This window comes from Protomyctophum bolini (assembly GCF_963924005.1).
Source record: "Protomyctophum bolini genome assembly, chromosome: 1".
Taxonomy (NCBI): domain Eukaryota; kingdom Metazoa; phylum Chordata; class Actinopteri; order Myctophiformes; family Myctophidae; genus Protomyctophum; species Protomyctophum bolini.
In genome coordinates this window covers 50486273-50558361 of record NC_137862.1, presented here as the reverse complement: position 1 = coordinate 50558361, position 72089 = coordinate 50486273, and the positions used below count along the sequence as shown (strand labels likewise).

Genomic DNA, 72089 nt, shown 5'->3' with positions numbered 1-72089 from the left:
CCTCCAGAACCCTGGAATTCATTCAAAGGTATCTATTGCTGGTGTAAACATCATAGGTAATCCAAGCTCAGATATATTGTATATATCTCTGCTGCCGGGAGGAAACCTCATAATAAAATGTTCATTTTTCAGGAAATGGAAATTAAGAAAACCTTATATTTTTAAAACTAAGCAATACAGCCTCATCAAAGTTGGTGTTGTAACTGTATGTCAATTACTTCCATGAGAGGGGGAGAGGTGGTGGAGTTAGTTGCTTTAGCAGACATTTTGAGGGTCCAAAGAAGTTGTCCAAAGCACTTTTTACTACTAAACCTCAAAAATGGAGTTATGAGGTTTCCTCCCAACAGCAGTGGTAATGGTAAAGATTAGGGCTCTTCAATGATTTTCAGGCTAACAAAGGACCCGTAGCTGAGAGAGATGCAGGTACCCACGCACACTACATAAACTTAATTGAATAATATTGTGTTTCAGATTAAACCTTTATAGGTAGATTCATAGACTTGTTTCACAGCAGTATCATCAGTGTTGTGTAAAATGTTGTTTGTTTGTCTTTTTTTTATACCAAACCTCTAATGCATATATCCAATCTACACACTGACAGTACAAAACGCCACAGTGTGATGCATTGTAAGCTTGTAGATCTGCTATTTTCTGTAGTACACCTATAGTATTTTGGACAAATCATTTTCCTTATTCCTTTCCCATAGATGGTTCATCCGTATTCACCCTGAAAGAGGTACCAAGGCCACCACTGGAACGGTTGTCTCCAAGAAGATGGTAGCCACACTGCTGAAAAAACTGGTTGATTTTGAGTTGGAATTCATTGGTAGGTCACAGCTACTACTGTAGCAGCACTGTAGCACATTACCAGTCTACTGATGTATGTTAATGTTAATGTAAATGTACCATTTTCAAAGCATACTTATTTACACGCACATCGATGGTGGGTGCTGGGCCAATAGTCTAGTCTAGTAGAGCTTTCACACAGGTTTCAGGCAAAGGATTTACCTTATTATTGCAACAACATTTCAATCTCCCAGGATCTTCATCAGGTCATTCATTCTAAAATATGCACACCTGTTCCATTATTTTTAACCCTTGTCCCCCAAATGTTTTATGTTTTTGAGAAATATTTTGTTCATCTATTAAAATGGAGTCAAATGTATGTGTATGATAGTAAATACTTCTGTAGTCTCAATCTAATTTCAAACTTTGTATTTACTATTTAACAGGGAATGAGTCCATGACAAACAGCCAGTGGATGATCAGTGTTGAGGGACACGTGATCTATGAGGGCATTCGGGTCAGGAGTTGCTGTTTTTGGTGTTTTCAACTTCAAGTACCAAGACGAGGCCTTCAGAACCCTGGAATTAATTCAAAGGTATGTATTGCTGGTGTAAACCTCATAGGTAATCCAAGCTCAGATATATTGTATATATATCTGCTGCCGGGAGGAAACCACATAACTTCTAAATGAAAAATATCCATTTTATAAATATTTAAAATATTATTTATCAATATACACCCAAATTGTGTACCTCCCCTACTGTGTACCACCCACACAAACAGCAGGTGAGTCTCATCACTCTTGAGGAGCTGGGAATTTGACATTCTAGAATATACAAGTATACCAGAATACACAATAGCCTTTTTAAAACCAGATGAATGGCCCTTTTAGATCTATAGGTTGGCACTTGTTACCTGACTGCAACATTGTCTGTAACTCTACACTACTGGTGTGCAACCTCTATTATATACCTCCTTTCAAAGTTTTTCATTTTGAACCTTTTTAAATGTATTTAGCAGCTACATTGTTTTGCTCAATATTTTTTGATTTTTTTTTACAGGCACTCCTGATTGAGCCACGCGATGCAAACCAAGCCAAGGCCTCTTCCTTTCTCCATCGCTTCCCAATGTCTCCCTTTCATGTTAAGTATTTGCACTTCAACTGTGATGCACTGCTGTTAAAATGATTGTATTGATGCTGCATATTAATATTGCGTATGACGCAGATGATGCTGTTACCTCTCATGTTAAGTATTTTGCATGTTGGCTAGACTGATACAATGCTGTTAAAAGATTGTTCTTGATGCTGCTGTATTAATATTGCATTATAATGCAGATGCCATTTTTGCCATGTCCTGTCATTCAGGATTTTAAATGACAGTTTGTTAATTTAAACTGTTTATCTTTTATTTATTGTTTTTTTGGGGGGTTAATTGAGACTGTTTGCTCATTGTCTACCCATGCATGAGTCTGTCAGTCAGTCTGTCATTTATTATTGATTGCATTTAAAATAATAGAAAAAAGTTTTAATGGAGACTATTGTTGAATAGCAGCTTTAATAATAAACCAACTGTGTTGAATATCTATACCTGTGTGTTTTGTATTAGTTGTATATCAATAATTTAATTTTTATTACATTTTATTGAAAACATGCATACTGGAACATACTGTAAAATTACAGTAAAACCCATAGTTATACTGTATTTTTACTGCATTTCAAAATACTGTATGCTGTTAAATTACCATGAACCCACATTTAATTTAAAGTTATATACTGTAATTGAACAGATGATATGCTGTTAAATTACCATGAACAGACATTTAATTTACAGTTATATACTGTAATTGAAAAAAAAGTATGCTGTTTAATTACCATGAACCCACATTTAATTTACAGTTATGTACTGTAATTGAAAAACGGTATGCTGTTAAATTACCATAGGCCCACATTTAATTTACAGTTATATACTGTAATGGAAAAAAAAGTATGCTGTTTAATTACCATGAACCCACATTTAATTTACAGTTATGTACTGGAATTGAAAAACGGTATGCTGTTAAATTACCATAGGCCCACATTTAATTTACAGTTATATACTGTAATTGAAAAAACTGTATATCTACTGTAAAATGAATTACAGTAGATGTACTGTAAAATAACAGTAAATTGCGGGCGTCAGTGCTGCCAGTAATTTACTGTAATAGTACAGTGAAATCTCTTACAGTGCACCACTCAAAAACCCAGCAGGAAGAGACAAACTGGAGACAAGAGAGAGACAAAGAGAGACAGAAGTGACTGGACAGAGACAGAATCTCCTGAATATTTCTACTGTATCATCAACAGGTCATTATTTCACAACACCCTGTTTGACTCATCCTTTCCCAGTCTATAATAGACGAGGCAATGGTTTGCACACATTTGCGCCACATTTCCACGATGTTACGAGCTTGTAGACCTGCTGTTTTTCAATAGCTAAAGTATAACACAATGCTTGAAACACCAAAAGGGCTTCCCGCCCTGAATGCGTTAATAAGAAACCACCTATGCTAATATGTTAAATATATAACATCCATCAACTAAATTCAAATTCCTCCTAGTAGTCCCACACTGATTAAGGACATGGTTGACAGTATCCAATATTGATGACTTGATCATTAAATTATCAGAGGCTTAAAAAAAAAAAAAAAAACACTGGCGCTAGCTTGCTCTCTCGCCTTCCCTCCTTTCATACCCCCGAGAGTCACAGGTATGCATGTTGTTCACCACACGACACACGTAGTCGTAAACAAAAGACATTAAACGTGCACACAGTCCACACACACAGTGGAGACTGTGGCTCAGGAGGTAGAGCAGATTGTCCAATGATCCATGGGTCGGCGGTTCGAAACCCGGCTCCTCCTGTCTACATGTCGAAGTGTCCTTGGGCAAGACACTGAACCCCAAATTGCTCCCGATGTGCTATGGTTGGTACCTTGCATGGCTTCCGCCGCAATCGGTGTATGAATGTGCGAATGTAATGCACAATCTATGTAAAGCGCCTTGGACAAAGGCGCTATATAAATGCACCATTTACCACACACACACACACACACACACACACACACAGCAGCGAACATCCTAAATGAGGTCTTTACCATTTAATCAGAACACAGCATACAGTTGGCCACCGTATTGAAAGCGATCATAGAAAGGCGTTGGGGGGGAGGGGAAGAGGAGACTCACTGGAGACTCCATTACCAATTACTAATTGATTTCATTTATGCCGTTCGGAGGCTGATAGTGTGCAAATTTGCTCCAAATAAGCTTAGCAGAGAGGCGCTTGCGTCTGCAAGATTTCCACGGGGAAATGAAGCAGCAGTGATGTCATGTGGTGTGTACGTGTGTGTGTGTGTGTGTGTGTGTGTGTGTGTGTGTGTGTGTGTGTTGGGGGGGGGGGGGGGGTAAGAGATATGGGTAGCGTCTGACAAATCCATGTCTCTCTTTCCCTCTGAACTTGAGACTAATTAAGTCAGTGTGGAGTGATTCGATCCTATATGGCTGAGTGATATGTTAATGAAAATGTATCACAATATGTTTGCCCAAATAACTCAATATTGATATAATCATAATATACTAGTTTTATTTATTTTTTACAAAATATTAAAATAATTGTGAAACTAGATCTGCAAGCTCACAACGTAAATGGTAAATTGTAAATGGTGCATTTATATAGCGCCTTTATCCAAGGCGCTTTACATAGATTGTGCATTACATTCACCCATTCATACACCGATGGCAGCGGAAACCATGCAAGGCACCAACTAGCACATCGGGAGCAATTAGGGGTTCAGTGTCTTGCTCAAGGACACTTCGACAGTAACTCTGGGGGAGCCCGGGTTTGAACTGGCAACCTTGCGGTTCCCATCCAGGCACTCTACCCCTGAGCCACCGCCGCCCCCTGTAACTGTGTGATCCATTGTGAGCTTGCAAATTAGAAAATGTATTACTAAGCAATTAAAGCACAACATAATACCAGGTATAATATTGGACCTTGTGAAACAGGAACACAAAGAACATACTGCTTATTCACCATGTCACTAAGGCTTGGTACTTTAGTTTACAAGTAAGCACAAAGTGTACATAGACAGAAATAAAATATATCATCTAGAGCTGCAAAACACCCAGTATAAATACACAAATATACGTACAGTACAGTGTCACATTATAATAAGGTGAATTGTTCCACGGTTATTTCTACATCAATTTATACTCTAACAACAAAGCATAAATCAGCCTTCAGTTCCTTCGTGGAAGGTTGGGAGAGGAGGAGGAACTGTTAAAGGGCCTTGCAAACGTGAAGCGAGGAACGCAGGCGTCGTTGCCTGGATTACACAGGTCTCCTCCAGGTCTGTTGAAGAGGGGCGCAACAACGCAAGCGTGAAGAAAAAGCTAAACAGAATCCAGGTCTGGTGAGTGCACGTAACGACCACGCGCGCAACAAAGTCACGGGACCGATACGCTTGCGTTGTCGCACCGCAACTTCTCAGCGCAAAAACGCAGGTCTCATTGAAAATGAACTATAGGCGTGTTTTATCGCTCCCCGTTTGCAAGGCCCTTTACGGTGAGTGAGGAATATAGGACCAAAATGCAGACGAACCGTAGAACTCAAAATATTAATGAAAGACTAAAGGGCAGGGGGGAAAAAAAGACAGATACAGGAATAAGACCTGCAAACAGACTGACATACGACGAACTAGCAAAGAGGACTAACACCGGGGCTCCACCGGGCACGTCAGCGTCGCGCCTCCGTCACCGTCAGGGAATGTTCCCTTTTTAATTAATGAAGGGTGGCTCCACTGCCCGGTGGAGCCCTGCCGTAACTAGACACAGGAGAACTCAACTGACAATTAACACTGAGATAGACTATAGGGGACTAAGAGGACACAGGTGACATTGACAAAATCCACAAGACTGGTTAGACAAGACGGGCACAGATAACTAATGAAAATAGGAAACACTAAGAAGTAGCCTACAGGGCTAAACCAACAGGAAACAGGAACAGAATTAGGCCAAAATATCCTAAATAAATAAACACAGTCCATATACGCTAAGGAGCGGACTGTGACAGGAACAGAGAGAGAGAGAGTGTGAAATAAACGTGGGCAGAGAACGTGAGGGTGGAAGATAAGCCAATGGAGAATGATTGAGCTGCGAGAAGAAAGAAAATTGACCGTAGGTTTAACGACTACGTTACAAGATAACTCTATCAGATAGGTCCTACAAAATTCACAAATCATCCCTTTGAAGAACAGAGGGAAATGTGCATAATATTGCAGATATCGAGTGCACCAATGGACGTATAATTATAACAACAACTAGAGCCACTACCCTATGTGTGAGGTCTGAGTGTAGCAGAAATGACTGGCACTGTGATGAATTGGTCCTGTTACAATCTGTCATAAAACAGTCCCTCAGATGGCCGTGGAGCTGTAGATTTGACCAGGCCGGGGATGCCTGGACACATAGATGTCAGCGGAGCCTTCATTAGCCAGTGACAGAACCACAAAAGGCCATCAATGTGTCTCCTAAACGCTTTCCCACTTAGCCGTCGGTCTTCAAATAGCATTACAGCATTACATTCACACACACACACACCCAAGGGCCCTGACTATAGGAAGCAGCACGGAATGTCGATTCCCAGCAAATTAGCAAATCTCTTCAGAGTGCATTCAGCCTGCTAACCTTGGCTTTTTTCCCAATTAGGCGGCAATTAGCCAGGTTTCTGAGGTGGTCTCACTCACTCTTGGGTCCAAGTCTTGATTCAAGGGGCATGCTCCTCCTCTGCCAAAAAAACCCCGTACCCCTGCTATTTCGCCTTGCCACCCGAGCCAACCCTCTCACGGCTCCAGACAGAGTTGGGTATGAAGGGGCTGCTGGTGGTGGTGTTGGTTGGGGTGTGTAAACAATAACAGCTGTCAGACGCACGTTACCCCGGCAACCATTTCTCCGGTAAAAACTGAAGCAGCCACATATTATACAGTACTATACTGCACTGTAAGAACAAGAAACGTTGAGAGGAAAAGTTCAGACAGAGAGCGAATGCAAAGATGAATGGGATGTGAAACAAGACCTTCCTTCTCTCTCGGTGCTATGCTGCTTCTGTCTATAAGAAATCTGTCTAGGGAGCAGCGCTATTCGGTGATTTGCGTCGCATTAGGATAACATTGTGTGTATACTGGAGACATCGTTGGCTCAGCAGCTGGATTAGCTAGGGGGCTTTATACAAGCACACAAAGAAAACATCATTTGTTTTCAAATGCCAGACCTGTTTTGGTGGGGTGACGAGACAAGGTTTTGGACACGTAATGGAGGTGTGTTAATTAAAGCGCACGCCTTTTCGGGGAAAGGAATCTACTTAGACATTTTCTAAGGTTGGCGACATCGACCACCGCCATGAATATAGGCTGCCCTTTGGGCGAGGTCGCTTCTCGCCCTGAGGCGTTTTACTGGTTAACATATAAATATGTCAGCAGAAGACAATGTGTCAATGCAAGCATGGAATAAGTCAATAATTTAATAACATAAAAACCTGACAGACACGGAAAATACAGATACATGATTTTGCTGATATTGGCAAGTTTAGTATTAAAAGTATGAACCGCTGGGGTCTGACTTGGTAGAGATGTAGTCACGCTTCTTCCAGCAGGGGATAGCACTGTTGACCTGTAATCTGTTTCAGATTTTATTTTGTTCTGAGATAAACACTGCTCAAGGATTTAGCAGAATTTATTTATTTTTTGGTGAGAGATTACATCTAGGCATCTATAAATGCACCACGTCACATGGGTGGAACGGGTATACAACGGGTATTGCATAGCCGGGCGGGGCATGGATCTCCAACTTCCATCGTTACCGACTCTGTGCTCTACAGCCTGGCAGCGCTCTAGTGACTCTGTGCTCTACAGCCTGGCAGCGCTCTAGTGACTCTGTGCTCTACAGCCTGGCAGCGCTCTAGTGACTCTGTGCTCTACAGCCTGGCAGCGCTCTAGTGACTCTGTGCTCTACAGCCAGGCAGCGGTCTAGTGACTCTGTGCTCTACAGCCTGGCAGCGCTCTAGTGACTCTGTGCTCTACAGCCAGGCAGCGGTCTAGTGACTCTGTGCTCTACAGCCTGGCAGCGCTCTAGTGACTCTGTGCTCTACAGCCTGGCACCGCTCTAGTGACTCTGTGCTCTACAGCCAGGCAGCGCTCTAGTGACTCTGTGCTCTACAGCCTGGCAGCGCTCTAGTGACTCTGTGCTCTACAGCCTGGCAGCGCTCTAGTGACTCTGTGCTCTACAGCCGGGCAGCGCTCTAGTGACTCTGTGCTCTACAGCCGGGCAGCGCTCTAGTGACTCTGTGCTCTACAGCCTGGCAGCGCTCTAGTGACTCTGTGCTCTACAGCCTGGCAGCGCTCTAGTGACTCTGTGCTCTACAGCCTGGCAGCGCTCTAGTGACTCTGTGCTCTACAGCCTGGCAGCGCTCTAGTGACTCTGTGCTCTATACAGCCTGGCAGCGCTCTAGTGACTCTGTGCTCTACAGCCTGGCAGCGCTCTAGTGACTCTGTGCTCTACAGCCTGGCAGCGCTCTAGTGACTCTGTGCTCTATACAGCCTGGCAGCGCTCTAGTGACTCTGTGCTCTACAGCCTGGCACCGCTCTAGTGACTCTGTGCTCTACAGCCTGGCAGCGCTCTAGTGACTCTGTGCTCTACAGCCTGGCAGCGCTCTAGTGACTCTGTGCTCTACAGCCTGGCAGCGCTCTAGTGACTCGGTGCTCTACAGCCTGGCAGCGCTCTAGTGACTCTGTGCTCTACAGCCTGGCACCACTCTAGTGACTCTGTGCTCTAGTATATGGACAGGATAATGTTATTGTTAGACCCTTAAAATATGAGCACAGATTGTATACCTTATAGTAAAGCAAAGAGAACAAAAACCTACAGTAGCTTTCAGCTAACTAACCTATAGTTTTCCTAGCTTGGTATAGTATGTATAGTTTCATTACATAGATATCCCACTGTTACGTTCTTAGCTTACACATGTTTCATGATAACTACTTTTTATGCATGTGATGCATTGCCATGCTTTTTGTTCTTGCTTAATGTAAATCACTCTGGATTAAATTGTATAGTGGGAGATAGACATTGAGATAGACATTGCTGTGGCAGTAGTAGTAATAGTCATAATAGTAGCAATAGTCAGCAGTAATGCCATTAGTAGCAGTACAGTACACTGCACTGCAGCAGCAGCAGTAGTACAGTAGGCATATTAATAGTGGTATTCTTTGACATTCCTCTCCCAGCTATTTCCCAGGTCTCTTTGTCACTTCCTCCGTGCAGTTAAATGAACAGATCCCAACCTATCGCAGTGCTGTCAGCCGCATAATAATAAGCCCATTATCAACAGGCAGTGTAATGAGAGCACAGTTAAGACTGAGTAACCCGTCTCCATTATGGGGCTCCTCAGCCCAACCCTTCAACATGAGACGTCCATTCCCCCGCAGGCCGGGCGCCTTCTCTCTCTCTCTCTCTCTCTCTCTCTCTCTCTCTCTCACAGTGCGATGGCATTTCTAGAAACGGAGAAACCCCAGCAGAGACCATTCCAAAGGAGAACCGTGCGAGCGGGGAAGGAAGGTGGAGACGAACTCTTTTTTATTTGCTTGCCGAGCGCATCCCCGAATTATGACGAATGTGTGTGTGTGTGTGTGTGGGACAGAGGGGGGGAGGGTGTTGGCGGAAGACAGCTGAGGTCAAACAGGAGATGCTGCGTTCGTTTGTGTGTGTAATGAGGTGCCACTGCTGCAGGTGAGGGGCATCGGACGAGCGATTGGAACCTGAATACTATTCTTTGCATGACTGAACTGACTGTGTTGGCGAGATCTGGGGCTAATATATAACCCCGCTGGACACAGTGGGTCGGGGCTTGATTTAATTACCTATACCGCCAAGAAGGTAATGTTTTCACCTCATCTGTCCGTCTGTTTGTCTGGCTGTTGGCAACATATCTAGTAGTCTATAGTTACAGATACTGTATGTACGGATTTACACAAAATGTGGTGGAAATGTTGGTGCCGGGCCAAGGAAGAACTGATTCTTTTTTTCCCCCCATGGCAATTTCATTCCGCCCAATTAAGGACCTCCAAGACAGTTGGTACCTGCAGACTGCAGCCATTTCTCCCGCCTGTCTTGTCTCTCTGCTCACTGTTTCATCGGTTTAGAATAAAGCAATAAATGCCAAAAGGTGTATTGAGTAAATCAATGTGTGTGTGTGTAATGTGATATTAACATAATGTTGTCCAACTCCTTTCCCCAATCTTCAGCTACAGCTGCTGAATGAAGCTGCCAACCACTTTAACCCATTTAGACAATATTCAGAAAAATCTGTTTCTGTGGCAGTGGTGCTCAAACAATTTCATGTCAAGGACCCCCATCTGAAAATATGTAGTCCCCCCCCCCCCAGAAGCAAAGATTTGAGTTAAAAATGTACGCATACATGGACATTATATATGAGCACAAAAACATAATATAAAACAAGGATAGACAAGATAAACAAATTAAATTAATTAATTAATTAATGTAATTAAAATTTTAAATTCGCTTTTTACACGACCAAACACACAGCATCATCAAACGTATCATATGTATACTAAGACAGTAAACAATCAATAGGGCATTGCCTGACCATGGATACCAGCTCTGTGGCCTTGTGGTTAGAGTGCCCGCCCTGAGACTGGGAGGTCAGGGTTCGATCCCTGGCCGGGTCATACCAAAAAAAAAGGGACTTGACACTCAGCATCAAGGATTGGATTGGGGGTAAGTCCCTGCGAAATACTATAGCGTCATGTCCAGGGGGTGTTACTTGTACATCAAGCTGCCTCACGCTATACAGAAACAGGAGATTCCTGCCCCTATGGGCCTCATGGCTCGGCAAGGCTACAGGCTATTGATCATAGATCGTCAACATCAAGGACCTTGAACAGTGTGAATCTGAATTAGTATTTCTGTGTAGCCACTCATTATCTAGGGCTAGGCCCTCCTGGGACGGGCGGGCGGGCGCATGGCAAATGAACGGAAGGGGCGAACGATACTGTAGATGTTCACACCGGCAATATTGCATTTTGCTCAATAAATATCGAGATATCGAGAGTATACTCCTCAGCCCAAAGTGCAACTATAAGTCACTTACTGTCAGCCACACAGCTAATGGCATTATAGTCTGTGTGTGCAGCTAGTCATTTTTTTATTTCCACCATGTATGACAGCTTTGACAGGCCCAGCTGTTGTACTGTCTGCCAGGCTAACCGTATAACTCTGCAGGCTGCTAATCACCAGGATGAACTCCACGGAACAATTGCATACGCCTGCACACACACACACACACACACACGCACGCACACACACGCAAACACACACACGAGAACACATACACAACACTATACTGTACCACAGCAAAGCCCAAATCTCCAAGACCTGGTAGCCAAATCTCTATCTCTGCTTAAATGTGGCACCGAATCCAGGCATAGAGCCATGACATGAAAAATCACGAGTGCCACGGACATGACTTCCGCCAAATCACATCCCTGAGTCTGGAGCAGGGAATGGAATGCCAACAGATTATAGTGCCCACGCCTTTGTCCAGAGGCCATGCGTTCACATAACATGCATAAAGGGTGGGGGGGGGGGGTGGGGGGGCACACAATACATGTATTCTCATCTAAAATTGCCCGTGCCAACTCTATCCGTGGGGGAAGGGTAAAGATGGATTGCAGACCACCTAATATGCATGATTATATATGCAGGGAGGAAGAAAATGCTAAATCACGCACCGAAAGTAAATAATGTGCATCTTGTTAATTTTAGCGTTGGCCTTTGCTATATAGCCAGACGTGTCAGAGGAACATTATATAACACACACATACACACGTGCGCAGCCGCGCGTGCACGCACGCATCCCTCGCCCCCATGGTATGTCAATCCCTGTAGTGTAATGATTGGCATTCACGTGGCATAGCCAGCCATGGTAACGCACACACAATTACACCTCCCATTACTGGCTGAGACGCCCGACCGGGGTTCTTCCAGGGCTCTGGCTCCTCTCCTCTCTCTGCGTTAATCCAGGCAGGTGCATGGCTCAGGATGAGGGCAGAGCACTGAAGGTTGGGTGGGGGGACGACGACGGGGGTGTTTGGGGCGGGGAGGGGGGCTCTCTGTGGCGTTCTCCCTCTCCTCTCAGTTAGAGGGTCGCGAGGCCAGCAAGGCCGGGTTTTACAGCTGTAATCCAATGTTTGTCTGACACCAGCGCTGATCCCCTTAATCCACACTGCTGCTATACCCCATCTCTAAGTATCCAGATAACCCTAGCCGCCGATAATGTGCGAGCACGTGCGCACACACACACACACACACACACCAGCTGCTGGGCTCAGCTGTCTAGCAGGCCCTTGACGTGCTGTGTGTGTGCACGCGCATGAGTGCGGGTGTATACGTGTGTCCATACACACACACACACATACACACACACACACACACACACACACACACACACACACACACACACACACACACACACACACACACACACACACACACACACACACACACACACACACACACACACACACACACACACACACACACACACACACACACACACACACACACACACACACACACACACACACACGGGTGAAAGCATGATCTCCCGTGGCAGAGATGCAAAAAACGAATGTATTATACAGGTACATAGGATGAACAAAAGAAAATGGAGGTGCTGGTAGCATTTCTGGGAGGAATTCACAGGGAATACATGATTAGTAGTAGGATATAACAGTGTAAAGTATGAAGCAGACTGCCAAAACCTTGGTCTATACTCTAGACTGTAGGCGTAGTAGGTGCAGAATAAAGTGAACACGTCTAGAATGTTGTGTGTTGTTGACAATCATGCACTGTTTTGTCTATGTATTGTATTCATTGTATTGTGTTGTGCCCCCGAGGACGACCCCCTCTAAAACGAGATGATGCATCTTAACCCATTCTGACCTGAGATCAGATTCATACGAGGTTTCCACTGGACACACACTGGTCTGATTAACCCATTCTGACCTGAGATCAGATTCTAATAATGTCAGTCGCTCTTCGATTTTTCTAAAATAGCAGACCTACAAGCTCGTAGCGCGCCACTCGGTGGCGCGCTATGAGCTTGTAGATCTGCTATTTTTCAATAGCTAAAGCATAACATGATGCTAACACCAAAATGGGTGCCCGGTCAGAATGGGTTAAGGAGCTTTCCTTTAAATCAAATTTCAATAATAATAATAATAAAATGATGGACGAGTCCTCGGAAGCATCAGGTTATCCAATGTGAGAGATATACTATTTAAATTAATGATATAAAACATGTTACATCAAGGAAGATACCCGTGGAAATAATATATTCTTACTGGACTTCCACTGCCTTTTTCCAACTCAGCAACGCCACATTCCCTCCATCTCTCTGTCGGCTCCCCTATTAACACAACGGATGCCGCCGGCATCTTTCAAAATATAAGCGCCACAGAGTGCCAGCAGATTTTACTCTGAAAGGTCCCCCCCACTTCCGTTCCCCACCGAAACCGGTGAGGCATAATGTTCCATTCTCACCTCGCGCTGGTCACGCTAAAGTCTCTCTGGAAGCGTTAATATTCCAAACGAGAGGCTTGTAGAAGTCAGAAATGAAGACGGAACATCGCCCATGTGGTCAAAACCATGGAGAGTTCCCTAGATTAGGAGATACGAGGCATTCTTTCTGAGCCGTAAACAAGGACGTGAACGGCAGCGCGGCGCGAATGAGCCAAACAGCAAGGAGTGCAGAAGGAGAGGCCAACCAAAAAGAAGAAAAAAATAAAATAAATGTTGATATCAATAAAAAGCCCTAAAGATGTGTATACACGTCCAAGGCCAAAACTATGTTAACTTGTGTTGTCCCTTTAAAGATTGTTGATGGTCTGTCTGTCGACCCACCCATCCATTCATCCATGCTAGGGATATTCTGTGCTGTAGAAATGCAAAAGCGCCGCTACACACTCTCGTAAACCCACTCAAAATCCCTTTATTCAATTACCAAAGCGAGACATTTTGACCCGAGCGGCCTTCGTCAGATAAATCTCCATCAGTTATCCAATCCTAGTCTAATGTGCTGTGAAAATATAATAAGGCTACCTCATACCTTAATATAGAGCAGCAACCTTCAGTGCGGTGCATATAACCCTCATTCATTGACTGTTCTGTCATGGAGCTGTTAGAGAGCTCCGCTCTGGGATTCTCAGGGTCTACTACTGTAGGTGAAAATTGTTCACAGCTGGCAGCAGACTCGGGAGCCTCTGTTGTTTCATCCCATAGGCATACTGTAGATGTATAGTATATGAAAAAAACAGATCCCAGGTACTACAGACACAGCCTTCTCACTTAGCTTAAGTGGAGCTTTCAACACATGGGTGACGTGTTAAGAGTTCGTCATTACGAACATAAAGTGCAGAAAGAAGAACCATGCCGTTGAAATGTCCTTGCTTGGTAGGAACTTTCTGTCTTCTCACACACACACACACACGTGCACCGCCCACACACTCCGCTTCCTTGCTCCCTGTCTCCCGCCTGGCGGCCCGTACGTGGAACGAAGAGAAATGCCCACTTTGACACTTTCCATGCTGGCTCATCAGGCAGGTAATTAGAAGCAGCCTCCACATGTCAGTGATTTTGTGGAGAGGGAAGGTTGTTTGGAGAGCCGACCTTATGTATACACAATGTAGGTGGCCTCCACCAGCCCCCAACGTGCCATAACGTAGTAAACCAACAGAGACAATGAGTGCGAAGTTTTAATAAGGCCAGGAGAACAGACCTCTCTTGTCCATATCTACTGTAGTACACTAGTACATTTTCAAAGTCAGGAAAGACGTAGTGCCAGGTATGGGTTTACATATAGAGTAGGAAAATGGCTTTGGGCTTGAGGTGATGCTGGCAACAGTAATGTTGGCGAGGAATGCCTAGAGGTCAGATTATACAAGGTGGCATCTTGATTATATAAAAGATTTGGTGTACAATGTGTCACATTGTTTATATATGTAGGGATGTCCCGATAGTACACTTTCTTCGTTTCCGATCCGATCACGATACAACAATTTCTGTGTTAGCCGATACCGAATAACGATACCAGGAAATAATATTTATAATAATACAAAAAGAAAAAAGATCTTAACTTTGAAGTCCAGTTATAATGTTTATAGCTATCTAGTTGAATATCTCATGTTGTGTTTATAGCAGACTCCTCACTCAAATGTGCACTTTGCAGTTTGGGGCAACTCGAAAGCAAACTCCACATTCCCACAACATTGTATTTACCTGCCATAGTGTCAACCGCTTATACCCCTGTGTCACATCGGGAGCTTAGACTGGCATATTCGCCGATACCGATATGACCCGATAATATGACCGATACTTTTATCCGATACCGATACAGTGTCGGGGACATCTCTAATCATAAGCATATATATCGTCGTCAGCGGGTTTTTGTCTGCAGTGGTGACTGCCTGGTGGCATCTTGGAAGCACCCAGCGTGGAGTTACCACCACAGTGCAGCCCTGCACTGGAAACAAGACACTGTCCCTCGTGTTGTTCTCTGAGGTGCTGAGCAAACATCTCTGTGACAGTATAGGCTATAGGCTTGGCTGAGCGGAGAGGATAACAACATGTCATAACTCATATACGGATGGGATGCTTTTACAATAAGCATTTCAAACCTTCCGCACGGAAACTCGTGCTCTCCATAAAACAGTGTGTTGCTTTTAGCTGTGAGGGGCGGCCGACAGCTCGGTGTATCGGACATAATGGGATGGAAAGGTATTCTCACTCACTTATACATGTTTATAGTATAATTAGTGAAGTGAAGAGAGAGAGAGAGACGTGACATGAAGTGCAGCTTATATATGAGCCACAGACTGTCGAAACCCTTTTGGTGCTCCACTGGTTGGTTCCTATAAGCCTGATGCCATTCATTTAGATAAACCAGATAGTGTTAGTGCTATTTTGGACATGTATGTCAAATGCATCTTCAACCCTATCAAATATTTGTTTTGTAGATCTACAAGCTCACAACGTGCCGCGATGTTTTTCTCTATCCGGCATACGACAACATACAGTACTGTATATACAGTAAATAACCCCTTTGTGTTTTAAGCATTATGTCATACTTTAGCTATACTTGTAGCTATTTTTTTTATTATGAAAATGTGTCGCAAATCTTTGAATATATATATTCTTTCAGAGTGAACGTTTTTAACTCAAATCTTTGCTTCTGGGGGGGATCCATCTGAAACATATTTTCAGATGGGGGTCGGCGGCCAAATACACATGTATTTTTGGGGGTCCTTGACATGGAAATGTTTGAGAACTACTGACTTTCAGAAAACCGTCAGGATATAGAAGGCATTTGTAGAATCGTCCTCAGGTCTAAATGGGTTAAGGGGAGTTTGTTCTCAAGGTCAGTCCAATAGGACACATGTTACACACATACTGGCTATACAGTATAGGCTGTGTGAGCATTCTGATAAAGTACACAGAAAGTAAACAAAGAGAAGCAGGTGAATAAAAGCTATACACATGAGGGTATAGTTTCCACCCAGTGACAGCCAGGCACAGAGAGGAGGTGTTGACAGGCAGTGTAAATCAGCAGAGACTCATTGCAGTGAATGAGAACGTGTTCTATAGTACCTTCTACCTTCTGTGGTGATTTAATAAAAAAGTGTTAACAGAGAGTTCAAAGTTAAATTAACTCATTGCTGTAGGAATGTGTTCTTGGCCAACTTAATAGGTGGAATTAAAAAGCCTTCAATGCTAGAAAGTATACTAGAAATGTAATCAGATCAGGCTCATTCTTATTTGAGAAAAAGCCCCCGTAGGAGACAAACAAATTGATCGGGTGAAACGAAAAGTGTTAAAAGCGAGTTGAATTTAAATGAGGGATTTCCCAATACACTTTTTTCGTTCCGAATCCGATACCTCAATTTCTGTGTTAACCGATACCGAATACCGATAACGGAGAATAATATTTATAATAATACAAAAAGAAAATTACTTATTTCATCTTGTGCTGTTAATATAGCAGACTCCTCACTCAAATGTGCACTTGCAATTTGGGCAAAGCAAACTCCACATGTACCCAACATTTTATTTACCATGCCATAGTGTCAACCCCATACGCCCGTGTGTCGGATCGGTGGTTAGACTGGCATATTCGCCGATACCGATATGACACGATATGACCAAAAAGGGCCGATACCAATACCGATACAGTATCTCTAATTTAAATCTTTCTCATTGCTTTCAAAAAGAATAGTTCTTAGTGAGCATGTTTGGTGGTGAATGTGCTAGATGAAGCAAACAAAATGAATGTCAGTCACTTCTGCTGTAAATAAGAGCATAGGTCTATAATAAACATGTAGCCTACAGTATATGCTGAAATACTATTTTCTTTAACTGTCCAGTGTAAGCTAAAACAAATTCTATCTCAATGATGAAAATATATACATGCTCCAACTTTCTTTTCTTTTCTTATACTGTAACAGTAAGCTAAACTGAATGTGCCATGTGCTTCTGCCAGGCTGGGAGAATATCCACCTCCTCCCTCTCAATCTCCACAGCAGCAGCACTCCACAGAGCCCTTACACTCCTCTCGCCTCGGCTGATAGAAGGTCAACTTCAACCCTGTGATCTCCACAGTACACTCCACACTGGAACACAATCACAAGCCAGCACAGCACAGACGCTACACTCGCATCATCTCCAACCACACACCACGCCGATATATAGGCTGCTGTGTGTGCACGTGTGTGTGTGTGTGTGCATGCGTGCACGTTGTAACACAAGTACAGTATGGAGACCATTAACCAAGTAAACACCTCAGGCTTGTGTGTGTGTGTGTGTGTGTGTGTGTGTGTGTGTGTGTGTGTGTGAGTGATGCTCACCCCCCCTCTTTGGGAAGGGGGGGGGGGGGGGGGGTGTGTGACTGTTGAATGAATGCTGCTGAGGCAGCCTTATCTGTGTGCAACAAACCTGCATCTGTTTACCACTGTGTGTGAACGTGTGTGTGTGTGTGTGTGTGTGTGTGTGTGTGTCCATGCATGCACAGTGCGTGCGCGTACAGTGCCATATCAACCAATACCATGCTAACTGCTCTTCTTTAAAGACCTGGCAACTCCCCCTCTAGGATCAGCTGTAATGAGGGGGGAGGGGGGGGGGGGCTCACCAGGGGGACAGTTTCACATGAAAGGATGAGTCGGTTTAGCTCCGCCTGTATTGCATTGCGGCGTTCATCCAGCAACCTGCCTCTCCTCCATCACCGCCCCGCCCCCCAACACCTCCCTTCTCCTCCTGCCACGGCAGCACCCCCTATAGCCCCCCCCCTCCTCCTCCTCCACCTCACCCGTCAACTGTAATGAGGGCTCACTGCACTCTGAGGAGAGGAGAGGAACGAGGATAGACGGAAGGAGGCATGACTGACCGAGGAAGAGGAGACAGGAGGAGTGGACAGGGAAGGAAGAGTGGGAGGAAAAAAGGAGCAGAGCGTATATATAGGAAGAGAGGAAGACTGCAGGGAGACGAGAGAGATGCAGAGATGCAGGGTGGAGCCATGAGAGAGAGGAGGGAGGAGTTATAGGGAGGGGTATGAAGACATGGACGGTGAGATAATAATAATAACTTTATTTATATAGCACCTTTCCAAAAAAAAAGTTTACTAAATGCTTTACAGATAATAGCAGTAAAAATACAATAAGAATAAAAAAAAAACACATTTCATAAAAAGGCTGTGCAATAAAGGTGAGTTTTTAACCGAGATTTAAAAGGGGATACTGAGTTTGCCGGTCTGAGATCAGATGAGGATAGAGGAAGGAATGAAGTATGAAGTATGAAGGAAGGAAGGAAGGAAGGAAGGGGGGGGAGGAAGGAGGGATAGAAAGGAGATGAGAGGGAGGGCAGATAAAGGAGGATGACAGACAGGGGGAGAGAGAATAATGAATATAGCCATGTTGCCCCACAGTGATCGAGGTTGCATGGATGGTTGGATGGATATACTGTACATACTATACTGTATGTATAGGGATGGATGGACGGATGGACGGACGGACAGATGGAAGGATATACGTATATATATATATATGCAGGCAGGGATAGATGGATATAGATGGGAAATTAAAGGGGAACAGCTCAACGCTATCAGATCTCACAAAGACAGCACAGCCAACAATGCAGCCCTCCCTATAGTCCCTGCATACATGCACGCACACACACACACACACACACACACACACACACACACGCACGCACGCACACACGCACCCATAAGGCTTATACATTAAATACACATTACAGTGTCCCTTTTTCTGGTGCTTTCAATCAAAACGACGGATGGGGAGAGCGAGGCGGAGACACAGATGAGACACATCCTTTATTAGCAAAGAACACACACACGCACACACACACACACACGCACAGTGCACGTGTGGGTCTCCAATTTAAAGCAATTCTATCAGATGCCAATTATTCTGTACATACAGTATAATATGTGACTTTTTGCAATATCCAGACAGTAGTCTGTATTTTTTTTATTTGGTTTATAGATATAGTAGAATATGTATTATATTGTACACAATAATACCGTGAGGGTGAAAAGTCTGAATGAAGGATTTCAAATACGTTTTGGACATTTAGTGTGATAGCCTGAGGTCTATCACCTGCTCTATGACACACATGCATGCACGCGCACACACACACACACACACACACACACACACACACACACACACACACACACACACACACGCAGGACTTGGGGGCATGAGACAAGAAAATGCAGCAGATGCAGTTTGACACCAAGGTGGGTCACACAATTAAGCCCTGTCCACACACACACACACACACACACACACACACACACAGTCAAGGCCACATGTCAACATCAACCTCGGCTCGGACTGAAATGTGTCTGGTCTTTCAGGGATGAAAGCAAACAACATGACAAGACAATGAACACAAGAAGAGAACGGGAGAGAGAGAGAGAGAGAGAGAGAGAGAGAGAGAGTGAGAGAGTGAGAGATACAGACAGACAGAGATGTGTGTAGCAAAATTCTATTGGCAGTAAATAGATCAATGCATTAAACACACGATTGCACCCACATAGTCCACACGCAGTATAGTGTGGTTGTGCATTCATATAGTGTCACTTGCAGTGAGCTGATATTTTTAAAGAATTCTGACAATTTGTGCAAACACACACACACACACACACACACACACAGAGAGAGAGTATGTGTCGTCTGACATTTATTTATATCTCTTTTCTCCATCTCCTCTGTTCTCTTCTGGCTCTCAAGGCCATCACAGTACCTGCAGGAGGCCTCGGCTACCTCACTGCTCTATTCTCTCATTGATTCTCAACAACCACCCCCCCCCCCCCCACCAACACACACACACACACACACACACTCACACACACACACACACACACACTCTCTCCCCATTTGCACCTTCTACATTGTCGTTCTTTTCTGTCCTTTCCCTTTGTCCTTGGATGAACCTCCTTCCGACCACAATGTCGATTTGTGCTGTCCGCAGCCAGTAAACAGTATACAGTTTACAGTAGCCTTTTCATTATTGGTTGTTTTACCACAGGGTAATTTACGTTACCTTTATTGAACGCTGGGAATTTATGTTCAGCAACTACTTTGGTCGTAAATATGTGTTGGGTTATAGTGCTAAAAGCGTGTCAAGTAACAAAAATTAAAAAAAACAGAAAAACTGTTACAAAATGCACCAAATCACCACTAAAAAAAAGGAATGAACAGCCAGCACAAGAGGTTTTTTAACTAATTATGTAAAATAATTGACATATTTCTAATTATATTGGACTTAAATAGTAAACGGTAAACATACGTCACTAAATGTCATTCAGTTACGTGAATCTTCCAGGTCATATAAACGTGATGTGATGATGATAAAAACTGGACCCCGGCAGGCAGGTCACGTCAAGTGGAAGCCGAGTCACTCATTTCCTGGATTCCCCATGAATGCCCCATGCACAGCAGAGGGCATATAGGCATTCATCACATACATGGAGCTGTGTCTACTGTCTATGGCCTCAATTACACCTATACATCTAGCATACAACAATGTTGCATGATGGTAGATGTAAACAAGTTGTAAGTGTCATGGACGCCCCAATGCATTTCCAATGGAAGTCACATGGTTTGACAACATTTTTTGTTTGATGCGGGGGAGGGGGGCACGACACATGCCATCAAACAAAATGTTGTGTCAAACCATGTGACTTCAATTGGAAATGCATGGGGGCGGCCATGATGACACTTACAACTTGCTTACATTGTTGTATATAGGTGTAATTGAGGCCTATGGCTGCACAGATAGGTTGCACAGCACAGCACTGTAAAAAAACACCCAGGTACAAGCATTTAGAATATTTTTGTCATGCAGCTTGTGTTTTCGTGTTGCACATGCAAAGAAAGGAATAGGATACACTACTACACTATGTGCCTTTAACAAATTTAACCCTATACTTTGCTGACCGGAGTTCCCCAGGGCTCTGTCCTTGGCCCACTCCTACACCAAATCCCTTCGGCACAGCATTCTAAAAGGGGGTGCAAATGTTTGCAGATGATGACAGAAAGGGACGGTACGGTATAAGTGCTCATCAATGAAAGTTGTCAGGTTGTGGATAGACTTCTGAATGAGCATCAGTCACACAGAATCTCCTACAAAAAGCTTATTCAACTATATACTGTATATAGTGTATACTAGGGCTGACCCAAAAAAATCGATTAATCGACGTTCAATCGATACGCACGGGAATCGATTTTTAAATTTTGAATCGAATAGTCATTTAAAAAAAAGCGTCCGCTTTTGGTCCGCGAGACGGCCCCATTTGGTCCGCGAGCCATGCTTGCGCCTCGCAGCACCTCGCAACGCCTCCTCTTTCCCCGTGTTAACAAGGAAGGCAAGCGCATGCACCACAGCTCAGTGGACATTAAATATAGGCTACCTTGTTTGATAAGTCATATAAAAACATTACTTACACGAAAATGAAAATATAAACTTCACAGATTATAGATCACTTGGAATTATAACAATCTGTTGAGTATTGCCTGAATAATGCCACTATAAAATCTCAACTTTTATCGATGAGCCATTACGCTGCTTGGATTCACATGGTGAGTGCGCTCAGTGCACCGAAGAATTGATATTTTTTGCTCCTACAGACCCAGACCAAAACACCTTTTCTCTTTGGCATTTAATTGCACCTGATCGTATTATTGTAATAATGTAGCATATACTATTTGCCTGTGTTTTGTCTTTTAATTATGCTTTTTTTTTTTTGCGCCGATGGTGATGCGATGCTCCACTTGTTTCAGCCTGCAGGCCTACAGCACTTTGGTCAGCTTTTATTGTTTTAAATGTGCTATATAAATAAAGTTTGATTTAGGCCTATATTGGAGCAGGTGCTGGCAAATAACTAATTACTGTAATGCAGTGAAGTTGCGCAAATGTCAACTCAATTAGCAAGTGGAGCTGCATGCATTCTGCACTGCAGTCTGCAGATCTCTTCTTAGAGTTTACTTTAATATTATGGTTTACTTTCAACCATAAACCATAATATGATTGACAAACCTTGGATTATAATTCTTCATCGACCAACAGCGCATGCAGCATGACTATGAGGTAAATTTAACTATGTGGGATTTCTCCATCGGCATCGCATGTCGATAAAAAAATGGGATTTCACTAGTGGCATTATTCAGGCAATACTCAGATTGTTATAATTCCAAGTGATCTATAATCTGTGAAGTTTATATATTTTTTCCCATACGCACACTCACAGTCACATTAACTTTATGATCAATCAAATCAACCGTGGTTGATTTTATTTCTGACAAGTGTCAGGCTTGAAAAGTTCATTCATGTTACCGTTAATTTACAATTGACAGAGGAGTTTGGATTATATATATTTTTATTTGATGGAGAGGTAATGCCTGTTTCAGGCAGTTGACTTGTTACGGTCGGATGTTTTATTAAGCCAAATTATTTGTGCGTCACTGCTTTCATGAAGGCTGCAAGCCTGCTACAGTTGTTGCTTATTGTTTAAAATAAATGAGACCAATACAAGCATGCCTTTCTCTCCGCTATATCGTTGTTTAAGCCAAAGAGTCACTGCTCGCGCGCGCACCCCCCCCCCCCCGTTGACGTTTCGAAGCGTCGACGTTCGAAACGCGGGAATCGATTTTGAATCGATCATCAAATACGGAATCGAAGGTCAGCCCTAGTGTATACACAACTTGGAATTGCTCCTTTTTATTCTGAATGTTAAAGGGACACTTCACCCTTTTTGCAAAAAAATATATGTTAATGACGTTTAGAAGCTTTAGATCACTTTCCTGGGGGTATTTATGTGTGTAATATGTGGTTTTAGATATTTTAGATTGTAGCAGTGAGCCTGTTGTCTCTGATGTCATGGACACTGGTCTCACTACCTTCCTGGACTACAATTCCCATAATTCTTTGGTGCACTGCTCCTCCTTGTGGATAGGGGGAGAGCTGTCTTACTGAGACAACATGTAGTCCAGGAAGGAAGTGAGCCCAGTGTCCATGACATCAGAGACAACAGGCTCACTGCTACAATCTAAAATATCTAAAACCACGTATTACACACATAAAGACCCCCAGGAAAGTGTTCTAAAGCTTCTAAACGTCATTAACATATATTTTTTTGCAAAAAGGGTGAAGTGTCCCTTTAAACAAATCTAAGCATTATAGTGTTCAGCCTTTTTCAGTAATAGAATATTCTGTTTTCCTGCACACCATGGCCTAATAAATCAATCTACCTCCACATAATGCTGTTTTCAGTCAATCATGCTGCTAACAGCTGGCTGCAATCTGGCACACAACCATCTCTTTCCTCAGTTGGTAGCGATCTCGGTTTAGAAAAATAATGTTACCACTATTTTATGCGTGTTTAAAATACAGGCTTAAACATAAAGATGCGAGTCCACCTTCTCGCACATGAATGCTACCAGTATACTGTATATTAGCAAGACTGACTCGCTACGATCATGTGCACATGATATTTGAGTGAAATAATCCAAAAGATGAACGCATCTGGATTCCAGGCGGGCTAATATTGTGCATGGTTTTGTTTAACCTTTTTAATCTCAACCTCAGGGAAAGAAGATAAGAACAAATCTTCGTTTGGCTAAAGAAGGTTCACGCCACAGACTGGTATTGCTAGTTATTGTGTAGTATCTCTGCTAAATGAATGAATTAAATGAATTGCACACAAGTTCTTTATTCAAACCTCTCCTCCTCCTCTCTTTTGTCCCTCAACAATCCTTTGTCTCCCTCCTCTCCTCTGCCGACCGCCCATCCTCTATTCTCTAGAAACATTTGTCTCCTTTCAAAGGTCAGAGTCATGTCTTCCATGATAAGCTCTATCTGTCCGTCCGTCCGTCTGTCTGTCTCCCCCATCTCCCCCAGAACTAACACTAAAAAAAAGATGTCCATCTGTAATGGCAGCAGAAATATGGAATAGTTGTGATAATGACCACAAAGATTGCAATTCAATCTATAAATTCAAGAAAATGTTTAAAAGTAATATATAGTAGAAAAATATAAAACATCATCATAAACCTCTTATATTGCATCATTTCCATCTCAAACGTATTCCTTTGCTTGCCTGTTGTAAAGAAAATGTTTATTCTATTATTTAAAATTTTAGTTCGTTTTTTTTATCATCATTTCCACTAATGTAATGTAATATAATACGTCAAAAAGGGTAGGCACTATATAAGCTACGGCTTCAGCAAATATACCTTTTCGGTCCAATTTTCTTTTTGCTGTAATAATCATGTACATTATTATTTTAAGACCGAAATAAACTATTCATTCATTCATCACGCACGCATGTGCGTCACACACTCACTCGTAGGTATGTGAAATATACCTATTTTTAATTCATCGGTATATATAAACACCAAACCCTGTCCAAAAGACACATGCAGCCTTCTTCACAAAATATATCAAGTGCACCTGCAGAGCCTCGTCAGGTGTGCAGCTGGCACGGAGTCAGCAGAATGGCGTTGGAGCTAATTGAGAGGGGGAGGCGGTACAAGGGACGGAAAATGAAAGGGTTCATTTCTCCAGGCCAGAATGTAGCGGCTCGTTGGAAAGGAGATAAGAGACGATAAAGCCGTGGTGATAACAGGACAGGGTCGGTGGCAGTATGCCAACAGAGGAGACGGAAGGAGAACGTGATTTAATACATTTATAATGGCGTGGCTGTGCACTGGCTGGCAGGACGTGACTGAGACCTGCTTTTTTTTTTTTTTTTTACGAGGCGTGTTTTATTATTCATAAAGAGGATGCAGGACTCATTGTTGGCTGGAGACCCAACACCGCTCCATTCATTCACAAATGTACACAGACACACACACACACACTTTCGGCTACAGTAAGGCTGACTGCCAGCAGTTGAGTGAGAGCGAGGTAATCCTCTGTTGGGACTCCAGGGGAAACACTGTGCCAATCCTCCATAACCTCACATCTCACTAAAACTAAACCCTAGTACTGATTCACCGTTCAACCTGCACGGTGGGCTCCTGGAATGACCATATAGAAAAAAGAAAACAGGGACCTACAGTAAGTGTCCCGTCATTAAAAAAAAAGACAGTAAAAGTCCAAATCGATGCAGCCCAACGACCACATTCCTCTGTAAATGCTGCTAAAAGCCCCGTGTTCGATTGCTCACGTCACCCGTGTTATACCGGCCCCGGACACAGACGCCAACCTCCCCCACCTTTTAATATTTTATTAGTCTCTCAACTGCCTCTCTCTCTCTCTCTCTCTCTCTCTCGCTATCTCTCTCTCTCTCTCTCTCTCTCTCTGGCTCTCTCTCTCTCACACCCAATCGGTCAATATCCTGACAGGACAGAGAGGAGATAGTATAGCAGTGTCCACCGTCAATCATTTTTACAGGCCTGGACAGAAGGAAAAAAACACATCTAGTCTGTGAGACTCGGACAGCAGCACAGACATGACGGACAGCAGCACAGACACGACGGACAGCAGCACAGACATGACGGACAGCAGCACAGACATGACAGACAGCATGCACAGACAGCATGCACAGACATGACGGACAGCAGCACAGACATGACGGACAGCAGCACAGACGTGGCGGACAGCAGCACAGACATGACGGACAGCAGCACAGACATGACGGACAGCAGCACAGACATGACGGACAGCAGCACAGACACGACGGACAGCAGCACAGACATGGCGGACAGAAGCACAGACATGACGGACAGCAGCACAGACATGGCCGGGGACCACCAGTGGTCCATGAGGGGGTTCCAGGTGGTCCCCATCAGCTAAATGATGGAAAGTTTGCTAACCAAATTGACCCTAGATATAGATCTTTAACTCTTGAGTGGAAAAAAAAAGTACCAACATCAATACAGCATGGAATTGGGGAAAAAACCTTATCAGACGATAATAAAATACCGGTATCCCTTAGTCTTGGGTCCATTTGGAGGCTAAATTTCATCAAATGTTGGGCCGTGGCTCAAATACCAAATAAATAATGGAACTTGACATGAAAAGCATTGAAAACCACTGTCCATACTGGAGGAATACATAATGTTATACAACATTAACATAATATTACACATGCAACATTGACGCTGACTATGCCATTAGCAAAGAGCATAATTCATGGACTCCTTTCACACTGCTATAGAACAGGGGTTCTCAACGTGTTTGGCTGGGGGGGACCCCCCATGGGGACCCCCGGCAATGCTTTGGCCAACTAATTACAAATTACAAAGATGTCTGTCATCTCAATCTTTGACGTTCTTTAGCCAAAAATAAGTGTGTTCCATAAAATGATTATAATATGCCGCCTGCAGGTGCTGTTGTCTCCGATTAACAATCCATGCCACCTGTTACAATAGAAACGCTGGCCAGGTGCCAGAGATATGGGGACAAATTAACCCATTCTGAACGGGAACCCATTTTGGTGTTAGCATCATGTTATGCTTTAGCTATTGAAAAATAGCAGATCTACAAGCTCATAGCGCGCCACCGAGTGGCGCGCTACGAGCTTGTAGGTCTGCTATTTTTGAAAAATCGAAGAACGACTGACATTTTTTTAGAATCTGATCTCAGGTCAGAATGGGTTAATCAGACCCAGTGTGTGTCCAGTGGAAACCTTGTATGAATCTGATCTCAGGTCAGAATGGATTAAAGAATACATAACCGTGGGCGCATCCATGTGCACATTGCGTGCACGTCAGAAAAAGTATTTATTATCATTTTTTAAGACGTAACTTTACGTCTTGGCACAGGGGGGGTTTTCACTGCTTAGAACGTAACCTGACGTTCCTGGCACAGATTGGGTTTTAATGAATGATGTCTCTTCCTCTCTCTCTCTCTCTGCCTCTGGGCATGCTGTCCTGAGTGAGGTGCTCTCCCTCCCCAACCAGGCCACCTGCCGCTGATTAAAGGTACTTAACTGGGTGATTGGCCGCCCGCTTAATGCCTGGGCTCCCACCGATGGCGTGGAACACAAAATAAATTACAACCGATTATTGGGTGCGGACACTTCTCATTGCCCGACAAAGTGAACAGAAAGAAGACACACACAGTCACACACACAGTCACACACACTTTGAATTGTTCCAGTTATTATATTGGAGCTGTTCAGCCCCAGGGTGTGTGGCATATATCATGCGTCAGGTTGAGGGCGAAGGAGAGAGGAGTGAGAGGAAATAATAATAGGAGAGAGGAAGCAAAGAAAAAAAAGGGGTGGTTGGAGTCAGAGAGAGAGAGAGAGAGAGAGAGAGAGAGAGAGAGAGAGAGAGTCAGTGTACCATCACAGCCCCTCATCCGTCAACCCCCCCTCCCAACCACCCCCCACCCTCCCACAATCACCCTCCACCCAACCTCCATCTTTTTATCCCAAGAAATGTTTCATATAAAGAATGTAAAAAAAAAAAATCACACCCGTGTGAACTGAGTGGTGCAACTCCCCTCACCCCCTGCCTCCCTCTCTCTCTCTCTCTCTTTCTCTGTAATTAGCAGGCAACAGTGCAACACGATCTCTCTCTCTCCGTTTCTGGCACAACAGCGCCACTTTTTCCCCTACTGGTACTCTAAACATATAGTCACATTGCACCACTCAAAAAAAAAAAGATATTTGTCATAGTCACTTTCCTGCTGCCAAATGTACATAACGTATATCTCAAAGAGAACGTGTGTGTGTGTGTGTGTGTGTGTGTGTGTGTGTTGGGGGGGGCATTATTTTCTTCTTTCTTATGTGACTTCTCATCACTTGCATGCAATAAACGGTGCATATTGGGGAGCAACATCCTGATTAGATATAGCATGCCAGATAGAATAGATATAGAATAAATGGTGAATATTAGAGAGGGCAAGGTCCTCGTTAGATAGCATGCCTGCCTGCTAGCCTGTGTCAGTTAGCGTTTGCACAAACACCTGCCCACGCTGTCACCAACACACACACACACACACAGATCCTCCACGCAGCAGTTATGCAGAATGAGTATATAACCCATTCGGGGCGGGAACCCCTTTTGGTGTTTAAGCATTACTATGTTGTGCTTTAGCTATTGAAAAATAGCAGATCTACAAGCTCATAGCGCTCATGCCGCGCCACGAGCTTGTAGGTCTGCTATTTCTGGAAAAACTCGTGAAAATGTGGTAGATATCTTTGAATATATTATTTCAGCGCTGCTGGGGGGGGGGGGGCTGGAACAACATATTTTCAGATGGGGACCGGCGGCCAAATACAGATAATTCTGGGGCTCCTTGACATGAAATAGTTTGAGAACATAGGAACATAGAGACATAGGTTTTTCAGAAAACTGTCAGGATTTAGAAGACGTTTGTATAGAATCGTCCTCAGCTCTAAATGGGATAATGAGAGACTATATAGGGAGAGGAGGCCGTTTGTATGCAGAGCAGGTGGGAGGAAGAGAAGAGACGGTATAAATGTATAAATAAAGAGACAGGAGTTCATATCAGTTCACAATATAACTACCAGGATATACCGCCTCAGATGACCTCTGTATACGGAAGCAGTCAGCGTCATGGGCAGAATATATCACAATGCGCGCCGTGGTGACCTTGTATGGATCGGCTATTTTCACTATTTGAAATCATTTTTAAGATAATAATAATTAATAAAAAAAGGAAAGGTTTTGGACACAATACTTCCACCGGACACCGACGACGCGCTGTGAGCTTGTAGATCGCCCATTTCGCTAAAATACCAAGGTCAAAGGACCAGAGGACCTTGTGTACCTATACCATGCATGTTTAGTTTTTGTCTTTTTGTCACACGAGTATGTGTGTTCCATTGCAACAAAAAGAACAAAAAGATAAATAACGATGTGAAATGAATTTTTATCCCACGATTTTTTTTCACCCAGTGTCAATTATCTAATGTAATCCTGGGCTCTATACATTCCCTCTGCCAACCTGTGGAGAGCAACGGACTGAATTCTTCCTTCTATGCGTGAGGAGTCCAAGCCACTACTTTTCACCTGACAGGGGGGGGGGAGTTTCCACAGTAGGACTTAGCGCGTGGAACGTTATTCTGAGCATGCCGTTCCTTTCCCCTCCATCAGGTGTGCTGACTGCCCAGGGGGAGGGTACCTATACCAACACTAGGGAAAGGCCCTTTTGCCAACCCCATCCAGGGTATATGGGCACTGATGACGCAGAGGCAGTGTCAAATAAATATAAATACTATTCCAAAAATATCCAGTTACTGTAACAGAACAACTTCCAAATGTCAAGCTAGGAGCTGTGGTGTGTGTCTGTGTGTTCGTGCGTGTGCATGTGCGTGTGTGTGCATGTGCGTGTGTGTGCATGTGCGTGTGTGTGCCATGCGCGCATGTGCATCAACTCCATTGCTTCAGTTCATGCTTTTCTTTATCATGGTCTTATGTTTGCACCATGTGCACATATGATTTCAGCCTCGGTCTCCTTCCCATTCCTCTCCTCTCGCTTGCTTGCTTGCTTTCTCCCAGGAGACCCCCAGACAGAGATATGCGAGCGACAGTAGGCCGACATTCTGCCGAGACTGCACTGTCTGTCTGTCTGCCTGGATCCTCAGGATTACTCCACGGGGAAACAGCGAGAGAGAGAGAGAGAAAGAGAGAGAGAGAGGAGACCAGAGAGAGAGAGAGAGGAGAAGAGATGAGGCTGCAGATGCCGCCTGACAGCGTGTCGTGGGTTCGAATACCAATCGCGACGACTTCTCTCCCGATTTCCCGTCAGACTATCCTATACTATCCTATAAATAAAGGATATTTATTCTTTGATTTTTTTTTGTTGTGGTAATTACAGTATTTCTTCCAGTAGGATAAAGAAATACGAAGATAGGTTTTCTGTCAGATCTCATCGTGTAATATGAACTGTCAATTTAGAACAGTATAACGGTTTTTATTGCAACCAGTAAAACTGGAGTGGATTCCATTTGCAGTGGCTTGGTTGAATAGTCTTCTCGCCGCCCCTCATAACCGGAGGGGCAAATAAAAAACACACACACATTGCCTGCACTATCGCTTCAAAAGATACGTCCATACCATACGCAGTATAGTGTGGTTGTCCATACGCAGTATAGTGTGGTTGTCCAATGTCCATACGCAGTATAGTGTGGTTGTCCATACGCAGTATAGTGTGGTTGCCCATACGCAGACTGCCTATGGACAACCACACTATACTGCGTATGGACAACCACACTATACTGTGTATGGACAACCACACTATACTGTGTATGGACAACCACACTATACTGGCAGTATAGTGTGGTTGTCCATACACAGTATAGTGTGGTTGTCCTTACGCAGGCAACCACAGTATAGATAGTATACAGTATCCCATTGATATGCATCGGCCATCCTGTTGCCTATAGTTAGTTTTACTGAGGTTAGGTTTAGGTATAGTTTTACTGAGGTTAAGGTTAGGGTTAGTTACTGAGGTTACGGTTAGGGTTAGGTTTAGGTGTAGGCTGTCAATCACAGCGACTGGCCAGTCACAGCGCACCATTTACTCAAACCCGCAGATGAAACCATGGTAGCTTCTGAGGCACTGCACAGGGCTAAGATGAGGTGAAGTATAGTAAAAGAGAGCGAGAGTGTGTGTGTGTGTGTGTGTGTGTGTGTGTGTGTGTGTGTGTGTGTACGCGTGTGCCAGTGCAACTCCAGTTCCATATTATGTGTTCTTAAGCCGCAACCAGTTAATACCTCTGCCAGGTGTCCTACTGCTCCCCAGTCCCCGCTGATGCACGGACGCCACGAGGTCCCCCACAGAGGAGCCAAAACCACCAACCAGGCCAGGGAGGGGGACGTCTCGTCTAGGGCCAAAGCCATTATGCAATTACAGAGTGTAGTAAAGTGTGAGCCAGCACCAGGTAGAGAGAGGGAGGGGGACGGACTGGAGTGTCTCTCACAGACAGCTAGGGGAAATCGATGGGAGAGAGAAAGCCACTTCAGATAAGAGAAGACCCTCAGGCCGCGAGAGACGACCGAGAGAGGAAAGAGGAGGAGATGCAATGAAAGGGACTAAAAAGGGGTGGGGCGTCTAATGGAGAGACAATGAGAAAGAGAGAGAGAGAGAGAGAGAGAGAGAGAGAAGGGAAAATGTTGTAATGGAGAGACAATGAGAGAGAGAGAGAGAGAGAGAGAGAGAGAGAGAGAGAGAGAGAGAGAGAGAGAGAGCGAGAGAGGAAGAAGAAGATGGTGTGGATGGGGATTTAATCCATAATAGTAACATGATGGATGCAAGAACCAACAAGAGGGCGCAGCACACACACACACACACACACACACACACACCTTATGGCTTCATTTATTTACAGGCAGATACACACACATGTCACCAGACAGAAGGCGGAGACCTCTGATCATCTGGCTATATGCCAGAGTGACGGGGAGAAGAGAGATAAAGACACCACTGTGGCACATCAAAAGCATGTATATATCTTGTCAGGTGCTGATACAGCTGAATGATATAGTATCTAACCACCACCACCAACCCTGCACGCACACACACACACACGCACAGTCGCTCTCCTTCGCACAGTCCCTCCTCCCCCAATTCAACACCCAATTAGCAGGTAGGTACCATGGCGAGTGATCCGCCATAACACATCTTTCACAACATAACACCGGAGAGACCCGATGATTACAAAGATGAGGGTAATACAAGAGAGGGAAGGGTGTCCGTGTGTGTGTGTGTCTGTGTGTGTGTGTGTGTGTGTGTGTGTGTGTTTGTGTGTGCGCGCATGTGCATCAACTCCAGTCCAGAAGACCCAATTTCATAAAGTATAGTCCAATTGTGGGTTTGGATCTTATTTCTGTTAGCGACAAAAGGTTCTCATTCTTCTTTTGTAAATTATCTGAGTTTTTGTCTCAATGTGACACAGCTGTCTTTATTCTCTTTTAAAATCGTACACACATTTCCTATATAGTTTTGATTGTTTTATTTCAGAGTCATTCTCACATTTGGCCTCCTTTGTGGTTGTACCATCATATACCGATGTCGCGAACGCACACACCAGCACCGCGTCACACTCTGCTAGCATACGGTTACTGAAATAATGATTTCAAGTCCACACTCTGCTAGCATACAGTTAGAGGCTGGAGACTGAAATAATGATTTCAAGTCCACGAGTCTGTTAGGGACAAACAGGCAACAATAAATCACACACAAACCTCTACACGCATAAGGACACGCACGCGCGCACACACACACACACACACAGAGAGGAGAGGTTCATAAGGTATTCCCCGAGCTGAGTAAATGAGTTAAAGTGCAGGGGAGCGGGAAATCAATTTAAAACATGCACTATTCATGGCTGGCGTTGTCCCACGGCCTATTTACTTCACCCGCTACTTATTTACATATTTGCATCTTCATTTATCTCTGCCGGAGGCGCACGCTAGCTCTGCCCCAACAACTGGACGTATGGAATTTCAACATGTTCATTAATATTCACACCGCCTGCTTTTTTACACTCCACTCCACCAGACTCACACGCATACATACAGCATTAAAGTGAGAATAAGGAATCAGCTGGGGGCAAAATAAATGAATCCGGTGAGCTATAGGGGGGTGGTCTTGTTATTTCTGCGTTATTATAGTCTAGTGTTCTAGAGAAACCCACACGGTGTAATGGGAGGCTAAACCATTGAGCTACGTGGAAGCTCGTACGGGTTCTGCGGGGTAATGAGTGTAAAGTGCCTGTCGGTGGCGTGCTGTTTTAAGATGCATGCTTATGGACCCACATGGGCCCGTTGACTAGGAGGAATCCAATCCCACCTACAGTACCTCCTGTTTCTCTCTCACACAGATGTGTATGTACTAGGCTGAATAAACACTAAAGCAATACACAGATAATAGAGGCTGTGTAAAACAGTCCTCTCTCTACCTTTGGACTTTTGTTTTGCGTGTGCCCATTATATGGGCTCACGTTTTCCTTGGTCTTGTAAACTCTTGCTGTTTAGCTGTAATCACTTCAGCAGCATTGTGTGTTGACACAGAAACCTGGTTTCCTTTTGGGATAATAACGTCTCTCACATCACACAAACAGATGGTGAGGTTATAGCCGCCGTCTTCGAAATGGAACGTACAGAGAGGATGATAGAGGAGGACGAAGAAAAGGGATGCTGGAAAAGGACAAAGAAAGCAAGAAAAACAGAGAGAAAGTCAGCAAAAAGGAGAGAAAGATGAGGATTGAAAAACAAGCTAAGATGTAAGACAAATATGAGCAAACACTAAATGAAACGAGAGACGGTAGTGCGATCGGTACAGTGTGTCTGTGTACACGTGTGTAGAGACATGGTGATTATGGATCCTAGAGGGAGAGGTAATGGATGGAGAGAGGTGTCATGGGACGGAGAAGTAATCTCCCCGTTAGCTGATGGACGTCCCCACCTGCCTCATACATCATCAGGGTGGGGCGGGGCCAACAGCATGGACGTCCCCACCTGCCTCATACATCATCAAGGTGGGCGGGGCCAACAGCTCCATATACATCTTCGCCTCATGTTGGTTGTTCGAGACATTCTTACCCCCGTCACTACATGGAATGTTTTCAGGGGATCATAGGCTTGCACAATTGCTACCACCGTTTGAGTCACATCGACATGTACTGTAGCGTACCTTCATGGGGTCACCCCCCCCCCCCCCCCAATGCTTTCCAAATCCATTCCATCCATGACCGCTGTGCTGCGCATTCACCTTTCAGTGTGTGTGTTTAATTATGACAGAATGCTGGTGCCAATAAGCCAATAAGTAAGCCTAAAACTCAGGTAAAAAGACAATTATTTAGCATTATGTATTACTATTATTATGACTTTGTTTATTCATTAATTTATGTCTAAACACATTTCGGTGTTGTGTCATGAGGACCTGGGTGACCCCATAATGGTTAGGGGAAACACTCGATGTATGTACTGTAGGCATGCTGGTCCATTAGTAGGTAATGAACTTCTGGTTCAGCAAACTGCATGTGTCCGCTGTACAGAGAGGAAGTGCTTCCCTATAAGGACACTCCTATGCCACCGTGTAATCAGAAACAACCCCGGGAAAAGCAGGTAACTGGGCTATAGGCTAAGTTTAGCCAACCAGGCTAATGTTCCATTCACTCAAAGTGGGTATTCATCATCAAACCAAAGCCCTCCCAAAAATACAACAACACCGCTGAGACTGGCCATACTGCTCTCATTTGTAAATTCTGACAAAAGCTCTCATTCCGAAAGCCAGAGCAGAATGAGGCCAGTTTTTTCCAGTATAGGACAACTGTTTTGGGAGTCCATTCTGTTGGCTTCTGGACACAATTGAGCTGCATGCTATACAACTGAACACAGCAGAGACCTTGAGAACTGCTCTTTGTAACAGTCAACCTTGGTCAAATAAAAATAAAACAACCCACCAAGCCTTGGGTGGGAGGTTGCCTGGTTAATAGGTCAAGCTATACCAACTACGTACCAACTACCAAACAGCAAAAAAGACCTTGTGCTGTTCTTTCTTAAAAAAAAATGCTGTAGCACATTCAAGGTGAAAAATGATCAATATCTATGGCACAGAGAGTACAAGTGCGGAGTTGCAGTTTTGCTACTGTGACGATATCCTTTTTGAGTTTTGTCTCAAAATGTTAATGTGTCATATATGGATGTATGTATCATGTATGTGTCATATATGAATGTATGCATGGGTCAAAAATGAACGGAAGTTGCACTAGTATAGAATTAGAAATAGCTAGTTTTGTGGATTAATTTACTTTATGCGTGGCCCCCTGTGACCCCCACAAAAATCACTGCAGGGAACTACTTAATATTTCCCCAAAACCAGAGCAGAACTCCCACCACGGGACTCAGAGAATCAATTAATTGCAGTTGCAACCACTATACAATAATGGCAAGTATTATATACAGCTTAAGTTAAACGATGTAAGTGCAAGAGGTTGAGAATCACTGGCGTATAGAGCACCTGGGTTGTTGAGCTCGTAGACAGTGCTTGATCCTATTGCTTCTACGTGTCACACTGTCTGTCGCACAGTCTGTCTCACTGCATTTCAATAGGCCATTTTCTATATATGCTCCACTATGCAGCCCTCTTATCAGCCATCGCCAACTGCGAGGAATGGTTGCAGAGCCTTATTGCCTTTCCATGGGGGAGCGTGAGTGTTTTTGGGAGCCACGGAGCAGCGCTATCTCAGGGCAGCTTATGGTGATCCTTCACTGGGACTTACTCGACTCATCAATTCTACCCGTCGCTCCACTGAACCCTCTCAATCCCATTGGCCGGCGCTTCGGACCCCCCTCACCGCAGAGGCCGGTTTTCATTGGCTGGGGAAGGTTCCTCATTAGAGAGCACTTGAGAGCGGGGGGCTGACCCCCCCGGAACGTGTTTTGACAAATGAGTTTTCTTTGCTGTCATGGGCGCACACACGCACACACACACACACACACATGCAGGATGCACACACAGAAACACACAATAGGTATGGGTAACGGGTAACAGAAATACACATGCACTCACGTGTCGCACACTCACACACGCATGTCAGTCTTCCCCTCATGTCCTCTGAATACTGCTCGACTTCAAGCGAAAGGAAAAAAAAATAATCTTGCCTGCAGGCACATGGGCTTTTCAGTCAACACCACGCATTGTGAATCGTGCTTACGGTATAGCTCAAATTAAGATCCACAAAGCGTCCAATTCATTTGCATTCCGGATGAGTCCGTGCATGGTGGTGGTGGTGACTGTAATGTTTGGCAGATGCTGGGGAGTAGCCAGACTTGACCTTGACAGTATAGCAGCAGCAGTGTTCCATAAGCAGACAGGCGCTCGGTGGGCATCACTGCAGCGCATGCTGTCATATACTGACACTCCAGCTACAGCCAGGGAGAGTATACTGGCACAGCAGGGGCTGCCTTCTTGTTGCACAACATCTATTTTTAGGTCTATTTTTAGGGCAGCATTTAACCCATTTAGACCGGAGGACGAGGTCTTCTAATAAGTCCTAAAGGTTTTCTGAAAAACCCTCTGTTTTCTCTGTGTCAGTGTGGTTCTCAAGCTATTTCATGTCAAGGACCCCCAGAATTATCTGTATTTGACCCCCCCCCCCCCCCCCCCACCATCTGAAAATATGTTGTTCCATGGACCTCCCAGAAGCAAAGATTTGAGTTAAAAACATAGAATATATATTCAACAATTGTTGCTTTTTTATAATGTTTTTTGAAATACGTATACAATGTAATGCGAGTTAAGTATATAGCATACAAAGCTATTCCTTGTTTGATTCATAATTGGAATTATAGCCTCTCTTCCTGAGTCCCATCATGCTATCATGGTGTCATCACGATGGCTGCAGGGGATCTGGAAGAGGAGAACCAACCAGAACCTTCTCCTCCTCTACCATTTCTCACTTCCTCCCTACGGCCCAGCTTCTGCCAACTCCACAGTTCAGTGAGCTTGCGAGTGTGTACAGTACACGTGCGTGCTCGCTCATGTGCGTGGGTGTGTGTGTGTGCGTGCGTGCGTGCGAGACTCTCCATGGCTGTGTCCATGAAGCTGAAAGGGAAGATAGACTAAAGCCTGATTTATGCACATTGTGTCTCACAAGTCACAATGAAAATAGCCAATCTACAAGCTCACAAGGCGCTGCAGCACGAAGCCTCGGGAGCTTGTAGATCTGCTCATTTCTGTGCAAGACAACCGGCAACAAAGTGTAAATCAGGCTATAGAGTACTGAATGGGCAAATTAACCCCCGAACCCCCGACAAGTCAACTGCAATGCATCCAGCAGAGCTGGCAGGGGGAGGATGCCATTAAAAAATAAATCATAATATTAAACACATATACCATCACGCCCATCGAACGCACACACACTTCCAACCCCACATTTCACAATAATCCTCTTATCCCTTCCACGAGCGCGGGAAAGCCAACCTCGCAAAACACCCAATAAATTAACATGTTTACATCTGTATTATCACGCGTAATTTTCCACCGCAGTTATTGGTGTTAACGATGTGCTCGCCCATCTGACAAATAGCACCGAGCTTGCTGGAGCTACGCTGCGAGTCTTCCTATGGAAGGCTTCATTCAGGCAGGAAGACGAATTAGACTGGAGTCGTCTCAGTGTGTCCCTCAGGTACAGGCCTGAGAGAGCAGAAAGAGACAGGCAGGCTGGAGAACTTCTGACAGGTAGAGAGACAAGGTATATAGGCAGGGAGGATTCAGTCAGACAACAACGATGGACATAGAAGAAACAGACAGTGTGCGAAACAGGCAAACGGGTCAATAAGGCATAGTAGGCAGCAGGCACGCACAGTTGACACAACTATAGGACCGTGGCTTTCAGAGTGAGGGCCGCGAGGGTTTTCCAATTGAAATTACATTCATTCATACGATTCTTCCTAGTTTGAGCCTCTCATTGCCGTCAACAAATGACAGAAATGTCGTGTGTGTGTGTGTGTGTGTGTGTGTGTGTGTGTGTGTGTGTGCATGCGTACTGTGTCACAGTACGATTGGAAAACCAGTGAGGTTGAACTGCACTACTAAACTGATAGAAATAGACAAAACAGACAGGCAGGCAGGCAGACAGACAGACGGATGGACAAAGAAGTTGACAGATGAAGGGATATATTGAGCGTAGAACAAGAGTAAGAGGGGCCAAAGACTGAGAGACAGGCAGATGACACGTCAGACAGACTAGTATCTATTCTCCTCTCGCTTCCTTGATAAATATTTGATCAGCAGAACTCTGATGGGTATCGATTAGAACCTTTATCCGCTCTTTATTGATCCCAACTCACTGTGATCACTGTTCAGATCAACGCGCCCGCGTGCGTGCGCGGCGCGCGCGCGCACGCACAAACGGACCTATATGACCAGTCTCAGACTGAAAGGTTAAGGGCTTAACGTATTTAAGCTAGCCTAAAGTGGTTTCTAATGACATGATAGTGAGGTAGTCCTCCTAATTCATAAAATGACATTGCACAATACAGATACAACAGAGGTCATAATTTCGTGTGTGTGTGTGTGTGTACACGTATGTGTGCGTACACTTATGTGTGCGTGCATACATATACGTGTGTTTATGTTTGTGCGCGCGTATGTGTGTGTGCGTGCGTGTGTATATGTGTGTGTGTGTGTGTGTGTGTGTGTGTGATTATGTGTGTGTGGTATGGGGGGCTGTAAGGAGCCTCTATCAGGTTGCAGTGCTCTTGAATTCTTACTCCCCTCAGAGGTCTAAATTACTGCAACGTCCTTCAGCAGCCTGTAGAGTGACCGCTACCTATGTGTGCTTACATACAGTACGCACACAACAGAAAGCACACTGTGGTATGACCACCACAAATATGCAAGTTTGTGGGTGTAAATGTTCCTGCATGATTTTGGCTGTCTTACATGTCACACATCACGATGGGGAAAAAAGGTCAAATCCTGATCGTCCACACTGTCAAATAAAATCGTCAGTATTCAGTTACCTATTTAGATTGAAGACGAAGGTTTTTAAAACAGCAATTAAAATACCCTGAAAAAGATTTTAATGTTCATTGGACTGTCACCTACTGTATGCCCTATAGCTTTGGTATCTTCGTTCGCATTCGGCTCAAAGAGAAAAGCCTGGGGAAATGCATTGGAAGATCTGGCATAGGAAGTGGGAGGCAACTTGTATTTCTCTAATCAATAACGTTGATAGGATCCACCGCTTATTTGGTGCCAGCACCCACCCCTCTAGACCAGAAATAACACAGGCTGGGCCAAGCTACCTATGCCCTAATATTATTCATATCATATTTGAGAATAAATCCATAATTATATTATATATATATATTATATTGTCATTCATGTAACAGTCAAATGTAAAGGTAAAGGCCTATAAAATGTCATTCATTGTAATGCAAAGTGTTCAAAATAATAAAATAATGCCCATTTTTACTAGCGAGTAATTATTTGCCTTATACAAGAGATTCGATTATGTCCATCTTATTCAACAAAACAAAGTTATTGTATTTGAATGTATTGTTATGGTTTAATTAATACACAGATGCACACAATAGTCAGGGGATATTAATACAATCTGGGAATACATTTCTTACAAAGAATATTCTTCACCAATGTGTTTGTAAGGGTGTCTACTAACATATCCCACATTGGTTGATATTCAACCACCCTAGGGGAATTTGTGACAGCTGCTGAAAGTTGGGGTACCATACAACCATTATAAAGGAAAAAAAAATTTCTAAATTTCATTATGCTTTAAGTAGCATGTGGCATGTCAAACTAGGGGGTTTTCATGATTCTGAATCCATTCCAAGCATTAGTTTTGCACGAAAAACACACCTTGGGCTTAAAAAGGCATTAGCCGTCATCACAAATGTGATGAAGTCAGCACATTTGGGCACAATTGGGCAAGTGTGTATGGCCGAATTTAGCCCAACAAGTGTTTTTCGTGCAAAACGAATGCTTGGAATGGGTTCAGAATCATTAAAAAAAACCCTAGGCCTAAAGTATTGACCTCCTCACACAGATTCAGAATGATGAAACCCCCTAGTTTGACACGCCACATGCTACTTAAAGCATAATACAATTTAGAACATTTTGCCTTATAACGGTTGTATGGTACCCCAACTTTCAGCAGCTGTCAAAAATTCCCCTAGGGTGATTGAATAGAAACTTTACAAACACATTGGTGAAGAAAATTCTTGGTAAGAAATGTATTGCCAGATTTGACATTATACTGATAATATTCCCTGACTACAAGGAAAAACACAGTATCACACAGTAACCGCAGAAAGGATAAACATTATTTGAATGTACAAGCTCTGTGTGAGTACAAGTACAATTTCATGGATATTTGTTGCCCGGCACGTACGCTTGTGTGTGGGTATGAGCGAACGAGCAAGAGAGAGAACAATAGAACCTGGGTAATCCGAACCCCACTGGAGTGGAGGTTGTTTGGGAAAGTGACAAAAACATACAAAAATACATCAACCGTATTATTAAATCAATGCAAATAATGTACTTCTGAGAGCGCACGGATGTGATGAAATGGACCTTAACCCATTCTGACCGGGCACCCATTTTGGTGTTGGAATCATGTTATGCTTTAGCTATTGAAAAATAGCAGATCTACAAGCTCATATCGCGCCACCGAGTGGCGCGATACGAGCTTGTAGGTCTGCTATTTTTTTTAAATTCGAAGAACGACTGACATTTTTAAAATCTGATCTCAGGTCAGAATGGGTTAATCAGACCAGTGTGTGTCCCGTGGAAACCTCGTATGAATCTGATCTCAGGTCAGAATGGGTTAAAGACCTCGTTCCGCTAATCTCAACATTAGAGTTTACCCATTCAGAATCATTCCGATCCTAAAGCAACTTAATGCAGTTCAATGCCAGATACGAGGCATTGAACTACTGTCTCTGGGGTGGACACTGTGCAGACACGAGGCGGTGATGAATCGTCCCTCTCCGACACCACAAATCCAATCCTGGAACGGTAAACCCAGCCAACCTTAAACCCTTAACCCCTTCCTAACCCCTAAGTGACACAATCTGTTTCTGTAATGATGGTGTACTCACTATTCGTATTTCGTACAAACGTGAAGTTCGTAAAAAAAATGACCTTCCTAAAGTCCTCTGTTCTGAGCTTCTGACAGACTCATGTTTTTCTGATGAATCAATAAAACATGTCTTCAATAAGAACTCTGTTATTGCACGATGGTGAAACAATTCAATTATAGGTTGAGGTGCCGAGCCCCTTTCCATCCGTGAGTCAGTCACATGCAAGCTGATCATATTTAATTTAATTTGATTATATTGACTGGCTCAGACAAGAGGGTAATAAGGCTGTCCGGGAGAAGGTGTAATTAAAGATAATTTAATTTCAGTAAACGTCTGCTAGAGTTGCGGGCCAAGCTCCCCCATCTGATGCTCCAGGCACTGTCTTGTACCGCAGCCAGGCCGCACTGAAAGCACTGAGAAGACTAGCATTGCCCGCCACTCGTCGTCAGCCACGCTCCTTTTTATTTGACCCATTCACCCTATGGCTGATGTGCGTTTTTCCCCCTATGTTACTCGCAAGTCCGGAAATTAAGACACTGACAACTTCAGTTTTTATCTTAGTTCAGTTAGTACATCAGCATTAGCTGCCTCTCCATTAATAATACCAATCTGAAATCACACTATTATACATTTTTTTCTTGTAAAGACAGATACAGTAAGAGCTAGCATTTGTTAATGAAAAGAAAACTCGATCTCATATGAACCCAAAGTTTGTCATAGATATCGATATATTCCTGTGAAATACAAATCCAAAAGTCAGTCAAGGACTACCAAAGCAAAGAAACATCCTGGGTTCCTGAGGCTATAGTCAAGGAAGGACATGAGGCAGCGGGACCAGGTGTTGTTGATCATGTGGGCTTTTCTAGGTCGTTGATTCCTATAGGCAGATGAGCGTGTCCTGGGCACAGCAAGGCTGTGTGTACACAGCCTGCCGTGGTCAATAAGGAGGAGAGCTGTGGTATTGATTATGTGTGTAAGTGATAGGAGAGAGGGGGTCGTTATGGTGAGTTGGGCTGTAATGAGGTAATAGGGATGTAGTCTAGCAGTGACCCTGTGTGTGCAGTGCAGTGCACGTGCCTGTGAATGGGGTGCTCTCTCGTTCCTCTACCATTATGTCCTCGAAAGAATAGAAACAATTAAGGGCTATATGGAAGGGCCTGGAAATGATGCTACAAGCTGTATTTCTTCTTAAGAGTTTAGATTTAGAACAGATTGGTTATTAGAGCCGGGACAGGGAGTTTAGGTATAAGCAAAGGATTTCTTTCCGTTTTAGGTTATAAGGAGTCTGTCGTGATCTATCCAGGCATGCAGGCAACTCGGATGATAATAGAATTCATACATTTTCTATTCTTACAGCATGGCTCTGCAGCAGTCTATGAGAAGGTTTTTGTGTTGACCACTGAACCGAAAAAAAAAAAAAAAAAAAAAAAAGAAAATATATATATATATATATATATATATACACACATACCTGTATATAGGGCTGTGCATAATTTCCTAGTTTTAGTTTAGTTGTGGGCTCCCCCCCATATTTATAGTAAGGGAAATCTCTGTTTTGTTGCAGTATTCAATGGAGTGTGACCCCCTGCATCGGTTTGATCTGAAACAAGACCCTCTGCTAATTGGTAACATGAGTAGAGTTCTGACATCCTGCAATGAGCAGCCTCTGTCTACTGAGATGTCCTATTGATTTTCAGCTATACTATTACCCACCACTACAATATTTTGGTCCCAATGTACAAAGTAAGAGTTTTCCTGGTAGCGATTGGCAAGCTGCTGGGATTATCTATGGTTTGATATAGTCAACATCTAGGATCGTCTTACTCTTCCAAACTGTGAGACAGACACTGTGATGTTTTAGGGTGAGTTCTACCACGGTCAACTCCTTCTCCATTATCAGCTTATTGGCCTCTCATTTCTGAAGACAGCAACACAACAACTCCATAAATATTTGCAGTAACTAAGGACTCATTTTAGCAGCTTGTGGAGCAAGCAGATCTATGAAATCAAATCATGAAAGCAGCGTCCGATTGCCGTGGAACTTTGCACGTGCATTCCCACTCTAAGTCTAAGTCTAATACAGCAAAAACACCCAGTTCCAAAATAAGAATTAGTACGGTAGCCTATTAATATCACCACAGCATCCCAATCAGTGATTTTTTTGGCAGCACATTTTGATTTTAGTTTTAGTCATAGTCTCTTTAATAGTTTTCATTTAGTTTCACTCACATTTTAGTCACCCGGAATGTTTTAGTGTTTGTCTAGTTTTAGTCGACAAAATATCATAAGATTTTAGTCGACTAAATCGACAGTTGATTTAGTCGACTAAAATGTATTTTGTCGGGCCTTGATGCCATTGTAATGACTGTTAACACTTTCTGAAAATAGCTAGCTCACAACGCGTCACAGCGCGATGCGTTGTGAGCTTGTAGATCTGCTATTTTCAGCATGAAACAGAGTGTAAAATGACTTATACTGGATCTCTTGTCCACTAGTCCCTTCCTAACATTTTAGTCTAGTTGATATTTGTTGACGAAATTGTCAATATATTTAGTCTTAGTTTTAGTCGTCGTAGCTTAGTTTTCATTTCGTTTTCGTCGGTGAAAAAAGGTAGTCGACGAACAGTTTGTCTTCGTTTTAGTGGACGAAAACAACACTGGTCCCAACTGAAACAACTTCACTGTCATCTTGAAATTTAAACCCTGGGCCGTCTGTCATCCCAGCTGCTGTTTATTTACATTGCAGTGCCATGTTTGGCTCTAGGCATCACTATCGCCTGAAAAACATCTGTTCTGACACCAACCCTGTCCCCCTGGTGCGCTCCCAGGAACCCCGTGGCTCAATTGTGAATACAATAAGTTTCACTGGTATATAACTGGAGCATCTGCCCTTAACACTCCTCAACATGTAGCGGAAATGTATTTCAAAGTTGATGATATACAGTTTCTGACAACTTGTTTCTTTCCAAAACATTCACCATTCATGTGCCTTCGCTGTGGTAGAATAAAGGAACAGATAAGAACAATACTCAGATAAAATTGGCACTTCCAGTTCATCATGCTCTTACAGACAGTGGTGTCATGCTCGTAGAATGCAGTACCTCACCGCGGTATACCAGTCATTTTTGACGTGCACGCGCAGGGACGGAACTGAACGGTGCATGTGCGTGCGCGCTAGAACGCGCCAAACTTTTGTGTTTCGCTAGTGTGCAGTACATGACTATTTTAAGCTATATCAGCTGTTCTGTGTGGATGCCGCGATGTGCACGTCCACGCACGGCGTGCGTGCGAGCTTGCACGTGACGTCATTAAAACGCTGTGGTACCAGTAAAGAAAAACACCATGACACCCCCCCCCCCCCCCTTAAAATTAGAACTGCGTAGTACTGGTAAAAATAAAAGGGTTAAGAATTCTTGAATACAATTTCAACCTATATGCAGCACGCATTTCACCTCCATCAAAAGCCAGGTTACAGTACAGTACGCTATCTCTGTGAGAGCACTAGGGACTATAGAGAACACATTGACATGCACAGTGTCTGCTCACACCTATACGCTACTGTCTAGAGAGGGAGTGGAGGGCGGCAGAGACAGAAAATCATTGTCAGATTCATCACCTCGGCTCGGAGCGCAAGAAAATCTATGCATTGAAGACAACAGTACTATTAATTCAGTGTGATAAAAAAAAAAGAAGACACTTGAAATAAATCTGCATATAGTGCTTCGCGGGGAGATGCCGTGGCGAACAGTTAACGCAATGAACTGTTTGAAGTGTTCGCGACATTGTTGCGTATGGATGTGGCAGACTGGAAAAAGTATAACCCAAAATATGTCTCATTCTCAAGATTAATCAATTTGTGTGGGTGTATGAAAAATAGTGGATGCTTGGGTGCTTATACCTCTGGAGGCAAACATACCCCCCTGCTTCCCATATATTCAATGTGATTGTCTCCACACCCTCTCAGGTTATAATAAAATACGGAATTCCAAAGGGGTGTGGGACTGTGTGGGCCGTGAACATGATATTCGGTTTTGCTTGTTTTGTGTGTGTATAAAATCATATCATCCCTACATATATGGGAGAGGAAAATGAACATATTTTCTCTCGAACATGAAGCTAGGAAAACATATCTGTCTTCTCTGAGTATGTACTATCCTTCATTGTCACAATGGCACATTGTTTTCCTACAGCTGCGGGCAACCAGTGTCTCACAATTATTCAGGGAACGGTCCCTGGCAAAGCTGTCCAATTCTCTGTGTTATTTTCCCCTCCAACCGCTTTGTCTGGAGCTAGCTTAACGATTAGGATTCCTCTCCAAACGTGGCAGATTTACACCAAGGACTTGCTGGTGTGGCTGGTGTGGGAGGTTGTGCATGCGTGCGTGGAACATGAGGGAATCTGCAGTTCCAGACTCCTGGGTATCCCTTCTTATCTATAGTCTGAGACAATAGTGTCAAATTGAATTCTGGCAATATTGTATTCCCCAGGAAAAGACGGGAGGACGTGGACTGGAGAAAGAGAGCATAATGTGGCCTCTCTTAAGCACATTCGCTTTCTCTCTCCCTCTCTCTATCCCTCTCAGACACACACACACAGTCACACACACACACACACACACTGTAGACAAGAGATAACAGCGCCACTGACTATTTCAAGAACAAGGGCCAAAATGGGCTCTCAAAGAGGAAACAAACAACTATGATCGATACAGATCTGGCTAGGTGCATTTCCCTGTGGTGCCGTTGCAGAAGCCCATCCTTTAAAACACATTTTCAGCCCAAGACGTTCACAGACGTCCTGGGAATTACCACTATGCACTATGCAGTGTCAAAGACGTCTGTGGACGTCTATAGGCAAAAAAGGGAAAAATGGTAAAAAGTGTAATGTAAAGAAACAAAATGTGGTACATGCTAGAATCCATTATTGTCTTAGAAAGAAATAATAAAAAACACAACTGTCAAGGTGGTTGCATTCATACACCTGGCACAGGGTATAGCCTAGCCTCACAATTATCTCTCAAAAATAAATGACACACACCACACATCGGCATTCATGAAAACCTCATTATTTCCGAAGCAGTCCCGATATTCAATCACGACTCAAAATGGGAAGTGAAACTGGCCCCGATTCAAAACAACCTACCGATATGATTGAGTGAAGGTAATGGTGAGGCTGTGTGTGTGTGTGTGTGTGTGTGTGTGTGTGTGTGTGTGTGTGTGTGTGTGTGTGTGTGTGTGTGTGTGTGTGTGTGTGTGTGTGTGTGTGTGTGTGTGTGTGTGTGTGTGTGTGTACATGCACCACTCACACTCGTGCGTACACACACACACACACACACACACACACACACACACACGTACGTGTAGGTGGACACAATGGCCATGGCAGGCCCAACATCCCTTCACCACAGGAGCAGGCTCAAGCACCTGTTCAAAGTGTTCATCCCCCGTGCATCTCATGAACCAGACTGAAACAGATCCTATACCCACTGACCCAATCACCCTTGTGTGAGTCCGGACAGCCGGACCCTCGCACGCCCCCCCCGCTGCGCTGACGACTGTGTTACACAACACAACAACAACACCACTCCAATAGCCGTACAGGCTCTCGTCATCACACATCGTATAGGACCTGCAGCAATGGGCTCTCTATAGATGAACTAGTCTAATCACACCGCCATAGCCATCATTTTTAGTTACTGGCTCTCAATCACCAGTTCAACTGAACTTGGATTGTTAAATTAAACCCTAGTTATATATACACTTTGTCTATACTTGGTCCGTACTCTTGTCCCGATAGAGCCAAAACTCTTTGCTAAAAAATAGCCAATCTACAAGCTCACAGGGCATCGCAACATGTCACCTTGTATAAGCTTGTAGATCGGCTATGTTTCCCCCAGAATAGGGATGGTAGGGTCCATGCACTGCAGTCTTTTGGCAGCATGCCTGTGTTTCCAGACTCATCAAGAATGTGCGTCCTCCTGTCACTAACAAGGCACGATAAGGAAAGGGAAGGGCAATGACTTTTCACAAGGACGGCTTGTCCAACCATGTCGCCCCACTGTCAGAAAATGAGCCCATCGTCCCACCAGCTCCTGCCACCTGTCCTTCACCCTCCCTCAGGGTTGGAGAGGAGATGGGTGGTTGGGACAGATGGCTCTCTGAAGGGCCGAGCGGCATCCATCCTCCTCGTCCGTCCGGCCCCCACCCCCAGCCTCAGAGCTCCGTGGCCGGGGTCCCTCCTCCACCAAGCCTCTCTGACCCTCCTATCCAAACCCCAGAGCCTCAGTGCTCGTCAGTGCTGCATGACTGGGCAAACACAGTCCCGACTGCCGCCGCACCAAAATACCCCCCCCCCCCCCCTCCCATCTATTCTCTCAAGCAGATGTTGGGATTTTAGCACTCAAGAGTCCTTTGCTGTCAAAATGGTATTCGTGTGATTACATTTGTAACATCACATCTAGCCAGACAGAAAGCTGCTCATGCATATATGCTAATCTCTTTTGTGGCTATAACCAAGAGTCTTGAGAATAATGGCCATTTAGGTTTCAAGAAATGATTTGGGTGGTGGTCCTCAATTGTTTTGTTTTTTTTGCACTTCACTGACCATGAATTCAAGGCCACAACGTAACAATATTCATCAAATGCCAGTGTTCTGCAGCCCATCAGCACATGTCACCTCACTTTCGTTTCCTGGCACATTAGTTTAGAAATACTGCTTTAATGTTTGTGCTGAACAGCATACTGATCACTATCCAGTCGGGGGGTGACTGGAACCACAATTGTGAACACGTACTATAATGGCTTCTAGGCTTTAAATAATGACACACAAGGCTGCTTGCTCATCTTCACACAGACATGCAACAAACCATCCCATCTCCCAGACATTAGCTTTAATTAATTTCAGATATCAACAGTGCCATCAATCAAATCTTGTCGGCAGCAAATTGTAACCCGCTCAACCGTCTTCGTCTTCCCATACCATGGCAATCAGCCAACATTATGGCAAGGCAGAGAGAGGACGGAGACAAGAATGCTGGTCATTAAGGAGAGTGATTACAGACTTCAAACACTTTCACCCTGGCTGACGTTCACCCTATTTGGGGCACGATGTCATTACATCATTTTCCATATTTAAAAACAAATTACAGATCTGCAAGCGCAATGTGTTGCATCGCAAGCTTTTACATCAGCTTTTTTTTGAGCATTTTTGAATGGGGATTCTATTGTGGTTAATGGATTTTTCAACTTGGTATCATCAACAACACAGCCTTGCATCAATTCTCATAAAGCACAGAGACAGCTCATTATTCAAGACTGTTCAGATGGATCCATTAATTATTACGATGGGGCACTTTTTCTAGTTGTCATTATTATCATAATGAGAAAAAAATGCCTCTCGGGGCGGGGCACAGGTATCCAACAGGTCAGGTGAGGTTGTGGCCTCCTGGTGGCGCTATAATAGGCCAATGTGAAAAGGGTGCCATTTGTTCTTACACCATTGATGACTATAGAGATAGTGTGGAGTAGTAGTATAAAACAAAAACATACTCTCTCCCCATGCCTTCGGCCTGGTGGAGACAATAAGAGCCAGTCTCTCTGTTATGACGCGAGTGGTCATGAACACAGATGTTGCAGCTCATAGGAACAGGTTGGCAGCTCTTGAGGGGTTATGGCTTCAGTGACCGTGGCCATATGTCTAGAAGAAAGTGCAGTGTCAGGAAATGCCGTTCAAAAATGATTTAAAAGGCAAAACATCCAGCCCTATAGCGCTACTACAGTGCACAATAGAAGAGTGTTCATTTGTGTCCGAGAGTGTATAAGTGGACCCAAATGGGTACATTTGGTTCAATTTGAAGACTTTAATAAATAAATTCATAATCAGGATTATGCAGTGTAGATAACGATAGTCTCAGGAAGCAAATAATATCAATAGAGCTCAACCAGCTAAGACACTTCTTGGTTTCTTGTCTGTGCTTTGAGGCATGCCTGTGGAACGCTGCCTTGCGTCAATAATTGTACTTGGTTAACTGTAGACTGTTAAGACAGATTTTAGGTTCTTAGCTTGCTTATGATCCTGATGACAATTTTTATTACCATGTATGTGATGTAGTACCATGTGTTGTTTGTGCTTACTGTACGTCGCTCTGGACTAATAGCGTCTGCTTATGCCTAAATTGTAAATTGTTAACCTGCCTTGCCGCTTGCTCTCAAACTAAGTGTACACGGTGAAGAAGTGTGTCTTCGTGAGACCATCTTGTGAAATGAATAAACATGTATACTCTTCACCACCTATCTATACCCCCCTTTAGCTCAGTGTTTCCCCACACAGTGGTCCGGTCAGGACCCATTTTTTGCTCTTCAGCTAAAACGTTTGGCAACCACTGCCTTAGCTGATTAATAGACACGGAGGATGAGTCTAGAGCAGTCGTCGGCTCAAACATTCACTGAACTATCCTGGAGACTAAACACCACCCCCAGACCGTATCCAATACTTTTTAATGAGCTTATGGAATTGCATGGAAAAGATGAAAGCACCATCTGAACACTTTCCAGGACTGATCAGCGCCAAATGTATTGTTGCACGCTGCCAGTCGATTGGCTATAGAAGTACAAGTCAAGTATACTTTTTGAAATATTTAACTTGGATTTTATGATGGAGGTCAACAGCTCTGAGTGACCAGGCGGAAAGTAAACTTCTGGAGTCATACTTCACAGATGAAAGAAAATAGACTACAAAGTGTGCTTAAATACAACAAAATACTTAATCAGGTAAGAACATGAAATAATAACAAAAATATGATGCCTCTAAAAATGATGATCAACTATGACTTTGTGAGAGGCCGTTCCAAAGTATCGGGGGCCACGACAGCAATGGCACAAAAACCTTAAAGGTTATTATTAGCTTCATTCATTTCTCAGAACAGTAAAGCATCACGTGAATATAATGGTAATATTTAAAGTATAAAACATATGTGTCACTCTGTACAGTGTACACTGAGTGTACAAATTGTATACATTCTCAGAGTTATTAAGTAAGTACCGGTAAGTAAGAGAGGCATATTGTCGATATCAGGCAGGGTGTGGGAGTCTATCTCTGTTTCAATGCGCTAGAAGACCTCTGGGAGATGGATTGCTGTGGTGTAGCGCAACACCTACGATCGGCTCCCAGTGATGAAAATTGGTTTTCAATGTAATGAGTCCCGGGATAGTCTTTTACAGATGAGTCCCAGGGACAATTTATGAGTCCCACTTCAACGACGTTAGGAGTCATATATTTTTTACAAATTGCAGCATTTCGCATTTCATTTTATATGGTTATATTCATGTAGACAACAGAAGAAGAAATTATTATTATAACTGTGTCAGGCATGCCCAAATATGGAGTGCTGTGAGGTCAGAACAGGCCAGCTCCATATATGGACGCTGGGCATGGGCCCTGTCCAGAGCCCGGGCAGAGGCCTTTTTGGGGCGGTTCTGGACAATTACACACACACACACACACACACACACACACACACTTGGTGCATTCAAAGATAAATATATAGATAGATCCATATTGAAAAAAATATATATATGCTGCTACAGTGCATGTTTGCACTTGAATTTAAAAAAAAAAGCTGCATTTGATGGAGGGGGAAGTGTTACTGAAACGATGTTGGTGCTTCTTGCACGATAAAAATCAATAACAATGCATTTCAAGGAATTCTTGTGTTGGAATTTATGTTACTGTAAAAAAAACATTTTTTTTAACTTAAATAATAGGCTCATGATATCGGCTATCGGCTTTTTGATTGTCCACTAATCGGTGATCGGATATATCGGCCAAAAATCATATCGGTCGATCACTTAGACGGCATAAAAAGCCTGTACTGAGGACCTGAAGGGACTTGTGGTGGTGAAAGGGCACAGTAACCCAGTTATACTAAGGTACGTGCAAGGTTGTTGTACTGTATTTCTAAATTAATCTGACACAGTTATACAGTTGTGCTCTCTTGACATGATGGAGTGAGATGAGAATGAAGAAAGCAGGCCAACTAGGTGCACTCACTGTGCTGCTGACACCTCGGCCTGGCATTTTGAGTTTTGCTTTCTAAGCAGGAATGTTTCACAAACCGCAGCAACAGTATTGAAAGAAATTAATTGCATTGAGTCATGTTGTGCAATCCAGGGCAGGGAATCAAAGTCCCCACTGCCTGGGCTTATGGTCTGGGTTTAACATGAAAAGAGCAAATCAATAGTGTGTCTACAACAACATGGTGTGATGTAGGAATGTAAATAAAATAACCCTAACCCTTGACATTTTTGCCTAATATAGGATGCTAATGGTATGGTCACATATAAACCCCTATTTAAAAAAAAATGCTCAATGCAGACATCCAGGTCAGCAAGTGGATTCATGAATGTATGTATGTATATAGACAATATTTTAGGCCAATAAAAAAATACTATATACCAAATTTCCCACTTTAAACAAAGGAAGCCTGTCGGCTGCCGAACTAAGATAGGAAAGCTGACAGGTGAGAAACAGGAGGATTCAGTTGTAGGTCAGCGGGTTATAGGCTTTTCATGGTAAGTACAGTACAGTTAAGTATATTGAACAGCACACCGTTGATGGGTACAATATAGGCCCATTTCATTGTTAATACAATGAACCAACTCTCACATAATCCCATTTCACTGAACACCAATGCAGCAACAATGGGCAGCATTTTGATATGGACAATTCCACATAAATCACAGTGGGGTCTTTCTTTGAGCATGGATTACCTCAACACGTCCGCTGCTCTCCCCTGTATAATGCTCACTGCTTTACCATGAAGGTCCATGATTGCTGCTCAATGAACATTAATATATGGAACAGACTAAATCTACAAAGGGAACAAAATCCAATTACTTCTTACAGGGGTGACTATCTCACACAGGATCTATAGGCTGTGAACAAGAACAAGGTAATTGGGGTTGAACACAGAGTCTGGCTGAACTGAAGCCTCAAGTAATTCCCCCAACAAAAGGAGCACCCCCCCCCCCCCCTCCCCACCGCCAATCCACAGCGCTACCTCAGTGCTTTCAATTTATTTAGGACTGCTGATGTCCATTAACAGACCGAGTATTGGTTCAGGCCTAGCGCTCTCCCTCATAGTCTGCCTGGCGTCCCTGGGGAGAGAGAGGAAAGTGTCCTGCCTCGCCTCACTCCGAGGATGTCACCAGGTTAGTTCGTTTGGTTGCTATTGAGGGTTGGAGAACAATGTGGATGTGACACACTGTTACCTCACCGGGCATGCCGAGGCACAGGGGGTCAGTCAGTCGCCATAGCAACGGCAAAAACAAGTAGATGAAATAAATCTACTATAGATTGCTCAAGTAAAACAAGTATTACATCAAATCTTTACCCACTATAAGCTCCAGTCCATATCCAGTATAGAATTGTTTCAACCTGGACTGTTCTGTGTTGTGCAACTCAGCAACCAGAGAGGATTTCAGCAGCTGGGATTTCTGTCCCCTTAATTAATATTCAATGTTCTACCTAGACAATCCCATGGTGATGAATTTAACACCTGATCAAATCAATCATTTAGACGAGAGTGAGGAAAAGGAGAGAGGGAGAGGAGCCGTTGGCGTTTGTGTTAACACAAAAATAGCCGATTTGCTCAGACACCGTCATTGTCAATGGGATGTAATGTTTGTGTTAGGACAAGAATCTACGATAGTATAGCTGAAATGGAGAGGTAGCGTCCCTCAAAAAAAGAGAAGAGATCCTTTCACCCAACTTAATCCTACATACTGTAACAGTGGCGGAAAACGGCCAGTGTAGCCCTGGCCCCTTTGGTAGAGACCTGCATTTTGGCAATCACGTAACTGTTAAGGTGCATGCCGTAATCTTCTAAGCTTAGCCAGCTGTCCACTTGTCCAATCTACAGTTGCTCAACCTGGAGTCGTGGACCCTCACATTTTGGATTTTGGGACCACGCCTCTGCTATTATTACCGACTGAAACCATGGTGGGAGTGGGACAAGCAATGAGTGATTGTGTAACCATGAAAGCTCGAAGACCATTAACTACTGAGCTTCCTAGAACCAGAGTGAATCTGATTTTCTCTGCTCCCCAACGGAGCAGAGAAAATCTGATTCCACATCCAGATGAAGAATAATGTGTCTTCAGCCAACACAGAGATCTACTTAACTCACTGGTTAGAAAAATTGAGCTGTACTGGAGAAGAGCAAGGTGTGAGTGGTATTAAAGAAGGCTATTTCATCAACTATAATGGAAGCATTGCAATACGGGGTGTGTTTATAGGGAAAGCTGCTCTGGGTCTCTCTTGTATTTTTGGGAAGGTTGCTGCTTGACCTACTGAGTAAAATGAGCTCACAACCAGCTCTCTACATATTGACTCGAGACCCACGGCGCATCCACTTTCCTGTTTGACGAAGTTCAACACTATAGCAGAAAGGTGTGGACGTCTGATCAAAAGAAAATAACCACAGTATGGTTTGTAGGCAAAGTGAGGTTTGAGGTACAGCATCATCATGACAGATCTCTAAGAAATGAGCCCTTAATTACTGCCACTGCCATTCCTATGTAGAGATCGCTTAGGGCAGCCAGCCACATGAGCATACTGTAACTGTATGTATTCAGATTTCAATGTGGCTTGCAGTGGAATTCCCTTTTAAAGCCAACATAGCACCACAAGCCGGACAAAATATGATTTTGTTGTAAAATGACTCCACTAGCTGCGGAGCTGGCACACATTTGGATAAGATCTGGTATAACTCACCCTTTTCTGGTCCTCCAAGCCATGCTGTACAGGCTTCCTCCTCTGGTGCTGATGTGGACTGGCCTCTGCTCCCCCCTCCATCTTCCCATAGGGTCTGATGTCTCACTTTCTACCACAATATCCAGTCAAAAGAAATACCTCCTTTTAAAGGAACAAAGTGAAATACTCTTCCAGGTATTTCAATACCCTTCTTGCAAGTATGTCAATAAAAAGCCACCAGTCCATCATTCACGTCATTCCTCCAGTTTGTCTTTCAGGTCTTGGTCGTCCCCAATAAGATGTTAGTGTGAACCAGTCATCAGGGAAGAGGAAGGGGACCCAGGACAACCATGGCCACCCTTTCCTCTGAAGCCATCACCGCTGCCGAGAAGACCTCATCTTGAAGGAAGATGTGTTCATCGTGGGTTTTTTTCTTAAAAAGTAAAAAAAATACAAACATTTAAATCTTCCACTGGAAAAACTTATTTTAATTTCCAAGTTGTATAGAGTTCCAATGTGTAATGGGTAATAGAAGTGTCTATTTGTACATATCTAAATGTTTTTATGAATTGAACATGGTGGACCCTCTTGTAAACAAGTGTAATGCTTAATTGGGTCGTCCACTCACAGTTAATAGTCTTTGTATTGAGTTTGTGCTTGAAATGCACTGTAATTCTGCAAACTGTTAATACATATTTCAATCAATCAATCAAAAACCAATACAAACGGGAAAAGGTCAAATGAAATGAATGAATGTATGTTTTTTTCTTTTTTAATCCTTCAGTTCCAAAATAGGAAGAGGCTGTAGGCTGGTAGGAAAAGAGTGACATTGAAGCAAACGTTCAAAGACTGAAGAAAATAACTGAAGCTAATTAAAGTTCTTACACTATTAACACTTCAATTTCACAACCTTCTTAATTGAAAACGTGATAACAGAACCTGAACATTCAAAAGGTACCAATCTGCACTGCACACTAATATGTAACATCGTTTGTTGTGTATTCTTAACCAGTTTCATAACGACTAATTAATGCTGCAGGATTGGGATTTGGACATTTTTTTATCACGAAGAACAGTTAACGAATATCAAGCTAAACTTTTAATTAGTAGGCTACAGTTCTTGGTATATCAAGTTAGAAGGTGGCTTCGGAAAAAACCGACATGACAATTATTAGATATTAAAGAAACAGCCACAATATAGAATTTACGACCCGACACAAAACGTGACTAAAGTTGTTGCAAACGAACGACTGCAGCATCCCTGCCTCCCTCCTGCAGGCAAAGCCTAGCGACCGATGTAGCTCCGGGGGAGGGAACTCAACTGTGCGTGGTGGAACTGAACTGAACAGACCAATGTCGCCGAAGCAAAGACAAGACAGTCATTCATATTGGAAAGTATAGGCAGCCTACAACAAGCAAATTAAAACATTAGGCTGTGGTATTAATTAAAGAACGACGCTGCTCACCCTGTTCCACTTGTCTTGTTGTTTCCCATTCAAGGAGGAGCTGCACCATGCATGCCGCTGTCTGTCTCGGCTCCTCTCCGTAGTGCAAGTGCAGCAGCTTCAACCAGCTTGCTGCAATCAGTGCCTGACGCCTCCTCTCTGCGTGTTGGGCTGGGGGGGGGGGTGGTCCGGGTCCCCCCCACACACACACAGTGACACACACTCACTCACGCGCGCGCGCTCTATCTCTCAGACATAGACACCAATTAAATAGACATACATAGTCACACACACACGCGCGTGTGGCGCGCGCGCACATACACATGCATACACACCATTACGTCACTGGCTGCCCCGCCGCTGCTCTCCCTCCCGCGTCTTTGGAGGCGCTCAGTCTGTTTCCATGGCGACTCCCAGAGGACGAAGGATTCTGTTGCCATCTAGTGGCAGAAACCCAGAACACACGGCAATGTATGAGTCAGCAGCGGTGTGGGTACAAATACTCGCCTAATCAGACTGTCATCATTTATTTTGCTGGTTTTGTTTTTTTCTGTGCCGGTGACACTCCTTCCTGGTTGGAAGGACTGTTTTCATGGTATATAATTGAGTTTCATGAATTGAACAAGGTGGACCCTTTTGTAAACAAGTGTAATGCTTTATTGGGTCGTCCACTCACAGTTAATTGAGTGTTGAGTATTGAGTGAAATGTACTGTAATTCTGCAAACCGTTAATAAATACTTCAATCAGTTGCACAACTAAACAGTTTCATTGTGGATGTGCCTCTGTAAACCCACGTTTAAATGAAGAGTAATTTAAACAAACTAATTCATCTGATTCTGCAACATGTGCTGTAATGTCGTGGATCAGTCAGTTGACCTGGTAAGACTGGAGTAGTCCAAGTGGTTTATTATGTTGGATTTAAAAGCAGCAGCCAGCAGTTGTTCCATTTTACACTCTCAGAGTGAAATAAACACTTTACAGAAGGCTACACTTTTTAGAGATTGGGGTCCTTGAATTTAAGTGAGAAAGATTGAGAATCACTGTGTTTAATCCATATGTAACCAAGTGTACCAAAGGATTTACTTTTGTATGACTACGCCACCTTGAGATAGTTCAAGGACTAGTAAACTGGCCGGGTTCCCCACAAAAAATGCAAGTTTGTTTAAGGACTTGAGACGGTGTTCTACAAACAGGAAATGTATTAAACATTTAAGGAGATGAATAAAAAACATTTATTATCACATCAGAATATAAGGCGAACAATCTTTTAAAACCAGGTATAGCAAAGTCAATAAACAGGTCCAACACTATTGATAAAAAGGGGCAACGACGTCACATTTGGAGCCAGTGGGGCCAATAGGTAAAATAGTTAAAACAGCTAATAAGGGGGAGCTAAGCAGCTAGAAAACACAATAACCGATGACAGACTAAGAAACTAATAAATTAACTAACCACACGCACAGCACAGCACAACACACAGCATGCAGGAAAAAACAGGGACGACACCGTGAAAAGAGGTGCAGTCACAGCCAAACTTTAGTCGTGGGATAAACGTGAGATCCTACTGGTAGCAACCCATACGGCCAGTCTAATTCACCAATTTGGCTCTCCTCGGCAATCGGCATCCAGATGCAACACTCGCCACCATGTGGGGGGGGGAAACAACAAGTCAACAAATGAAACCGCTCAAAGAAAACAGAAAACAGAAATGGCTCAAATTAAACTTAAACTAAACCAAAACAAAATAAACTAAAACAAAACAGCAGTGGCTATATCTAAAGGAGTGGGAACAACATACATTTAGTACACAATATAAATAATTGTAACAAATTGTTTGATGGTATACCTTTAAATGTCCATATGTGCCCTCACATTCCCTCCTGCCACATGAAAGAGGTCAGCACAGCTAGGGCACATGAATCATCAACCTGAATGATGACAGATATGTTTGGATTCATAATGAACATATACAGTACCTGAATGGTAACAGCTACATTTAGATACAGAATGAAACACGATTAAAACAGTCTTGAGAAATGTTACTCACCCTGTCACTAGTATAGATAAAAAAACCCATGCAGACCCAGGTCTCGAGACCCTCGGCAGCATTCACCAAACATCTGATGTTGGCTAGAATGACAGGGCCTTTAAATAGTCACTTGATTGTCAATGAGGAAGTAGACTGTCCCTATGGTGGCTCCTGAGGCTCAACTCCACCTGGCCACACATAGATCGTAAACATGGGGTTTTAATTGTTCCATACAATGGTTAGTTAGTTTGATTGATTGATTGAATACATACTGTATTAACAGTTTGCAGGGGAGAAGTCTGCTAGGAGGTTTTAAAACCCAAAAAAGCCTATATGGCTTGTTTCCACTGGGGTCCTCCTTACAAGGATAGAGATTTGTACAGTGTGTGTGTGTGTGTGTGTGTGTGTGTGTGTGTGTGTGTGTGTGTGTGTGTGTGACTGTGTGTGTGTGTGTGTGTGTGTGTGTGTGTGTGTGTGTGTGTGTGTGTGTGTGTGTGTGTGTGTGACTGTGTGTGTGTGTGTGTGTGTGTGTGTGTGTGTGTGTGTGTGTGTGTGTGTGAGTTACTGTGGTTTACAGATAGTCAGATACTTTAGCTCTATCTGGGGGGGGGGGGGGGAGTGCAACGTCAGCAGAATTGGGGGTAGGGGGGGGGGTTCGGCACTTCGGCAGGCGGCAGTCCTAGGCGGGACTATGGGCGGGACTAAATAAATACTGATACTGAACTACTACTCCAACTAAGCTACATGAAATAAGTAAGGCTAAAGGAGGACACACACAGAGGCAGTAAAACAAAGTTTCATATGAAAAGTTGGCGCACTCTACCTACATAGTAATCAGGGATACGGCTCGGCTCCACATCTGACTTCTTTGCTATTATTCTCTTCGTGGAGCTTCAGCGAGTATTTCTGGACACCGCTTCGTTTCTTTTTGGGAGGATGTTGTAGTAAAGTAGGGGCTACTTCTGCGTTTATGTATGCGTTGTTACGGTAAGTCCTGTTCTAAACTCATTCACACACACTTATTTCCGTGGATGGATGTATAGCTTTATCCATGCTTGTGGTTTTATCGATGAATGATGATTTGATTTGACCCATGGATGCATACGGATCATCCAATGTTGTTTAGTATAATGACTAGAATCGACCCAGACTGCAGTAGTTTGTCTTGGACCTAGGTATAGACTAGTAGGATGTATACTATTGTGTTTACTGTAACGTCAACACTTTGTGATGATCAAAGTCCGTTATTCAAGTTATTAACTCAAGTCTTTATTTTGCCCGGCTGACTTTGGTCACTCAAACCCCGCGCGCGCCGCGGTCTGCAGTGAGATTATGACACTGTAAGGAACGTTATTACACCGTTGTAAAGTAACGACAGAACTACAATCAGGTTTTCCGAGTTGTGGTTTGGATGTTTCTATAAATCGTGTGTAATGTATGTTGTTGTTACTGTAGTAAATCGTATTCCGCGCCCTGATTTTAAAATAAATGTTTACATGCGCGGGACGCACGTCGGCTCACACTGCACATCCTGTACGTGACGCACTTCCAGTCTTTGCTCCTATTGGCTGGATTTCGTAAACTGGGCGTGCTAACGGGGCCGTTGAATGCGATCATTGGATGGGTCCGCACGCCTTTCACCGCCAAGCTCAAGACGGTGCTATTTGATTTTTTAGATTCTGATATAAAAAGTCCCCTTTGATGCCCTTAATGCTATTGCTAAGATTACGAGATTACAATAACGCTATTACCCATTAAATATAATGCGACCAAAGAAAGGTAACTACCCTTCCTTGTGATTAAGTGATCAAGTGCAACAATCTAAAACGGTGTACAGTACACATACCATTACATGATACCATGTAATGGTATGTAGTATGTAGGCCTACTGTACTTAGCTTGGTTAGCAGTCATTGGCTACAGGCAGTCGAACTTTGCGCAATGGGAACTTTTCTCACGTGATTCATGCAATATGCTACTGATGATTAAAGGAAGAAACCTGACACAATAATATGATAGAAGTGGTTCTGATAAGATGATCTCTGCGGCTGCCATCATTAATAATGTGTCCGTAGCAAAGACATGGTCTTGCCTGTGGCTATAATGTTTGATTTTCTGTTGGATGGATATGTGTTTCTGGTAATATTATTGTCGGAAAAATAGAATTTTGACAACAATGTCTACCTCCATTTCAGGGATGATCTCTGCCACCCCTGAAATGCCATTAATATAATGTAATATGCTGCTGCGATGTAATACGAAGATAGTTAATGCGTTGCACTATGTTCTTTCTAAGGTGGAAAATGATGAGCATAACAGTAGAGTCTCAACACGTGACCCACCCCACCTCTAAGGTTGGTATCTAATGTTTGTTTTTGTTGCACTAAATAGTTCACAGCCAGCTGACTTTCAAGCATTACTTAACTTACTTACTTATGGGCTTTCCCCATTTATATTCAACAGGATGTCTTTGTAGTGCCCGAGATTGTGGCAAAAACACCAAGGAAAATACTTGGCCCTTGTACAGTATCAACAGAGAACCAACAAAACATGGGCCCTCTCACAACGCCAACCAAGCCAATGGAAGTGGCATCTGGAGAGCCCTGGACACCCACATCAAATCTTAAGATGCTCATCAGTGCTGCTAGCCCTGACATCAGGAATCGAGAGAAGGAGTTGTGCAATGATAACGATGGAGAGGAGACCCTTGAGCCTACACAAGTAAAATGATTTGCCACAGCACACATAAGTCACTGACCTAATGTTCGGTATGTGTTGACAACTTAACTAATATATATCTTTGTCTCTAGGACATTGAAACGGGAGAGGAGACAGAGAAGCTGAGCAGGAAAGAGAAGAGTCTGGGCTTGCTCTGTCATAAATTCCTTGCCCGCTACCCGGATTACCCTGACCCTGCCCTCAACAATGGCATCTGTTTGGACGATGTGGCTACGGAGCTCAGTAAGTCTATACAATTTGTTTAAATAACTTTTGTCAACTTAAAATGCTTCGATATCTTTTATTGTGTGTATGTTTTTTCTTCTTTTAAACCTTCATTTACCCAGGGAGGTAGCTAAACTAGCATGCTAACTTATCTTCAGCCACGCCTTGCACACAGGGGAGCTGACCTGCATGACAACAGAACAGACTTTATACTATCGGGTATAGAGCGTCGCCCCCTTTCATGACGACGCCAGGCCCAGGAAATGATTCCCAATGCATTTTTCCCATAGACATTTCAAAAGGTATTTATTTAAAGACGGTTACGCCGTGGACAAAGTCAACTCGAGTCTTGACAACTCATGACAACAAACACAATATTTTGGACCAAACAAATAATTACAAAGAAGAAAAACAACAAAAAAAGGTTTTCCGTTTTTTTCTTCTTTCTAATTATTTGTTCGGCCCAAAAAATTGTGTTTGTTGTCATGATTTGTCACGACAAGAGTAAGAGTTGGCGTTGTCCGCGGCGTAAACGTTTTTAAATAAATACGTTTTGAAATGTCTATGAGGAAAATGAACGGATAATCATTTCCTGGGCCCTGGTAGGGGGCGGGACTGCGACGCTCAATTGGCAATGGCCACTGGAGCAGTCGGGGCTTACTCAAGTGCACCAAACCCACCCAAGGCCATATTCAGGTGTTGGGGGAGGGGTAAGTGGTGGACAAGCAATTCCCCACCCACAGTTCTCTTGTTGGTCTGGGGAACGCAACCGGGAACCTTCCGACAATAATCTAATCTTTAGGCCACTGCTGCCCCCGTAATAATTAAAAGTAGACCAATCACAGCTCACACCACCAGCCATAAAGGAACCCAGCATGAACAGACTGTTCACACTGTATGTATTGAAATGTCACCAAGGAATGGCGAAAGTAAAACCAAAAGAGTGTGAAAGTTGTATAATGTCCTTGAAAAGTCCTTGAATTCCTTCTTGCCATGTCGACGAAGGAGTGGCAACATTTTAGTTGTTTTATATTCTTACACCTTTTCGCCCTCTCCACTCATTGGCACACAATTATTATTATTCTTTTCTTTTCATGCACACAGATGTGGAGCGCAGGCGCATCTATGACATCATGAACGTGCTTGAGAGCCTGCATATGGTGAGTCGCTCAGCCAAGAACCGCTATATATGGCGTGGACGCTCCAAGCTGACCCAGACCCTTGCCATACTGAGGCAGGTGGGTGAGCAGCAACGATATGCACAGCAGATGCAACACATCCGGCAGCTGCAGAGTGAAAGGGAATTCGACTTGGACGGGGATGAGAAGGAGAATGAGGAGGCGGAAGAGGCAGGAGAGCTGGGGCAAAAAGAGATGTTCTTCGTGGAACTTCCGGGAGTTGAATTCAAAGCCGGTGAGAGACAATAGTCTGTCTTAGGCCAAAGTTGAAATTCTTTATTGGTAAATAACCCCTTGAGATGAATCTCAAGGGGTTATTCAAGGGGGTCAACCGCACCTCCTTGCAACCAAACGCTTGCATGTAGTTGCATAAAACCATTATCCCCAATGGCAGTTGCAAGGAGTTGCGTTGGAGCGGTTTGGGCCTTAGGTGTGACACACAAAATTGCTGCTGTCATACATGACACGTCCACGTATGTTTTGAGGGGCGCTAGGTCCTCCAATGCTTTTTAAATTACGTCATATGGCAGCTTTTAATGTTTCACGTATGTGATTCTTTTTTGTACTACTACGAGATGGCTTCTATTTCATACTACTACTTACATCTTGTTTTGGAACAGAGGTAATAATCAGTTGTAATTTATCCATTCTCCCCAGCCTCTGTCAACAGTAGGAAGGACAAATCACTTAGGGTGATGAGCCAGAAGTTTGTCATGTTATTCCTGGTGTCCAGTCCTCCTGTGGTCAGTCTAGAGGTTGCGGCTAAGATCCTCATTGGAGAGGACAACGCAGCAGATCAGGACAAGAGCAAGGTCAAAAGTGAGTTCAGATACCTGAACATTCTGAGCAACACGCTTTATATCTGTCAGCGTCACATACTGGTGTTGAATTGTAGGAAATAAAGTAACCAATGTTTCCCGTCATTCCAGCCAAAGTGCGGCGGCTCTATGACATAGCCAACATCCTACGGAGTCTGAAGCTGATAGAGAAGGTCCATGTGACGGAGGAGAGGAGGGGGAGGAAGCCAGCGTTTGAATGGATTGGCCCTCATGAATTTCCCAAAGTTACAGGTATCAGTGTTACTGAAGCTAAACATTGATCCACATTTCTATACAGGGTGCCTACAGGTTCTGATAAGCTCATAAAAAGTCAAATAGTTTTTTTTATGATTCACGTGGTCACATACAGCATGTCAATTATGAACACACCTTGATGAATAAGTGATTGAAGTTTTATAATTTATATGGGTTATTATTAGGGATGTCCCTATTTTTTCCGATCCCGTTACCTCAATTTCTGTGTTAGCCGGCGATACCGAATATGACAAATAAGGGCCGATCCGACCGATACAGTATCAGGACATGTCTAGTAATTATGTCAAGCAAAAGCACGACAAAAGCACACAACCTTGGGTTTGAATCCCACTCACTACGTGTTTAGCACATTATCCCTTCGCTCTGTTGTCTTTACTGGACTGTAAAACCGGCAAAGTTCTTTCTGAAAACAAAACAAAAATGGATTACTCATATTATCCCATTTTGGGCGGGAACCCTTTTTGGTATTTTAAGCATTATGTTATGCTTTAACTATTGAAAAATAGCAGATCTACAAGCTTGTAGGCCTGCAATTTTTGAAAATGCAGCGCAAATCTTTGAATGTAGATTCTTTCACAGCAAATATTGAGCACCACTGACATAGAAACATAGGTATTTCAGAAAACTGTCAAGATTTAGAAGACATTTTTTTAGATTTTGACGTCAGGCCTAAATGTGTTTAAACACACACAGCCAGTAATAAGCAGTAATGTCTCTTCCAGAATCTGAGGTCTCTGCGTCCGGCTGTCCGGCGGCTACAACCAAGACAGTACTGGAGTCGCGCACCTCCAAAGAGAACTGTGCGAAGAACCTCTTCTCTTCACCAAGGTCTAAACCCAGCTTCACCAGGCACCCTTCCCTCATGAAGCTGGCCAAGAGTATCCAGGAAGACAGACGCAAGATCACCTCGGCCCCCAGCAGCCCTGTGAAAGATTACCTTTGTGAGTAGTACACTACAAGTCTCACTGAGTTGTGTTGTGCTACTTGGCTGAATCGATGCTATTTGTTTATAAAAAATACTGGCTACAAATTAATTAATTATGGTTGCGATTTCAGGGGTTGACAGTATGGTCAATTTGCCATGGCTTCTGTTTCAGGTACAGATAGGTTAGGCCCTAACCTATCAGTATCATGCCAGAAATTTGACATTGGTGCATCCCTACTTTGTCCCTAACCGTTAGGGACAAAGTAGGGATGCACCAATGTCACATTTCTGGCCGATACCGATACCAACATTGCTGTTATGGACGATAACCGATATTTACTGATTTCGACATTATTTGTATAATAATAACAAGTTAAAAATGTGTCCATTCCACAGAATTTGAAAAAAACAATGCCTCTTTATTCCAAAACTAGGGATGCACAATTTGTCACAATCACAATTAGATTTCCCAACACTGCAGCCAAGTTCGTCATCACAAAAGGCCCTTTTCAGCTTTACATTCATACATAAACTATAAAATAATATAACCGATATATTATGTTGATATTGGGTTTGATACCGATATTGTATTTCTAAGACAGATATTGCCGATACTAATATGACGACCAATATGTCATGCATCCGGGTATTTAGGATTGGAGTTAACTAGCTACACATTACCTGACTAGTTAGGAGTGGAGTTAACTAGCTACACATTACCTGACTGTCAGAAGTGTGAAGAACTTGAGAGCCGCACTGACAAGTATGTATTAACAGCGGGCGACAGCCAGACACATTTTCCGGAAGTGCATTATTTGTCTATGGGACCCGGCGACTACCGGCGATAGTCGAAAAGTTGGCAGAACAACGTCGCTCGAAAAGATATTTTCATGCGATATTGGGCGATGTGTCAGCCGATGCTCGGATTGCTCACCCACTGTTAAAACGTACTGTGAGCCTGGTCACAGTACTTTGTTTCACTCAAAATGTATTTAAAAATATTGCCCAAACTGAAGATTTATTTTGCTGTATTCTTCTCTTGTTGTTTATTTATATCGTCAGTTACCTAATACTAGACTACAGTATGTAATGTATCAGACTATGTGGATAGGTGGGTTTTAAACTTTTTAGTAGCCAATTTCAGTATTCCATAAATTAACACCGGACAGCATAGGTTTAATTGGAATAATTCCAGTGAATTCATTCTGAATCACATTCCTGTATTTTGTTAACCCGGTCTTTTCTCCTTCTTGTCTTTTTTTTTTTAACGCAGGTGATTCACAGAACAGTGACTTTCCAAGCAAAATGGCCCAGCTAGCTGCAATTTGTAAAATCCAGCTTGACCAGCAATCAAAGTGAGTTTAGTCTCATCATGTAGAGTTAAGAATGAGTCTGCCAGATGTCTCAGATATGTCAGTATGAATATATAATCCAACCTTGCTTCCATTCCAGGGCGGGAGATAGGAGTTCAAAGACTGCTGTGGCTCCGGAGCAGAATGCTGCTCACACCACAGGGTCCCTGCAGGAAGCCAGAGTTGACACTAACGCCACACACCTCGCCCCTCAGACGCAACCTCCGGCCCAGCCACGGGGATCGGTCTCCTACATCCGCACCACACACGGCCCTCCCCTCATCCCTATGCTGCTACCTCAGCCTGGAGGGGGGGGGCCTTACGCCGTGTACCTTCACCCGTCCTCCCTCCGAGGGCACCACTTGGCCAAGCCACAGCCCACTAGCCTGGCCGTCCGGTCCATGACCTTTGAGGATAAGAGTGGTCAGAGTCCCGTCGCTGCTGCTGTTGGCCGGCCGGCTTCCAGCCCTATCAAACGCCCGTGTTCAGATCCCACGGCTGACCGGGTTAGCCCCGCCAAGGCCAAGAGGGTTGAACCCACCTGCAAGGTATGAGTCCTCTTTCCTTGCTGGAAACATCATAACTGTATTGCTTTGTTTAGGAAATATATAAAGGTTTTCTTAATTTCCTGAAAAATGAACATTTTGGAGGTATGAGGTTTCCTCCCGACAGCAGAGATATAAAAGTGTCTATTAATTAACCACATGGACCCTAGCATCTCTATTCTGGGATATGTCGTAATATGTTGACATTAATAATTATGCAAGTATTTGTTGATAAAGCTGATCTACAAGCTTAAAACGTGTTGCGACTCACAAGTGAGCTGTACTGTAGAATTGTAGATCAGATATTTTTACTATTACTATTAGTCTTGTTAGCAGTTGCAGGGGAGGTTTGGTGCCATTTGATTGGAAACCGCAAAATTCTTTACAGATTAGTGTATATAATCATTTCATCCCAGTTCCGTCTGCAATGTAATGAGTCATGACGTCTTTAGCTTGCCTATGCTCTATATGATTTTTCAATCCCTAACTAATCAGTTGTTACAGTACGTTTTAACAGCGGGCGAGCATCGGTCCGACACATCGCCCAGTATCGCCCGAAAAGATGAATTATTTGTATCTTTTTCGACCATCGCCTGTTCGCCTGCTATCGCCGCTAGTCGCCGGGTCCCATAGACAAATTAATGCACTTCCGGAAAATGCGTCTGGTTGTTGCCCGCTGTTAATAAAACGTACTGTTAGACAAAGCTTGTGTTCTCTGTTCATTCATTGTCCGCCTTCTTCTCTCCACATGTCCATGTTTGTCCTCTGTCCTGGTGTAGGACGCGTCCCCGAAGCTGTGCGAGATACTGCAGGCACGTCTGGCCCCTCGGGGACATCCTCTGTCCAGCAGACCGTCCCCTCGGGCCCTCCACAAGGACCCAGAGTTCCTCAAGGGCCCCGGCGCCGTGGCGGAGACTGTGGGAGCCAATCAGACACTGAGCGTCGAGACGTTCCTGGAGAAGGAGGACAAAGCTGTGAGCTCCGACGGCGAGGCGGGGCTGACCCCCGTGAGGACCTGGACGCCTGGACACACAGAGGTATGTTAGAACTGTCCCCTTCACACCTGGACACACAGAGGTATGTTAGAACTGTCCCCTTCACACCTAGACACACAGAGGTATGATAGAACTGTCTCCTTCACACCTAGACACACAGAGGTATGATAGAACTGTCCCCTTCACACCTAGACACACAGAGGTATGATAGAACTGTCCCCTTCACACCTAGACACACAGAGGTATGATAGAACTGTCTCCTTCACACCTAGACACACAGAGGTATGATAGAACTGTCCCCTTCACACCTAGACACACAGAGGTATGATAGAACTGTCCCCTTCACACCTAGACACACAGAGGTATGATAGAACTGTCCCCTTCACACCTAGACACACAGAGGTATGATAGAACTGTCCCCTTCACACCTAGACACACAGAGGTATGATACTAACTGCCCCCAAAAACAACACTGGTCTGGAATGGGGATGGTTGCAACATTTCCAGTTCGGTCCTAGCTGGAGCAGTGTTTTGCACGAATGCACGTCCACTCCGTCCCCACCGTACTTTCAGCTGCTAATGGTACTGCAGCCATAACCAAATGAACCCTGCATGCATCTAAATTGAGGTGTAAAAATTAGGCCTGTGTTATCATACTTGTACATGATACATGTGTGGTGTCACGCAGCAAAAAGAGCAAAAATATGTCTCATTGCGATGCGTTGTGAGCTCACAGATGGCCATTTTTTTTTACACTGGCTGGCATACAATAAAGTAGACATAATAGTAGGCATGTTGAACCTTACTCTGCCAGATGGGGGCGGTGTTGGTTCACAAGTTCTCAATACGTTGTGAAACAAATGTGATTGTGAAGCAAGTGTCATAATAGATCTAGCCGGTTTCTGGACAGATTCTTCCAGCATGCAACCGGGCTTATGAACAACAAACACCAATCATGGCCTATTGCCTGTCTACCTATTACACATAGAGGCAACTGCACATACACACAATGACACAAATAGAGGAACAACCATGGCCACTATGTGGCTGTTTGTATTCACTAGTATCTATAAATATGTACTGTCAAGTATGTCTGTGTGTATATATGGGATGTAATGTATCAATATACCCTACAATGATGTCTCCCTATCTTAAAAGAAAACGTTTTTGTATAGTTACCGACATTCAGTCCCTGATTCAGCAGCATGAAAATCAGTGGCATTGTTCCCAGAGCCACTGGGAAATAACAGAAGCTTTGTGTGAAAATGTGGTAGAATGTACCTGTAGACACTTTGGTAGAATTAAAAACTGATGCGGTAGGTAATGTCCAGACAATCCAGTACCACTTCTTATTAACCCCCCAAATGGCCTTTCCTGATGGAAAAACTAGGCTCTGTCTGTGTATATAGGACAGGATTGGAAGCTAATTGAAACGATTGTACAGCAGCTAATGCCATGTCGCTTTCCTTGTCTTTCCAGACTCTGGTTCCTGCAGGATACCTGTTCCCCATCTCCCAACAGTCCCTCCTCGGCTACAAAGACCTGCATTGTCTCAGCGGAGAGAGCAACAGGGCTCCGACTCCCACATACAACATCTATCACACACCAACCGCAGGTAAAAAAAATCACACACATTTATTTATTTTTTGTAACCAGTGAGTCCATCGGCTCTTCGGAATTGAATGAACTATTAAACTATAGCGCTGGTAAGACTAGATTGCACCCTAAATATTAAAGCAATTTCCTGACTTTCTATTTAAGGGATATTCAACTATACGCCAAACACATGAATGAATAATAGCCGATAATAAAGGAAAGTTTCTTTCCCCCGACAGCCAGCCCCCACTCTGCTGCACCTCGCAGACACAACACACACAGATACATAATATATAATATAGAGCGTCGCAGTCCCGCCCCCTCGAGAGACCCGGAAAATAAATCCCTGTTCATTTTCCTCATAGACTTTTCAGAAAGTATTTATTTAAAGACGTTTATACGCCGCGGACAAAGCCAACTCTTGTCGTGACAAATCATGACGACAAACACAAATCTTCGGGCCAAACAAATAATTAGGAAGTAGAAAAAAACAGCAGGTTACAACACTTTTTTTGTTGTTTTTCCTTCTTTGTAATTATCTGTTTGGTCCAAAATATTGTGTGTGTTGTCATGATTTGTCACGACAAGAGTTGGCTTCGTACGACGCATAAAAGGTCTTTAAATAAATACGTTTTGAAATGCCTATGGGAAAAATGCATTGGGATTCCTTTCCTGGGCCATGTGTGTGTGTGTGTGTATGAGCGTGTGTGTGCGTGCGTGTGTGCGATCGATCAGCGGGCAGTCCCCCTCCCTTGCATGATGCATCCATAGTGACAGTATAGTGATCACAATCCAGATAAATATCAAATGATCGCCCTGATCAACTTGGGAGGATTCAGACTTCAGATTGGATCTCTAGACGATTATTTATCGGGTAGTGAATATCCACAACATCACTCCCTCCCGAGCCACCAACTGTTCAAAAGCGATATAATGCGGGTTCAATGCTTTCTAATTAAAAACCTTTTTCGCAAGTGTTTCCATACCCCATTCGCGCATTTCTTTTTTTTTTTTCAATATAGGCCAAAATTCACCCCCTTCCAGCGCAAAAGTGCTTTTGAGGTGTTTCCATTCAGGGTTGTATTCGCAAGAGCAGAGAAACATGCTTAGACATACATACATACAGACATACAGACATACAGAGGGACACACATTGCTGCGTATAGGAGTGGCTAGCACCACTACAAAATACTCCTGGGGAGTCTATATTTTCCCTGCAGTTGAGCAACCACACACACACCTCTTAAGAGAGTTGCAGCTCATGTATAACAAACAAGCTCTCATGTGGTTCTGATTTCCATAGTTAGAATCTCATGAGAGCAGACTGTCTTTTTGGTTATATAATAGGTGATTGTTGGGAGGAGTTCTACCCCTGTCTTAACAATGAATCTGAACTTTCTCCCTCCCTCCAGGCTCCAGACCTCCTCTTGTCCAGGAGGTCACCCCCACTGGCCTGCGCCTTCACAGATTCCCTGCCGCGTCGCCCCTCTCCTCCCAGGGCCAACGGCTCCACAGCCCCAGTCCTGCCATCCTCAACTTCACTCTGCAGAACCTCGGCCTCATCCAGGGGGGGCCCGGCCCAGGACAGACCCCTGAACGCACCGGCACCCTGCCCAGTCCACTGCCTGCACATCTGGCACATCTGGGACGCATGGTGTTCATCAAACCCATGTCTCCGGTCCCCATGCAGCAGACTGTACACGGCCAACCACTGACGCTCATCAGTGTGCAGCAGGTAAAAGAAATACACACCTTTTGGTGTTTTTAAGCATTTTGTTATACTTTAGCCATTGAAAAATAGCAGATCTACAAGCTCATAGCGCGGCACCGAGTGCCACGCTACAAGCTTGTAGGTCTGCTATTTTCGAAAGATCGTGAAAATGTGGCGCAAATCTTTGAATATATATTCTTTCAGAGCGAATGTATAACTCAAATCTATAAATCAAATCTGAAACATATTTTCACATGGGGGTCGGCGGCCGATTACACATAAATTCTGTGGTCCTTGACATGAAATAGTTTGAGAATAGTTTCAGAAAACTGTCAGGATTCAGAAGACATTTGTAGAATCGTCCTCAGGTCTAAATGGGTTAAGTTTTAGTTGACCGCTTGCTTTTCAAGAAAAACTACACAAGCATTTCTGCTGTTGTCATTCTGTTAACATGCTGGAATTCTTCTTTCCGTCCAGCCTCTGATGACCACACCCAAGGGGACAGGTGTCTCCCAACCCAGCTTCTTCCACACCCCTGTCTCCCTGTCCCCTCTGGCCACCGTGGTGACGACCAGCAGCCCGTGTACGTCCACCAGCACCGTGTACATCCCTCAGAGGAAACTTGAAGTCAGCCCCAAAGGGTCATAAAAAGCCTCCATGTCTGTCACTATAACATCTGGGTCTGATGTCATGGTCTCTGTAGAAATATCTGTATTGGTGTCTTTCTTTTCCTTTTTTTATTTTGAGGGGTGTGGTTTATTATCACACGATCCAAACTTTATTTTATTTAATGTTTCAATAAACTGTAGTACAGTATGTAGGCCTATGTGAAAATTACATAGGAACTAATGCAGCAAAAAAAAGAAAATAGGCATGCCGACTGCTGTCAAGGCGTGACCGACGGCCAGAGACTGATGACCAGATTCTGTCCGAATTACCATATCGTATGGTAAATGGTTTTTTTGAAAGTGTGACTGGAAGAGATATTTCTTTTACGAATGGTTTTTATCAACGGGGTGAAGGGTTGTCTATTCAGCAATAGCAAATTCTGCTTACATGGGTTACATGAATGCCAAAATGTGTTATTTTCTTAACTGTTCAAATTGATAAGTATTTGCAAATGTGATTTGTGCCACAGAGAAGTACAACCAAGTCACCTCGACATAAATGAAAATGGATGATTTTGGACGTTGTTGACTGAGAGACCTAGTTTGGTGTGACTGGAAATATTGTAGATTGGTTGGTTGTAGTTCTTACTAGTAAACCTAGTAAGATTACAATATTGCACATTTTACATGTTAACCTTTACCATTTTAAAAAAGTGGAATTGTTTCAAATGAATGTGTTAGATTCTAAGACCAATCAGGCATAATTTAATTTAACTTCATTTCAGAAGTCATATAGTAAATGGGAAATGAAAATAAATGATTAATATTGTTTTTCTATGAATATGTCCTGTATTTATTAAATACCAGCAAGCATACCTTACAAGTTTATATTAACCCATTCTGAACGGGAACCCATTTTGGTGTTAGCATCATGTTATGCTTTAGCAGATCTACAAGCTCGTAGCGCGCCACCGAGTGGCGCGCTACGAGCTTGTAGGTCTGCTATTTTTAAAAAAATCGAAGAACGACTGACATTTTTAGAATCTGATCTCAGGTCAGAATGGGTTCATCAGACCAGTGTGTGTCCAGTGGAAACCTCGTATGAATTTGATCTCAGGTCAGAATGGGTTAAAACAAAAGTAGTACCGGACGATCAGAGAGCTCTGCCTACGTCTGAAAATCTTTAATTACATTTCAATGGATGGGTTTGGAATTGGAATGGAGGCCAGAGAAAACCAGCGGTAACAAATCGTATGACCACCACAATTTTGATATACCGTCCCACATGTGCTGCTTCTCTACACTGTCTGCAGCTGTCATGAGAATGTTGGCATCAGCCAAGAATTTCCATTGTCTGAATTGATACTGTTAGTCCAGAACAAATGGCTGAACTGCTGTGTGGTCCAGTAGAATTGAAGAGAATGTTTTTGGTGCATATGGAAATTTGACGTGACGTGTTAGTACTAGATTACATTTACGGTATAACCACGTGGAACCTATAGCGTTCCTAGTCTGTGCATCATCATGTCATAGCCAATCTACATTGTAGATCGACTATAGGGGGAAAGAATCACACCTGTGTGAAGTGAGGGGCGCTAATATATTAAAGTCTGACTCGTGTTGATTAGGTCATGTAATGGCGATGTAAAACAAACGGTGCCAACACAAACATTAAATGCCATTAACAATAAAGAGACAATATGACGTAATGAGTTACAATATGACGTACATTTTCCCTTCATTGTCAATGGTGTTTATAAAACAAATATTGAACTAAAGACAAACATTATATGTATATAAAACTGGGACCAATGATAGACCCCTGCGGGACCACTGTCAATGAAATATATGTATAGGGTTAATTAATATATACCATATATATATATATTTATATGGTTAAACGTGCTGTAAAAC

General features: G+C 43.6%; 1 protein-coding gene and 1 long non-coding RNA gene across 2 annotated transcripts in view; both read left to right on the top strand.

The window, feature by feature from the left end:
- Window positions 1–1317, top strand: part of LOC308316760 — a 1422-nt gene extending 105 nt beyond the window's left edge. Inside the window, exons 1-3 of the long non-coding RNA XR_013964204.1 lie at window positions 1–28; window positions 708–826; window positions 1233–1317. The exon at window positions 1–28 is cut by the window's left edge and continues 105 nt beyond it. This is a non-coding gene — a long non-coding RNA (uncharacterized lncRNA). The remainder of the gene's footprint in view (window positions 29–707; window positions 827–1232) is intronic.
- Window positions 1318–57983: 56666 nt separating this feature from the next.
- Window positions 57984–70904, top strand: e2f8 (E2F transcription factor 8). Its single transcript, XM_080763521.1, has 14 exons — window positions 57984–58215; window positions 59525–59582; window positions 59692–59949; window positions 60039–60189; window positions 61276–61584; window positions 62007–62168; window positions 62279–62419; window positions 63166–63384; window positions 64642–64723; window positions 64821–65268; window positions 66045–66302; window positions 67740–67875; window positions 69269–69591; window positions 70045–70904. Exons 1-14 carry the CDS (start codon window positions 58199–58201, stop codon window positions 70213–70215), a joined length of 2733 nt encoding a protein of 910 aa, XP_080619647.1. The 5' UTR covers window positions 57984–58198; the 3' UTR covers window positions 70216–70904.
- The last annotated feature ends 1185 nt before the right edge of the window (window positions 70905–72089 follow it).

Coding starts and splice junctions, on each gene's coding strand:
- e2f8 (XM_080763521.1), top strand. Junction 60,190..61,275: donor CGATGTGGCTACGGAGCTCA/GTAAGTCTATAC, acceptor TCATGCACACAG/ATGTGGAGCGCAGGCGCATC. Junction 61,585..62,006: donor GGGAGTTGAATTCAAAGCCG/GTGAGAGACAAT, acceptor CATTCTCCCCAG/CCTCTGTCAACAGTAGGAAG.